We start from the raw sequence: 69,796 nt of genomic DNA, 5'->3' as shown, positions 1-69,796 counted from the left end.
CAATCGGTTCTAAAGTTGTTGAGATAGAGGACGGGGGCAACATTGATGTGGTTAATTCTGAAACAAGCTCTGCCGTTGTCAATGATATCAAAGTTAATGGCAATACCAATTCATTTTCGAGCATGGCAGCTTCGGCGGAACCTCTCCATTTGAAGCATCAGTTTCCCTTTAAGCAGCTGTGATGATGACGATAGGAATGGAGCTAGAGAGCGTAGAAATTAGAGGTAGTCATTGATGATTATGAAAACATTTGTCGCTAATTATTTGTCAATATATTCATAATTATTCGTTATCCCATCTTCAAATGAAAAGTTGAGTTGGGGATTTTTTTATCTGGGGTTTCGTTATTTGCAGAAATCTTGGGTTTTCATTTGTAACAGTTGTAGTACGTCTGTGTAGAGACAAGTCTTTAATATATATTAGGTAAAAATTGAAGCAAACGAGAATTATTTTAGTGGCGATCTCTTCACTAATGCTCGAAATACAGCAGAATTGAAGATACATTAATATCAATAACAAACTTGCAAGCATAGCTTCAATGTTCAAAAACCGAGGCTTGTTTCAGTTTGGTATAATAACAAAAATTTAGTTTTTCGCTTCGGTTTGATTTTAAACATTAAAAATGTGTACTTAATTTTTAATATAAACCAACTTGATAGCAACCGAACCAAAATATCAACTGAACCAACTGGTTCTATTTGGTTTAAAAATTATACTTCCTCAGAATTTTGGTTTGGTTTTGAAAAAGAGGAAGCTTCAATTCGGCTCGAGTGAACATCCTTGACTATAATTCCCTTGACATCTTCAAAATCTTCCAAGCTCCCTGTTTGATTGTTTTCCATGTTCCTCTTTTTAGCTCTTTCGACACCTTTAATTAAAAACAACAAAAGAAAATGCATTTTTTTAGTCCGACTAATCAAAATCGCCTTCGAGCCACAATTTAGATTATTTAGGGATTGAAGTTACCGTAAATTCGCATCACCGGCATATGACCGACCTTGACGAGTTGTAACATGAAGGCGTCGCCTTCTCTTATGCCATTTGCCGCTGCGAATACACTCCATCCATGTCCCATATGAATTCCACCGCTCTTATCTTTCACAAGTGACACTAACCATGAGCTTCCACCTTCATTTATTAGGATCATCTTCGCATGTCTTCTAGTAAGATTATTCCTTCTCGCAAAATCTCTTGGAATTTTCTATATTTTCAACTCCATATATGAGCATATATAATTCACCAATTACCCTCTATGAGAATTAGCATAATGTACTAGGTTAGTACTCACCGGTTGTCCATTCCTGCCGTAAGTTGCCTTCATGGTGGCCGAAGATTTCGGATTTTTAGTTGAAGAGGAGCCATCTTTTTCGGTCTTGAGAAATCGTTTCAACCCTGTTCAGGAACAGGAAAGCAGCAATTTTACAACCAGAAAGAACATGACAAACTATTATATGCATATTGTCCTAGGTACTACAAGAATATTGTCTTTTAACGACCATATTTTGTGGTCGCTAAGCATAATGAGTGTTAAAATCGTCGCTACACGCAAACATTTGGGGTAAGTTAAACTTACGGGTCATTTTGAAGACAGGCTTGTTGGCCTTATGAGTGAGCTCAAGAAAAAAAGTGTCTCCTTCTTTTAGGTAATTAGCAGTACAGAAGGTACGCCATCCATTACCAATGTAATCTTGACCATCTGATTTTTTGTATTTTTGCTCAGCCACCCACGATCTTCCTTCTTCATCCACAAGAAGGATCTCGCCATGTCGATTTCGCAGGCCATTTTCCATTGCGAATTTCATTGGAATGTGCTGTTCAAAAATGAAAAATTGAGAGGTCCATAGAAACAAAAATTCAAAAACTTAAAATACTTTTAATTAAGAACATATTGAGAACACCTTTTTTGAGCTAGTGGCACCATAAGCTGTCAAATTCACCAAAAAGTATGGATTTTCAGGCACATATGAATCCACATTTTCTTCTGGGATAGTGATCTTTACTTGCTTTTGCTTTTTCAAGGCTCCTGAATCATGAAAACATATTCACAAACATAACATTATATGAACATATATATATTTACTGCATAACAGTCTATATTCCACGAAAACTTGTCGAGTTTTACGTTTCAGTGTTTCATTTCTGTTTAGAAAACTTACTAAGATCAGATTCATCATCTTCTTCTTCTGATGATGATGATGATGACGACGATGATGATTCGATTTCTTGTTTGACATGAACGAAATTACTGTATTCCCTCTCGCAGCAACTCGGATCAAACACCATCACATCAAAAACCAAATCACCCGCATGTCGAAACACCAAAAAATCACCAACATGCAACTCATGATATTTTGCAAACTCTTTCCAGCCATCTTCAAATCGCCTTTCGTTGATCTTCACGTGCCAATCACGCTTCGTACCGAAGCTGCTTCTTAGTAGAGCTTTTTCACATTTTTTTTCTCTCAAGCTCATGAAAAATGATATAGGAATTGTCTGCAAATCAAAACATGTATGTGTATTCATATGTTATAGTCTCAAACAGGCACATGCAGAGATAAAAGAGATGCACAGAGAGACTTACAAGTTCATTTTCGAATCCTGGAAGAAGTGGTTGAAAGAAGTGTACTGATTTACTGTGAGACATTTTTCTTTGTTTAGCCAAACTGAAAGAAGTTTACTGGTTTTGTAAATGATGTTCACTGATATTTATTTAATGCGAAATCTTTTGACGTGCCAAGTGGCAACTACAACTACCATTTTCTTGAAATTACTATAGTGATATTAATTACTGAAAAACAATACTCCCTCCATTTTTTTACTTGTCCATTTAGCCAAATGGAGTTATCTATATTTAATTGTCCATTTAGAATTTAAAGATAACATTAGCTATTATCTTCCAAATTTAACCCTTCCTAATAAATGACTCTATAATTTAATTTATAAAACATTCATTACATAAGTAGGGTTATATTAATATTTGCTCCTACTCCCTCCGTCCCGTTTAAGAAGGGACAAATGAGTTTTACACAAATATTAATAAAATAAGACAATATTTTATTTTGTCATGTCTACCCCTATTAATTAATATGGTTTCTCCTAATAATAGAATAAATGTATTGTAAATTGAGTTGCATTTAATGCATATTGAAATAACTAAAGGGATAAAAGTGGAAGTTCAACATAAATTGGCACAGAAAACACGATATGACCTTCTTAGATGGGACAAATAAAAATGGGATACGTCCCTTCTTAAACGGGACGGAGGGAGTATTATTTAAGACAAAAATTCCACTATTTTAATATGTGTAATTTTGGCTAAATGGACAACTAAAAAAAAAACGGAGGAAGTACTTACTTTTGTGTAATTTAGATATACTAGAATTTTTTTTTTTTTAACTGAGGTATGTGTATTTAAAAGCATGTTAATTACAGAGCAATAAGGATAGCTATCAAAGATAACAACAAAGCCGAACAAATAAATAGGAATTAACCTAACGAAACCGGAGTTGAAAGCGCTTGAACTTGTTATGGCCTTGGTGTTCGGAAAAGTCTTTTAACCTGTTGAGCCCATTTATGTGCTTCCTCATTGTTCTTTCGTTGTGTATACAGAACACGTGCCATCGTGAAGGATCGTAGTAGACGCCATATATCTTCACAAATACCCTGGTACGCACCATTGGTGCAGTTTCTGGTGTTGATTATGTTGGATACTTGAAGTGCATCTCCTTCAAAGATAACATTTGTCCAGCCTTTGCTGATTGCCCAGTTTAACGCCTCACGTAAAGCTAGCATTTCTAGAATGCCAGGGTCCCAGATATAACGAAATGTGGCAGAGAACTTCCCCTTCCTTTGAAGCTGCCAATTAACCGCAACGGCTCCAATGAAGCCATTTTTCCCTTTCGTATCAACTGCCGCATCATAATTGATTTTGATAAAACCTTGTGGAATCCCAGAAGTTGTTTGTAAAGTTGTGTTAACCAATACAGTGTGTTGCGATGTTGGGTTATTCTCCTGCTGGCTGAGTTTGAATTCTTCAAATTCCCGCAGACAAATTGAGATAATGTCTTCCGAACTCAAATGATTTTGCTGGAAGATTTTTGCATTGCGGGACTTCCAGATATTCCACAATAAATAGCAGAAAAGATGGATATAAAAATCATCACCATCCAATTCTTGAAGGTCTGTAACTGTTTGCAACCACATTTGATAGAAAAACTGAGATGGAAGTACTGAGGCTTTGTAGTGGAGTGGTGAAATGAACCAAATTTGTTTTGCCCGTGGACATGTAAACAGCATATGGATAAGTGTTTCCTGTTGATCACAGAAACAGCAGGAGGAGGTGTAGTTGAGCCGATGCTGTAGTGCTATTCCTGTAGGCAAGCCTTCATGTAAGCATTTCCATATGAAAACTTTGATTTTATTTGGGATTTTAAGATTCCATAGAAGTTTCCAATCTGGCTTCTGAAGCTGTGGAATGAGAGATTGGTATGGTTTGTATCCTGAATTCAGTGCTATGTAGTATCCTGATTTGACCGTGTATTTCCCCTGACTATGATAATGCCAAACAAGTTTATCATTGTATGGCCAATAAGGTAGAGGGATAGAGAGGATTTTAAGGGCATCCTCCTGGTGAAAATGTGTCTGTATCATATCCTAATTCCATGATCTGTTACCATGATTAATCAGATCAGTGACGAAAAGGGGATTAGTAAGTATGATAGGATTGGGTCTTGGGATAAATGGGTATTCAAATGGAATCCAAGGGTCTTCAAAACAATTAATTGAGGTGCCACTATTGATATGCCATCTCATCCCTTTTTGTAATATTTCTTTCCCCCAACACAAGCTGTGCCATCCCCACGAAGGGCGGCTACCCAGCTTGCCCCTTAAAATGGTTGAGTTTTTGAAGTATTTAGCTTGGTACACCTTATATAATAGGGATTCTGGGTTTTCCATGATACGCCATAATTGTTTTGCTAACAATGCCTGATTAAAAGCTTCTAAATCTTTGAACCCTAGTCCTCCTGCCCATTTACTTGTACACATTTGTGTCCAAGCAATCCAACAAATTTTCCTCTCATCTTGTTGTTGACCCCACCAGAAATAGCGAATTAGCTGCTGGATACGAAGACAAAGGGATTTTGGCAACCTGAAACTCATCATTGCAAATATAGGAATTGCTGATGCTACTGCTTTGATTAATATTTCTTTGCCCGCCGAAGATGAAAAAAGACTTTTCCAGTTGGCGAGCTTCGCTGAAACCGTTGATATAATACCTGAGAAAGTGTGATTTTTTGATCGAAGGATCTGGAAAGGGAGGCCCAGGTATTTTTCCTGTGTAGCATTCTGTGGGATATGAAGCATATTTGAAAAAAGGGTTTTCTGATTGGGATCCACATTAGCACTGAAGATAACCGAAGATTTACCATAATTGATAAATTGACCACTATACGTCCCATATTGGTTAAGCAATTGTTGGATAGTTGCAATATCTTGAAGAGTTGCTTGAGAGAATATAAGAGTATCATCGGCAAATAAGAGATGAGTAATAACCGGACAATATGAATTTAACTTGATCCCTGTTAATACCTTAGATGCCACTGCCGATCTGAGAATGTGAGTCAATCCTTCTGAACAGAGAACATATATTAACGGAGATAAAGGGTCTCCTTGACGAATACCGCGAGACGGCACAAAAAACCCATGGCTTGTTCCATTAACCCTAATAGAGTATGAGACCGTAGTAATACACTCCATAATCCATTTCACAAATTGAACATGAAAACCCCATGCTTCCAACATTGCTTTGATGTAACTCCACTCTAAGGTGTCATATGCTTTACTAACATCAAGTTTAACAGCCATGTAGTATGCGTTACCTTGTGTTTTTGTTTTTAGATAATGAATAATTTCATGGGCAAGCAAAATATTGTCCGCTATTGACCTTCCCTTTGTAAAAGCATTCTGTTGTTGGGATATGATAAGGGGAGTGATATGTTGTAGTCTAGCTGTTAAGATCTTAGAAATTATTTTGTAATAAACCGAGCATAGACTAATCGGACGGTAGTCTGAAACATGAGTAGGAGTTTTAGTTTTTGGAATTAGGGCGATGACCGTATGGTTAAAACTCCGTAATAAATGACCTCCGCTGAAGAAATTTTTGATGGACTGTGAAATATCTGTTTTAATAGTGTTCCAGTAGTGATGGAAAAAAAAGGATGTGAAACCATCACTACTGATGGTTCCGGTGATGCTGGATCCGGTCTTGATGTGACCGGTCTGAGTTTGATCTTCAATCTACACAGAAAAGATAGGTTAGAAGGATTCGAGCCGGTGTTGGCTCGAACACCCTCCGATGCCTAAGTCAGATAGACTGAATTCATAAGAGTTTAGAGTGTATATGAGTAATAAAGGGTCTCCTTTACCTGACCTGGGTCCATTAATATATAATAGATAGTCATTGCATTGTAGTATGAGTCTTGTTACTGATTTGAGTTCATCTTCTTGTTAAGATAAGGTAAAATCCGTCCTTATCCCTGATTTCACGGGATAAGGGCGTTATCTGGTCTTCTGGTAACACTGCGAACTGAGTCAGTGACTTCGGACTTGTCTCTGAGTCAGTGACTTCGGGCTTGTCTCTGAGTCAGTGACCAACGCCACCTGTGTGGGTCTTGTGTACAATTCTGGTGGTGTATCCATCATTAGTCCCTCCTAACAAGAATATTTATATCAAGCATTTATGTTTGTTTCATTGTTTCTGTGGAGTGTGTCTGTGACCTTTTGTCTTGTATTTTGAAACGTTGCTTTCTTCGTGCTGTGTCTTCTTATCGAGCTTTCCTCGGCCCACTTCATTTCTTTGTTTTGTTCTACATGTTACATACTTGGTTTCTCCTTTATTGTAAAGATGGGTGATAATTTTCTTGATGACTTGACTCTCTCTCTCTCTCTTTTGATAATAATGATGATGTTGTGATTGTCGGGTTTAAACCTGTGTTACCCAATGTGTATGTGAGCAGCTGTTTGACTGACTTCTGTTCCACTGCGATAAAGATCATTCGTGAGGACTACCCCGATTATGATATCAACAAGTTTATGTCGATTGATTTTCGAGCTCTGGGTCAGTGAGTTGCGGCAAAGGTTGCAGCTTAAGAAAGATGGGTTGCATGTTTCTCCAGTTCTCCCTTCGTACGCTTCTAGAGATGGCATGAAGGACGCCATGGAATCAGAGGAGAAAAAGAGCTTGCTGATACTACTGTCAAAGATGGCAAGGAGCTTTTGCCTCTTTCGGGACTATTAACTGCGTCCAAGACAATTTCAACCATTATTTGGAGGTTGAAACTTCGGAGGTCCTTAAGCATGATTCTCTTGTCCTTGACTCAATCGAGGAACTTTCTAAAGAGAAAGATTCAGGTGGTCCAAAGGAAGGGAGTGACCCTTCTAGAGGAAAAGATGTAGGCCGTATGTTGGACCTGTAGCTAGCTTTCTTTTACTTTGTTTTGGTGCTACCTTGTGAGGTAGTACTTCTTTTGTTTGTACTTTTCTTTAGGAGGTCTTTGTGGTAGACTCCCCCTTTCAGAGAACAATTGCATGCTTTTTATAAATGTGTGTTGCTATTTCTTTATCTGTAAAGAATCGTATTGTTGACTAGCGTCTGTGTCATAGGTCTGCGACTAGCTTCTACTAGAGGCATCGAACCGAAAAATGACAAACTTTCAAGATTCTCCTGATGAAGAGGAACTCAATGCGTTTGATGTTGTAAGTCCAAAGGAGTGAGCGACCTTTCCAGAGGAGAACATCGTCTAGGCTCGTAGCCTTTTTACTTCGTGTTTGTTTTGTTCTTGTCCCTTGGGACAATCATTTGTTTTGTATTCCAAAATTTCTTGTGGTGAATGTTCTGTGGATGTTTTACAATCCACATTAATCCTACGTGGAGATCTGCATTCGCCATACAGTACACTGGGTCTGGTACACTACACTGAGTCTGATACAGTACACTGAGTCTTGTACACCATACTGAGTCTGATACAATACACTGAGTCTGGTACGTTACGTCTATCCCTGTTTGTGTAGGACTCTGTTCAGTCTTAGATATTTCTGGTATGGTTGAACCATATCCATCATTACTTCCTTCCTTTCAAACAAGAATTCTTCAAGCATTTATGTTTGCTCAGTCTTCTGCCAAGGTGAAGAGTCTAAGGGAAAAATTGACGATCCTTCGAGAAAGGAAGAACTTCGTGAGTAGAATACTGATGGTCCAGAGGAGGGAGCGACCCTACCAAAGGAAAATGTTGTTTTTAGCTAGCTTTCGAATACTTTTTGTGTTGCCTCGTGGGACATCACTTCTTTTGTTCTTTTCTTTTGGGGCTCTTACGTTAATTAGAACCGGCCCCTCTATTTCGGAACAATTTTCATGTTTTATGGATCCATTTCAGTTATGCATGAGTGTTTTATACTTCGATACTCTGTGGATATTTTTCAATCCACATTCGTCATACTTGGAGATCCGCATCTGCCATACTTGGAGATCCGCATCCGCCATATTTCGATACTTTGTGAATATTTTTCAATCCATGTTTGTCATACTTGGAAATCCTCATCCTCCATACTTCGATACTTTGTGGATATTTTCCAACCCACATTTTCTATACTTGGAGATCCGCATCCGCCATACTTCAAATCTGATGCCGATCTTCATTGCTTCTATCGTTATGTCATGATTTAAATTTTAAATTTGGACCGCTTCAAAGTTCTTCAATGTTTCTTGTTCGTCTTGCTTGCATTTCCTCAAGTCACTTAAGTCTTTCTGCATGAGGGTGTTGGTCTTGAATCTTTCTTTAAATGCTGATGCTAGGTCTGGGAATAATGTAATCGATCCCGACTTCAGGTAGGAATACCATTTTTGGGCTGATTCCTTCAACGTCGCAGGGAACATACGACACAACATAGGGTCTCTGACATCATGCAACATCATTATTGTTTTGAATTTCGAGATATGGCTCTTCGGGGATCCTGTATCATCAAAAGAGTCAAATGCTGGTAATTTAAAACGTGATGGAAACCTTACCAATTGTATTTCAGTTTTCAAGAGGGAGTCTTCGTCCTCTCTATCCTCCTCGTCGGCTTTGCCCAGAGCTTCATATATTTTCTATCGCATCTCTAATTTCCTGATCGATGGTGTCCTTCTCTTCACCTTCATTTCTTTTATCGCATATGCAACTCTCTGCTTCTCTCTCTAGAGGTTTGGGTTTGTGAACTGAGTCTTTCCCGTGTAAACCTTTTGAGGTGACTTCATCTATGTGGTTCTGGTTCCTTCTAAGACTGTCATCCTTCTTCTGAGGCTTTTTTTCTTCTCTACCAATGCTTTTTTGAGTTCTTTATCTCATACTTCTTCTTTTCTTCTTATTACTGGCTCCAAGTGCTCTTTTCTGGGTGGGTTTGGCATTCCCTTCTTAGGAGGAACAATCTTTTATGTGCCTTTGTTTGAGTCAGGGACCTCGTGTGTCCTCCGATTACTCCCCCAACACCTTTGTGTCTGGGTTGTGCGTCCTCCGATTGCTTTCTATTTTACCATTGATATTTGTTTGTCATTCGCTTATTTCTACAGTCCCTCTGCGACCATGGTTTCTCTGCTGACTGGTACAATAGTTGTTCCACTGAATGGTACGCCACTTTCTTCTCCGAAACTCTATATCGCGACCTTTCAATCGTTGCAAGATTCCTTAAAAATGATTCAGCCAGTAAATTTAATATTGCTTTAATAAAGTAATGTTTTTGTTCAATTCGATATTTCAATTTTTAATATTCAATAGATCTATATTATTGCTATGACTAATCGTTATTTTACAAGCGTAATATGACGACCACTCTGAATCATGGTGATATAAAATAAGAAACTTATCTGTTTTTCTCAAAGTCGTATTGCTGTTTGGTGGGATGGTACGGCCACAATAATCCTTCCTTCATAGCTGCTTCTGCTATTTTTTGTCGATTTGCCCTTGCGACTTTTCGAATCTCCTGTCCCATTAAAGAGTCAAAGTTTGGAAATTTATACTGTGAAGGAAATTTTACCAATTATATTTCTGTTTTAAGGGGAGAATCTTCGTCCTCTCGGTCTTCGTCCTCTCCTTTTTCTTCCTTTCAAGACTTCTGTGTCTGCGCCCTTCTCTGTGGCCTCTAGAGCATTGTTCTTTCCTGGTATAGAGGCGGTTCTAGTAGCTTTGTATAGTGCGTTATTCTTTTTCCGGATTGTAGGCTCGGACTGGCCTTTTCATGGAGGTTCATCTCCGATTTTCTTTTTCTGCCCGAGAGCCTCTGGTCTGCGTCTCCCTTCTGAGTCTTTGTTCTGAGTATGCCTCTCCTTTCCATCCTATCTAGGGAAGAGAAAGAAATTGGATGCATAGTCCTCTGATAACCTTGATGAGTAGGATGGGTTCATGGATAGTATCCCGGGTACGACCCTAGTTGCTGATACGCCATTGGTATCTGGTACTGGGGTGTGCCATAGCCTCAGGGTGAAGGTTCTTGTCCTTCAACGCTTCTTCGCATCGGTGGTGGTGTAATGTCATACGACATTCCACTTGTTGCTGGTGGCACGATGTTGCTTCTTAGTGCACTCCTTGTGACTCCTCCGGCGAGGGATAATTGGACCGTTGTTCTCTGGTAAGGATCTCGTTATTGCGACCACTCCCAGTGGCGGTGGTTCTTCCTCCTCATTCATTCTTCAGCGTCTGGGCTGTTGATCTTCATGCCTTTATATTCTTCCTCTACGTCTAAGATTACTTGTTCCTCTACGTCTGGGACTGTTGGTCCTCCTGCATTTCTTCATCTACGTCTGGAATCACTTGTTCCTCTTCGTCTGGGACTATTGGTCCATTTGCATTTCTTTCATATGTACCATGCTTGCTATATCTTTGAGTTTCTTATATTTCACCTGCGTCTGCGCCTAGGATCGGCGTCTGCGCTTGGGACCATTCGTCAATCTACATCTGCGCCTGGGGTTACTCGTTAATCTGTGATATTTTTTTTTTCATCTTCCTACATTTCTACTCTATATCTGCGTCTGGGATCCGCGTCTGCGCTTGGGACCATTCGTTAATCTACATCTGCGCCTGGGGTTACTCGCTAATCTGTGGTGTTGTTGTTCATCTTCCTACCTTTCTACTCTATATCTGCGTCTGGGATCCGCGTCTGTGCTTGGGACCATTCGCTAATCTACATCTGCGCCTGGGGTTACTCGCTAATCTGTGATGTTGTTGTTCATCTTCCTACATTTCTACTCTACATCTGTGTCTGCGATCTGCGTCTGGGAGCATCAGTTATTGTTTCCCCAGCACTCTGCGTCTGGGAACATTATCCTCCGATTGTTTCCCCAACACTCTGCGTCTGGGATCGTTCCTCCTTTGGTTCTTTTGCTGGTGCCTTTCTCTTTTTGCTCACTAGTACAGTGATTTATATACTGACTGGTACATTTGTTTCTCTTCCGAGTGTCACAGTAGTTTCTCTTTTGACTGTCATAGTGGTTTCTTTTCCGACTGTCACAGTAGTTTGACTTTCACAGTGGTTTCTCTTCTGAAATTCCATTAAGCAACAGTTCAATCATTCAAGCTTCGGTAAAAATGATTCAACAAGTAAATTTTAATGCTAGTACAATAAAGTAATTTTTTTTTGATTTCATTACTTTAATATTTTAATTTAGTAGATCCATAATATCGATACGATTAAACGTTATTCTACAAGAATCATAAGGTTGCCACTTTGAATACTAGTGATATAAAAAGAAAAACTTATCTGTTTGTTTTTGTATGTTGCACTGGTGTCTGCGTCTGGTACACGGTAACTGTTCCTTCTATGACATAGAGATGAAGAAGTTTAGATGAACTAAACTTTCTTGATTCGACAGCTTCATACATTACTTTTGATAGCCACTTATGCTCTGATTTGTTCATTTTCACTCGTAACTTCCAATCTTTTTTTTATGGTTGTCTATCACCGAGAACCAAAATTAAATTTATTCAAGAACGAATTATCGTTCCCACAGACGGCGCCAAATGATGGTTCCGGTGATGCTGGATCCGGTCTTGATGTGACCGGTCTGAGTTTGATCTTCAATCTACACAGAAAAGATAGGTTAGAAGGATTCGAGCCGGTGTTGGCTCGAACACCCTCCGATGCCTAAGTCAGATAGACTGAATTCATAAGAGTTTAGAGTGTATATGAGTAATAAAGGGTCTCCTTTACCTGACCTGGGTCCATTAATATATAATAGATAGTCATTGCATTGTAGTATGAGTCTTGTTACTGATTTGAGTTCATCTTCTTGTTAAGATAAGGTAAAATCCGTCCTTATCCCTGATTTCACGGGATAAGGGCGTTATCTGGTCTTCTGGTAACACTGCGAACTGAGTCAGTGACTTCGGACTTGTCTCTGAGTCAGTGACTTCGGGCTTGTCTCTGAGTCAGTGACCAACGCCACCTGTGTGGGTCTTGTGTACAATTCTGGTGGTGTATCCATCATTAGTCCCTCCTAACAAGAATATTTATATCAAGCATTTATGTTTGTTTCATTGTTTCTGTGGAGTGTGTCTGTGACCTTTTGTCTTGTATTTTGAAACGTTGCTTTCTTCGTGCTGTGTCTTCTTATCGAGCTTTCCTCGGCCCACTTCATTTCTTTGTTTTGTTCTACATGTTACATACTTGGTTTCTCCTTTATTGTAAAGATGGGTGATAATTTTCTTGATGACTTGACTCTCTCTCTCTCTCTTTTGATAATAATGATGATGTTGTGATTGTCGGGTTTAAACCTGTGTTACCCAATGTGTATGTGAGCAGCTGTTTGACTGACTTCTGTTCCACTGCGATAAAGATCATTCGTGAGGACTACCCCGATTATGATATCAACAAGTTTATGTCGATTGATTTTCGAGCTCTGGGTCAGTGAGTTGCGGCAAAGGTTGCAGCTTAAGAAAGATGGGTTGCATGTTTCTCCAGTTCTCCCTTCGTACGCTTCTAGAGATGGCATGAAGGACGCCATGGAATCAGAGGAGAAAAAGAGCTTGCTGATACTACTGTCAAAGATGGCAAGGAGCTTTTGCCTCTTTCGGGACTATTAACTGCGTCCAAGACAATTTCAACCATTATTTGGAGGTTGAAACTTCGGAGGTCCTTAAGCATGATTCTCTTGTCCTTGACTCAATCGAGGAACTTTCTAAAGAGAAAGATTCAGGTGGTCCAAAGGAAGGGAGTGACCCTTCTAGAGGAAAAGATGTAGGCCGTATGTTGGACCTGTAGCTAGCTTTCTTTTACTTTGTTTTGGTGCTACCTTGTGAGGTAGTACTTCTTTTGTTTGTACTTTTCTTTAGGAGGTCTTTGTGGTAGACTCCCCCTTTCAGAGAACAATTGCATGCTTTTTATAAATGTGTGTTGCTATTTCTTTATCTGTAAAGAATCGTATTGTTGACTAGCGTCTGTGTCATAGGTCTGCGACTAGCTTCTACTAGAGGCATCGAACCGAAAAATGACAAACTTTCAAGATTCTCCTGATGAAGAGGAACTCAATGCGTTTGATGTTGTAAGTCCAAAGGAGTGAGCGACCTTTCCAGAGGAGAACATCGTCTAGGCTCGTAGCCTTTTTACTTCGTGTTTGTTTTGTTCTTGTCCCTTGGGACAATCATTTGTTTTGTATTCCAAAATTTCTTGTGGTGAATGTTCTGTGGATGTTTTACAATCCACATTAATCCTACGTGGAGATCTGCATTCGCCATACAGTACACTGGGTCTGGTACACTACACTGAGTCTGATACAGTACACTGAGTCTTGTACACCATACTGAGTCTGATACAATACACTGAGTCTGGTACGTTACGTCTATCCCTGTTTGTGTAGGACTCTGTTCAGTCTTAGATATTTCTGGTATGGTTGAACCATATCCATCATTACTTCCTTCCTTTCAAACAAGAATTCTTCAAGCATTTATGTTTGCTCAGTCTTCTGCCAAGGTGAAGAGTCTAAGGGAAAAATTGACGATCCTTCGAGAAAGGAAGAACTTCGTGAGTAGAATACTGATGGTCCAGAGGAGGGAGCGACCCTACCAAAGGAAAATGTTGTTTTTAGCTAGCTTTCGAATACTTTTTGTGTTGCCTCGTGGGACATCACTTCTTTTGTTCTTTTCTTTTGGGGCTCTTACGTTAATTAGAACCGGCCCCTCTATTTCGGAACAATTTTCATGTTTTATGGATCCATTTCAGTTATGCATGAGTGTTTTATACTTTGATACTCTGTGGATATTTTTCAATCCACATTCGTCATACTTGGAGATCCGCATCTGCCATACTTGGAGATCCGCATCCGCCATATTTCGATACTTTGTGAATATTTTTCAATCCATGTTTGTCATACTTGGAAATCCTCATCCTCCATACTTCGATACTTTGTGGATATTTTCCAACCCACATTTTCTATACTTGGAGATCCGCATCCTCCATACTTCGATACTTTGTGGATATTTTCCAACCCACATTTTCTATACTTGGAGATCCGCATCCGCCATACTTCAAATCTGATGCCGATCTTCATTGCTTCTATCGTTATGTCATGATTTAAATTTTAAATTTGGACCGCTTCAAAGTTCTTCAATGTTTCTTGTTCGTCTTGCTTGCATTTCCTCAAGTCACTTAAGTCTTTCTGCATGAGGGTGTTGGTCTTGAATCTTTCTTTAAATGCTGATGCTAGGTCTGGGAATAATGTAATCGATCCCGACTTCAGGTAGGAATACCATTTTTGGGCTGATTCCTTCAACGTCGCAGGGAACATACGACACAACATAGGGTCTCTGACATCATGCAACATCATTATTGTTTTGAATTTCGAGATATGGCTCTTCGGGGATCCTGTATCATCAAAAGAGTCAAATGCTGGTAATTTAAAACGTGATGGAAACCTTACCAATTGTATTTCAGTTTTCAAGAGGGAGTCTTCGTCCTCTCTATCCTCCTCGTCGGCTTTGCCCAGAGCTTCATATATTTTCTATCGCATCTCTAATTTCCTGATCGATGGTGTCCTTCTCTTCACCTTCATTTCTTTTATCGCATATGCAACTCTCTGCTTCTCTCTCTAGAGGTTTGGGTTTGTGAACTGAGTCTTTCCCGTGTAAACCTTTTGAGGTGACTTCATCTATGTGGTTCTGGTTCCTTCTAAGACTGTCATCCTTCTTCTGAGGCTTTTTTTCTTCTCTACCAATGCTTTTTTGAGTTCTTTATCTCATACTTCTTCTTTTCTTCTTATTACTGGCTCCAAGTGCTCTTTTCTGGGTGGGTTTGGCATTCCCTTCTTAGGAGGAACAATCTTTTATGTGCCTTTGTTTGAGTCAGGGACCTCGTGTGTCCTCCGATTACTCCCCCAACACCTTTGTGTCTGGGTTGTGCGTCCTCCGATTGCTTTCTATTTTACCATTGATATTTGTTTGTCATTCGCTTATTTCTACAGTCCCTCTGCGACCATGGTTTCTCTGCTGACTGGTACAATAGTTGTTCCACTGAATGGTACGCCACTTTCTTCTCCGAAACTCTATATCGCGACCTTTCAATCGTTGCAAGATTCCTTAAAAATGATTCAGCCAGTAAATTTAATATTGCTTTAATAAAGTAATGTTTTTGTTCAATTCGATATTTCAATTTTTAATATTCAATAGATCTATATTATTGCTATGACTAATCGTTATTTTACAAGCGTAATATGACGACCACTCTGAATCATGGTGATATAAAATAAGAAACTTATCTGTTTTTCTCAAAGTCGTATTGCTGTTTGGTGGGATGGTACGGCCACAATAATCCTTCCTTCATAGCTGCTTCTGCTATTTTTTGTCGATTTGCCCTTGCGACTTTTCGAATCTCCTGTCCCATTAAAGAGTCAAAGTTTGGAAATTTATACTGTGAAGGAAATTTTACCAATTATATTTCTGTTTTAAGGGGAGAATCTTCGTCCTCTCGGTCTTCGTCCTCTCCTTTTTCTTCCTTTCAAGACTTCTGTGTCTGCGCCCTTCTCTGTGGCCTCTAGAGCATTGTTCTTTCCTGGTATAGAGGCGGTTCTAGTAGCTTTGTATAGTGCGTTATTCTTTTTCCGGGTTGTAGGCTCGGACTGGCCTTTTCATGGAGGTTCATCTCCGATTTTCTTTTTCTGCCCGAGAGCCTCTGGTCTGCGTCTCCCTTCTGAGTCTTTGTTCTGAGTATGCCTCTCCTTTCCATCCTATCTAGGGAAGAGAAAGAAATTGGATGTATAGTCCTCTGATAACCTTGATGAGTAGGATGGGTTCATGGATAGTATCCCGGGTACGACCCTAGTTGCTGATACGCCATTGGTATCTGGTACTGGGGTGTGCCATAGCCTCAGGGTGAAGGTTCTTGTCCTTCAACGCTTCTTCGCATCGGTGGTGGTGTAATGTCATACGACATTCCACTTGTTGCTGGTGGCACGATGTTGCTTCTTAGTGCACTCCTTGTGACTCCTCCGGCGAGGGATAATTGGACCGTTGTTCTCTGGTAAGGATCTCGTTATTGCGACCACTCCCAGTGGCGGTGGTTCTTCCTCCTCATTCATTCTTCAGCGTCTGGGCTGTTGATCTTCATGCCTTTATATTCTTCCTCTACGTCTAAGATTACTTGTTCCTCTACGTCTGGGACTGTTGGTCCTCCTGCATTTCTTCATCTACGTCTGGAATCACTTGTTCCTCTTCGTCTGGGACTATTGGTCCATTTGCATTTCTTTCATATGTACCATGCTTGCTATATCTTTGAGTTTCTTATATTTCACCTGCGTCTGCGCCTAGGATCGGCGTCTGCGCTTGGGACCATTCGTCAATCTACATCTGCGCCTGGGGTTACTCGTTAATCTGTGATATTTTTTTTTTATTTTTTTTTTTTTCATCTTCCTACATTTCTACTCTATATCTGCGTCTGGGATCCGCGTCTGCGCTTGGGACCATTCGTTAATCTACATCTGCGCCTGGGGTTACTCGCTAATCTGTGGTGTTGTTGTTCATCTTCCTACCTTTCTACTCTATATCTGCGTCTGGGATCCGCGTCTGTGCTTGGGACCATTCGCTAATCTACATCTGCGCCTGGGGTTACTCGCTAATCTGTGATGTTGTTGTTCATCTTCCTACATTTCTACTCTACATCTGTGTCTGCGATCTGCGTCTGGGAGCATCAGTTATTGTTTCCCCAGCACTCTGCGTCTGGGAACATTATCCTCCGATTGTTTCCCCAACACTCTGCGTCTGGGATCGTTCCTCCTTTGGTTCTTTTGCTGGTGCCTTTCTCTTTTTGCTCACTAGTACAGTGATTTATATACTGACTGGTACATTTGTTTCTCTTCCGAGTGTCACAGTAGTTTCTCTTTTGACTGTCATAGTGGTTTCTTTTCCGACTGTCACAGTAGTTTGACTTTCACAGTGGTTTCTCTTCTGAAATTCCATTAAGCAACAGTTCAATCATTCAAGCTTCGGTAAAAATGATTCAACAAGTAAATTTTAATGCTAGTACAATAAAGTAATTTTTTTTTGATTTCATTACTTTAATATTTTAATTTAGTAGATCCATAATATCGATACGATTAAACGTTATTCTACAAGAATCATAAGGTTGCCACTTTGAATACTAGTGATATAAAAAGAAAAACTTATCTGTTTGTTTTTGTATGTTGCACTGGTGTCTGCGTCTGGTACACGGTAACTGTTCCTTCTATGACATAGAGATGAAGAAGTTTAGATGAACTAAACTTTCTTGATTCGACAGCTTCATACATTACTTTTGATAGCCACTTATGCTCTGATTTGTTCATTTTCACTCGTAACTTCCAATCTGTTTTTTTATGGTTGTCTATCACCGAGAACCAAAATTAAATTTATTCAAGAACGAATTATCGTTCCCACAGACGGCGCCAAATGATGGTTCCGGTGATGCTGGATCCGGTCTTGATGTGACCGGTCTGAGTTTGATCTTCAATCTACATAGAAAAGATAGGTTAGAAGGATTCGAGCCGGTGTTGGCTCGAACACCCTCCGATGCCTAAGTCAGATAGACTGAATTCATAAGAGTTTAGAGTGTATATGAGTAATAAAGGGTCCCCTTTACCTGACCTGGGTCCATTAATATATAATAGATAGTCATTGCATTGTAGTATGAGTCTTGTTACTGATTTGAGTTCATCTTCTTGTTAAGATAAGGTAAAATCCGTCCTTATCCCTGATTTCACGGGATAAGGGCGTTATCTGGTCTTCTGGTAACACTGCGAACTGAGTCAGTGACTTCGGACTTGTCTCTGAGTCAGTGACTTCGGGCTTGTCTCTGAGTCAGTGACCAACGCCACCTGTGTGGGTCTTGTGTACAATTCTGGTGGTGTATCCATCAGACACCATTTTTGCTTGTTGGATTGCTGCAGTTAGCGTGGTTATCTTAATGTTTGAATTAACCCGATGTTGCATGTTCCATTCAACTATCTTGTGTCTGCAAAATTTCAGTTTCTGGAATATTTGAAACATCTGAGAACCCTCTATTGATTGTGACCAAATGGATTCTACTATTGTTGTAATGGCTGGTATTTGGACCCATTGTTTATCAAAATGAAACTGAGCTTTTGGCTTGGATACATGGGAGTCAGTGTTAAGCAGTAACGGGCAATGATCAGACCCAATGTCTTCTAGATGTTGGATTTTCGCATGAATATAATGTTGAGACCAATTGATACTAGCAAAGCATCTATCTAATCTCACCCGAATTAAATCAGGATGAGATCTTCGGTTGCTCCAAGTAAAATTGCTTCCAGAGTAACCCAAATCAACCATATTCATAGCATTTACAAAATCATGAAATATTACATGGTGTATGGGATCATAAGGCAGACCTCCTTGTTTATCACATTGACCTAATATGTCATTGAAGTCGCCTACAAAAATAAACTCTCCTTGAAGGTTTGATCTAAGTAGTTGCAAGGCCTGTAATTGACCATCACGAGTAGACTGTTTTGTACTAAGATAACAACTAACTAGATCAAAACTAAAGCCTGTATGATCTACTAAGGAGGTAACAATATAGAAACTATCATATTGTTGGATTGACAGTTCAAGATCATGATTCCACAAAATAGACATGCCACCAGAAGAGCCTATCGGGTCTATAGCAAAATGAGATTGAAATCGAAGTCGCTTCTTCAGGGAGATGATTTTATTTACCTTTTTTTAGTTTCCACAAGGATTATCATATCTGGAGAATTTTGCTTGCATAAAGCCTGCAATTGCTGAATTGTCAGGGGGTTCCCCAACCCCTGACAATTCCAGAAAAGTATCCTCATGGCGATCCCGGAGACCCTTTAGGGCTAGTCTCCACATCCCTCAGAAAAGTATTTGGATCAAAATCATCATCAGTATCAGACTCCAGCGCATGCATGTTGATTTGCTGTTCCATTGCAGAGTTGGAAAGCTGAAAGAACTTAGGTAAATGAAATGCCTGTTGTCCATAATAATGCTGAGCCTTAAAGTGCTTTGCCTCTTCGCGATCTTGAGCCAAGACCCAGTCCATCTTCCTCTTCCCTTCTGCAGAAAGAGAGGCATTTGAAGTACCCCTGGACAGAGCTGTTGAATTATCTCGAAGAACTCGTTTCCATTTCTTTTCTTTTGCAGAAGCAGTAGCATGTGAGACTGAATTTTGTATGCCAAGGAATTTGGATCCAAGCACAGCATTAAGAGAGTAATCCTCAACACATACTTCCTGAAAAAGACTAGCTATTTCTTCACTGTATTTTGTATCTTTATGAACCGCAGCATTTGGATTTAATGGTTCATTCCTATACAAAAGGTCTAAACAGACTTCCACCTGCTCAGGTTCATTTAGAAGCACAATAGGTCCAGTCTTAAGGAATTTCTGTTGGAGATGTGGGCTTAAAAGGCGGATAAGATGTGGGGGTAGGAAAATGGGTTTTGGGCTTTTAAGTGGGCCTGTTGATGTGTCAGTTTGGTTCAATGTATATGTTGTATGAGAAGTACTAGCAAACACAGGGTTTATAAGTGTTTTTTGTTGAAAATCTATCATAGCTTTTGTCACAAATGTTGTTTGGGTAATGCCATTTGTTTTATGAGATGCACCAAAGGTAAAAAGTGGAGGCGTAGTAGGTAAAGTCAGACCTTTTGAAAGCACACCTGGAGTAATAATGTCAGAAGAAGAGCTGCATGGAGTATCTGACAGAGATTTTGTTGCGTTGTTGGTGTTTTCCACTTCTTTCTCATGATGGGGTTTGGAGGGTTCCTGTAGCATGCAAACCCTATTTTGTGTAGCTTGAGACAGAACAGTAGCTGGAGTTGATGGCCTTACCGGAGCTGGAACCTGTCTGAACTGCGTATGTACTCGGTGGTCTTGCACGAAATGTGCTTCATAGTTGTCTTTGTTAACAACTACTGAACTGTGTAACATAGCAGCAGCCCCCATTTGAGGACCAAAAGGCAAAGCTTCACGTGGATGCATGTAAAAACCTTGTTCTTCATTATCAATCCTGTATCTGCATGCCCTAATAAGATGCCCCATCCTGCCACAGTAGTAGCAAATGTCTGGAAAATTTTCGTATTTGAAATCAGTCCAGAAGGCCTGTGGTGTACCTTTATTACTCATCCAACCTTTAAGAAATGGACGGTTTGTAAGAATTTCCACTTTAATGCGTAAGAACTGCTGCCTCCAGATAGGATTTGATACATCCATATCAATCTCCAGGAATTTATGGAATAAAGATGCAAGCTTGATAGCATTAGCTTCTGTAATGAGATTCCTGGGTAATCCATGCATCTGAACCCAGAAAGTGGTGATTTTGAAATTGATATGTCTGAGAGCTTTATGTGACGGCCATTCTTTAACCACCATATGTTGATGCATAACATTCCACGGCCTCTTGAGTAATACCTTATCATAATCTGTTTTATCCTGGAAGGCAAATGTGAAGATGTTGTAGTGATTTGCTTCAACAATAACAGAACCCTTAGGTTGCCATTCTCGGTGCACCCAGCCTTGTAGTTCTTTGACAGTGAAGCTTTTTTTTGTTAGAATTTTCCCCACTAATATCCACTGATATTTTGCAGGGACAACACTATTATCAGCCTGGAGGTTTATTACAGGATCTGATACAGTCATTTTTTTTGTTTTTTCAGTAAGTTCAGAGATGGATTCTAGAAGATGGTTTCGAGAGAGGGTAGAAGAAGATGAAGCCATTGTAAATTTCAGAAGAAACAAGACCTGATTATATTGGGAAATATGCACAAGTAAATTTGGTTTTTGAAGAACCAAAACGTCGCTGGAGTGTAATAGAAGAAAAGTTCCCATCTGAATCTTTGTGACTGACAGAGAAGCCATTTGGCATGCATGTGTAATCTGTACGCCGGATTGTTCTTCTTGGGCAGGAAGCCCTTCACCTTTTCTTCTCATCTGAGAAGAAAATCAAAAGTCGCGCGTGAAGCGCGTTTAATTTTTCTTTTTACTTTTTCAAACTTAAATATTACGGATTTGTTTTTCTGATAGATATACTAGAATTTAGAATTTTATTTTTTTAGTTATAGTAGTTTTTTAACTTTTAAAACATTTATCAAAAATAAAATATTTTTATATAGTTATTTTTTTGGCTAATCCCCTGAAAAACCCTTTACCTTTCAATTTTCTTTCATTTGCACCCTCACCTTTCAAAATCCCCAATTTACCCTAATTTTCACCTTTCACTTTCAATTACACCCTTAAATATTAAATTGACCTATTTTTACTGTAAAAAGTTCAAATTAATACTTTATATTTCAACAAGTATTATAAACGGTATCTAATTTAATTACTATGGAATTAAAACGGTAAAATTAAATAAAAGTGAATATGAATTTTAGTAATTTTTGAAATATTTTTTTTAGAAAAGATGCTTTTATTGTTGAAATTTTAACATTTAGTACTATTTAGAAAATGAGTAAAAATAAAAAATATTGATTCGAAATTTTTTGAGTGAAAAAAGATCAATTTAATATTTCGAGGGTGCAATTGAAAGTGAAAGGTGTTAATTAGGGAAAAATTGGGGATTTTGAAAGGTGATGGTGCAAACAAAAAGGGTTGAAAGGTGAGGGGATTTTTAGAGGATTAGCCTTATTTTTTTCATCATCGTACTACTATAAAAAATAAAAATACAAACATAATCTTTAATTTATTATTATAGTTTGTCATTTTAATTTTATGTAGATAAATATATCATATGTGTACATATTATCGTCATTTTCCCTCTAATATGACAATAATATATAAATAAATATAAGTTTTTTAGCACATCGATGATAAAAATGATTAAAATCACTTGTTTGATATGTTTCTTGTCTTTACAAGATAAAAAAAGGGTTACTTCTTCTATCCCAAATTGTTTGGCTATTTAACTATTTTTATCTAAATTAGTTATCTTTTATTTTTGGGATAACTATCAAATTATCTTATTTTTGAAAAACAATTAGAGCGTTGTCCATCTTTTATAAATAATTACATCTCATACCTTTTTTATTTTTTAAATTGTTCTTTTAATTTCAAAATATATTTTTGGTGTTTATTAATTTTTCTTTTGGTGTTTTTATGGTGTATTGTATTTTGTATTTACAGTGTATTATGGTATATTTATGGTGAATAAACACCGGTTAAAAATATTTTTTTATAAATATTTTATGAAACTGGACATCAAATATAATTGTCAATTCATGATCCAAATGCTTGTAATTATTTTTTAAAAATAGGATAGTTTGAGGATAATACTTCTATTTTTAATTAAAAGAATCTATTCTAATAAATATTCATAAGTATCTAAATGAATGAATTACTTTATATTTTAATATAGAATAACTATCAATGCACCAACATAGAATAAATAATTAATATGTTATCTATATATCTAACAAAATGTAAAAGGATAAAATTTAAAAAATAAATAATATTTTTTTTGCTTATTTTAGTATTTCTTTTTAATTTATATATTTCTCCAACAATTTATTATTTTAGAACAAAGAGAGTTCTATTTTATTATTTGATAAAGATACAAAAAGTTGCTTCTTCTGTTTTTTTGTCTGTTAAGTAATACTATATTTATCTATAAATACTTGAGCTCTTCAGAATTTAAATGATTTTAACACTTATTTTTTAAATTTATCTTTTTTATTAAATATGAGGTTCAATTTATAATAACCATATACTTTAGGCAAATTGAACTTATTAATCCACAATTGTAGCCTTTTGTCAAATATATTATGGTCTTTGAATTACTTTGTCAATTTGCTATCATTTACTCGATGTATACGTAAAGCTTGGTTATGTTTTGGATATATTTGAAACTGATCACATAGATAATGGATCAAATTGATAAAGTTCAAAAGTTATAATATATTTGACAAAAAGACTATAGTTGTGAGTAGATGAATTCATTTTGACTATATTTTATGTAGTGAACCAGAATATTACCCCCTCCGGACAGAGACGTAGCCAAAAATTAAAATTAAGGGGGGCAAAATTTTTTATGTTCTTAATTAACATGTAAAAATTAAAATCTGTTAAAACTAAGAGGGTCAATATATAACATTTTTTTAAGTAATTTGTACAAACTAAAATTAACTTTCACATAAAAAACTGTAAATTTTTAAAAACAAGAGGGGCAAATGCCCCTCTTGTGGTGCATGTGGCCACACCCCTGCCTCCAGACCGTAATATATGTCGCATTTGAAATTTTTTTTAGTCCATAATATTTGTCACTTTAAAAAATTAAAAGAGCATTAATTGCTATTTTTCCATGTATGTCCCCATTAATTTATTGAAAGAATACAATAAATAAATAAAATAGTAGTCGAAAAATGTAAACAAGTTTCAATATTGGGTAACTTAGTAAAAATGTTTTTAAATTAAAACATTAATTATTATTTTAGTTTGTGTCAAAGCCAAATGCAACAAAAATTATGAACCGGAGGGAGTAATTAACTAATAGCTTAATAAATAGGATTACACTTATTTTTATACTTATAGTTTAAAAAAAAGAAAAAAATATATAATATATTTAATATTCCTATAAACTTATTATCCTATTAGCAATAAAGTAGCTCTACAATGATTCACTTTTAAAAATTGAAAAGGTATTGTTAGAATATTACAATAATTTGACTATAATTAATTAATTTTGTAAAAGTAAATTTTTTTCTACTTTTATTAGAAGGAGAAAGAATATTCATATTACAAAATTATAGTAATTCTAAAAAAAAAAAGTTCAAACATTAAACTAGTACTTGAAAACAAGTTCATACACCCTAATATAATTTTGCTTTTTGCAATCATGATTTAGAACTTAAAATCTGCAAACCATTTCTCTTTTTTATCGAAATTAAATGTTGGTTTCTTAGAACCGAGACTACTTAGTTGTTGCTTTAACTCGCCATAAATGAATGGTAATTACTCAGTTGACGTGTATTTTCTCCTTCACTAGCTTTTAAAGCTTACAAAAATACTAGTACTAGCTTGATAGCAAAATGCTTTATAGAAAACCGCCACAGAAACACTGGAAACGCGTCGCTAAAACCTTTACAGCTCGGGGATATCTTGCATTGCAACTCAATAAACTGTATTACTCTATCATTTCAAAACCTTAAGAATTTTCACTGGATTAAATTATACATCCAGTAACCTGAAAAGGCAACGATCTAATTATTTCGACACGAACAGTTTTAGCGACTAAAGGCATTGTCGTTATAATATGACTTGATTTACTAAGACCAAATTCGTCACCGTTTCATTTTCATTAGGTTTTTAAGGTTTACAAAACACTCTGATTATATTATCTAGCTATATTTTACTAGATTTCAACAGATCATATATATCCTAACAGACAGTCCATAATAAGTAATGACTGACAGATGATACTAAATTCATTTAACATTCAGCTCCAACACTAATGCAAAAAGTGACTTCCAGCAGATAGTAGTAAGTAGTAACTTGACTTGTTCACTATGTAAGCGGCTCGACATCTTCACAATCTTCCGAGTTCCGAGCTTCCCTTTCAGGTGTTCTCTTCGCGGAAGTACTGTCGGTACCTCTCTGTACCTTGTTTTACATCTTTAAAACCAACAAATGAGATCAAAATATAATTTACTACCAATACATAAAGAATGATGTGAGCAAAAAACTATACACTAGGTAACAAAATTAGGTATGCTTGCCAAATTTCTTAAAAGAACATTTAGATAGCTAGCGTGCTCGTTAATATTCCTCATAAATGTTACCCGATAAACATATAATCACACGACATGTCAGCAACAGTCGTTGTGGTTTAGAAAGTATAGTTAGCGAGGCAAAGTTATGCAAGATAAGTGTAATGCAAATATGCAAGAGATAAAAATGAGCTCTTCGTAGGAGGAAAAAAAGACTTACCAAATACTTTAAGTACGGGCCTTTTGCCAGTTCCGATGATTTCGAAAACTAAAGAATCTCCCGGCTTGATCTCATTTCCAGAAGTAAACTCCTTCCAACCATCTTTAATATAAACGTGATTGTATGACTTTTCGTACACTACTTTTGCTGGCCAAGACCGTCCTTTTTGATCGATAAGAATTATCTTGCTGCATATAGCGTCTAGATGGTGAAGCTTTGCAAACTTCATGGGAATGTACTGCTTGGAAGTGTGAATTAGAGTCAGAAAAAAAAAATTGATTTATACATACTTTTCAAAACTTAAAGTCACCACCAACCAATTTGTACAAAGAGATTGTGCAGGATGACAGTTTCTTCGCAAAGAAAGGGGGTCGAAGACCAGAATCAGACGGACAAACTTCTACTTTAACGGAAGTCCGCTTTTCCTTTTCGGGCTTATCTGAATAACCAAAATGAAGAGACATGCAAAGTTTATCATCAGAAGCATACATTAAGCAACGTATCTGCCGAGTATCAGGCGGTCTTCCATGTGGTATGATTCAGAAACTTTAAGTATTATATAGGTTCTCTTTTTCATGTTGTATCACCAAGAAATTTTTGCTTTACTCGGTATTCCAAGCATGGTTTTGACCTTGAAGTAGGAAAATATTACTAGTTGAAGACACAAATCATACCTAATAGTGAACTACATTATCCAAGGCAACTCAAACCCACATAATACAAGAATAAGCGATGAACTTACCGAAACCAGGGTCTTTTGGTTCTTCTTCTTTGGGAATTTTCTGTAATTGAACTCCATACATGAGTAACAATTCATAGCAAGTACTTAAATTGCTATGTATTGGATTAGAACTTACCAGTTTACATTTTCTAGGGTAAGATGCCTTCAAAGTTGCATTAGAGTTGGAATGTCTGGTTGATGAAGAACTACCTCGGGCTTCGTCACAATTCAGGTCCTCTGTAACCTCAGGCTTTGCATTTAGTCCTTTATATAACATAATCAAGGCGATTGTGTTAATGAGAAGTGTCGTCTATAAAAAAAAATATGAAATCATCCTACATTCATCAATCATACTATTCCGATGGCAAATACTAACACCCTGTAATTCTCAAATTATGCTATGTTTCATTAGTGTCACTGATGACTGTGACTTCGCCAACACGGCTACATGCATATGCCAGTGTTAAATTGTTCATATTAAACCAACTTCTTCCCTTAAAAGTATGATATTTGAGAGCTGTAGCGAAATCGTAAAAGAAAAGAGATAAAAGAAGTTAAAACAAAACTTTAAGAGCTCGGGTAAACTTACTGCTCATTTTCAATGAGGGAGTTTTCCCATTCTTAATGAGCTCAAACCTCAATGAGTCCCCTGCCTTAAGCTCATTTGCAGAGCAACAAATAGCCCAGCCACCTCCAATAAAAACACGTTGATCTGATTCTTTGTACCCCAGAGCTGTTGGCCAAGACCTTCCATTTTCATCCTCAATAATCATCTCGCGACGTCTATTGTTTAGACCATGTCGAATTGCAAACTCCATTGGTACATGCTGCTTTCATAATTCTAATTAGAAAGCCTAACAAATTTAAAAAAACAAAACCAAACATATCCATAAGAAGAGGTACTTTTACCAATGGTCTTTTGGCACTATAAGCTGTGAGTTCTGCATCAAAGTAGGGGCCTTTAGGAACAGAAGAACAAACTTTTGCACATTGCTTTTTCTTGTTGGACTTCATCTCTAAATCACGAAACACAATCACAACTCTCTAAAATATGACAGCTACAAAAACAAATTATGTATGAATCTAGCTATCATAACAAGTATCCAAGTTTTGAGTTGGTCTAGCTATCGTTACATATGAATCCATCCCTACATTCATCAATCATACTATCTCGACGGCACATGCTAGAATCAGCGACTCCGATACCACCCTGCCAATTTTCAAATTGTGCTATTTTTCATTAATGTTCACGGCGAGTGTGACTTGACCAACATGGTACTTACATGCATAATGCATAAGCAAGCAGTGTACTATTGTCCACATTAAATTATTTTCTTCCCTTAAAAGTGTGAAATTTGAGAGCTGTAGCGAAATTGGAGCAAAACTTTAAGAAGTCAAGACAGCTTACTCTTTATTTTGAATGATGGAATTTTTCCATTCCTAACGAGCTCAAACCTCAACGAGTGTCCCGCCCTAAGGCCATTTGCAGAGCGACAATTAGTCCAGCCGCGCCCAATAAATGCGTGATTATTGTATTCACTGTAAGACAGATCAGCTGGCCAGAACCTCCCCTTTTCATCCTCAATAGTCATCTCGCAGTGTCTATTGGTTAGACCATGTAGCTTCTTGAAGTTGACCGGTATTCGCTGTTTGGATATACAGATTAGGAAGTCTAACAAACTTAAAAAACAAAATCAAACATATTCAAACGAATAATTACAAGTTACCAACCACTCTACACAACTTGGCACTATAATCTGTCAGTTCTACATCAAAGTAGGAGCACTGAGGAACAGAAGAACCGCCATTAGCACATTGCTCCTTGTTGTTGGGCTTCTTCTCTAAATCACAGAAACACAATAACAAAAGTATCTACATTTTGAGTTGGTTTTCGATTAGTTCATGAAATGGGTACGAAATACAAACCCGGAATACTAATAATAAGAGACCTAGCTTACCAGGGGAAAATGGTTTTGCAGGTGTGTCTTCTTCTTCTTCTTCTTCCATTTGTGGTGGAATTTCAGTTCTTTCTTCTTTTATTGAAAAAACCGGACACTTTCTCTCACAGGTACTATGCCCAAAAACGACGACATGGAAAACCATGTCAGGTTCAAGTCTGAAAACCAAGAACTCGCCAACAATCAACTCATGGTGTCTGCAAAACGCTTTCCAGCCATCTTCAAACCTTCTGCCATTGATCTTAACAGGCCAAAGCTTACCAGCTGAGCTTGTTAGAACAGCTTTCTCCAAGTTTGCTTCCTTTAAGTGCTCCATAAATGCAATGGGAATAAACTGCAAAACCCTAAACACTTTCATTTCATGAACACAACATCAAAACTTTAAGACAAAATGAGAGAAGACTTACAAAATTGTCATCAAAACGAGGAAGAAGTGGCTGGAAGAAGACCGGTTTTTTAGAGAGACTCATACTTGATCTTGATCTTGTGCTTTTGTTTTAGTGTTTGTGTTTGTAAATGTTAATGTGGGGCGAGTCTGTTTAGAACCAACAAATCTTTCCCGAATTGTTTGTCCACTTGGTAAAGCTATGTTCAAATGCATACTATAAACAGACTTCTTTCAGACTGGACTGAACTCAAACTGGCAGGTAATGAAGACGTGTGCTGTTGTCATTTGTCCTTGTAATTAGTAAGGTTCAGTTCGGTTTCAACCGAACCGAACTAAATTGAATTAAATATTTTAATTTAACTGAATTAATAAAGATTTAAAGAAATTAAAAGGAGTCGAAGTGTATTAGTAGATAAGCTGTTCTTTGTGTTTCGATTTTATTTCTTAATCATTTTTGTTAAAATTTAATTGAATTTTTTAAATCAAAATAATTAAAAAAATTATTTTTTAATTAGTATTAAACAAACCAAAGAGATTTATCAATTTAATTCAATCATTCGGTTTAATTTAATATAAATATTTGTAATATATTCGATGAATTTAAGAGAAAACGTATGCAGCGGCTCTTAATGAACTTATAAACATAATTTAGTTATATTTTTAAAATTGATCAAACCAAGTATTTAGAGAATCACGATTTCACAAATTAAACTAAAACCAAACTAGTCGATTCAATTAATCTTTTAATTTGATTAGATATTTTATGTGTAATACTTAACTCAAGTTTATACGTGTAAAATTAAAGCGAACTGAAAAATTAATTTGTTTTTTATAATTGAGTCGTACTCACTAACAGTCTGATCCGGCTTTTGCACGTCAAGAAGTCACCTCATAAACCTAATTGGGCTTACAATGAACTGACCTGATCTAGGCTCCAGCCCAACCCAACTTCTGCTCACCTAAAGTTCAACACGACACCGTCTCAATCTTGACTACAATCGCATTTTTACCAGTAGAAGGAAAGTAATTAAGAGAAGGAAGGTGACAGATTAACTCAAAAATAACCCTAATTAGAGGTCTGATACAGTACGGGTAGCCCCATTTAATTATCTTAAGTTCGAAGCTTCGAACACTTAAAAACTCTAATAAAACCAACAACCCACTACGAAAAGCCTTGATCTTTGCACCCAAAAAATGAGGAATAAAACAAGAAAATGTGGATCAGCCAATCCATTTGCTATCAATGGCTCTCGCAATTTCCATGTTCTTGCCAGCTGGTTGTCCCTATCGCACACTAAACCGCCCCTTTTCTCCCTTCTTTTTTTATTTTCAATTTGCTTTTTTTTATGGATTTTATTATTATTTATTCAATTTTTTAAGCTCCCCATTTCTTGATCCAACAAACACTAACGGGTTTCTTGATTCAGCTAAAAAAGATTGTATCTTTCTATTTGGGTTCCTAATTTTGATGATAAATCTGCTTCGTTTTGGCTTTTTTTAATATTGGTAAAAGAAAAAATTATTGATTTGATGATGTAAAGTGATTAAGAGAGTGGCTGCAAGAGTGAGATTGTTTGGTTTAAAGGGTGTCAGTGTAAAGCTGAGTTCTTTGTGATTGATTTGATATTTTATAATCAGCTATGGAGAATCGAAGTGATCATGAAACTAGTTCTTCTTTAAGGTATTTTTTTTATTTTAGTTCATGTTATTTGTTCTTGTAAGAAGTTGTTTTAATTTAATGATGATGTTGGAAATTATAGTTTGTTTGCGGCTTTATCATATGGGGTTGCTTCTATGGCTATGGTGTTTATCAATAAGGCAATTCTTATGCAGTATTCTCACTCAATGACCCTTCTCACTCTGCAGGTAAAGAAAACTTCTGGCCTCTTTAATTTTGATTTTAGTTTGTTTGGTCTATGTTCTGTTGATGTTAATGTTTGTTGTGTGATTGATTGGTTTAGCAATTGGCAACTGTTTTGCTTATACATTTTGGCCGGCAAATGGGATATGCAAAAGCCAAGGGACTAGATATGCAAACGGCTAAAAAGCTGCTCCCGGTTTCACTATTTTATAATGCTAATGTGGCTTTTGCGTTGGCGAGTTTGAAAGGAGTTAATATTCCTATGTACATTGCTATTAAGAGACTTACTCCACTCGCTGTGCTTGTCGCCGGCTTCTTTTCCGGAAAGGGAAAACCTACAATGCAGGTGTGTGGTTTGTTATCTAACATGGTGCACAATTACTTTTCGCAGTTAGGGGTGTAACTAAGTCGAGTCAAAACACTTTCAAGATCGAGCTCGACCTCGACTCTACAATCTAAAGCTCGAAACTCAACTCGAACTAGATTGAGTTTCATTTTAGGAGCTTGAGTTTGAACTTTGTAGAATAATTGAAACTCAAACTTTACTACTCGACTATCTGTATAGATATTCAAAAAATAGATTTTAATATAAAAATATAGGTATTATTGTAAATATATATAAATATAAAGGTAAAAATATAATTTAATTAAAGCTCCTGAGCTAGCTAGTCCAGTATTTTGATACTCGACTCTGTAATTAACTCGAGATCGAGATCGACCCTATATTAATTGAGTCGATTTCGAGTATTTTTTGAGTCAATTTCTAGTTGTGCATGAGTTGGCTCAATTTGGTTACACCCCTAGTTCTATTGTATGTTTTCAATGAGGTAGATTTGATGTGAATGGTATTTTGTTGGTAATTATTAAACTGTATTCATTAAAATTTCTTTTGGCTTATACAAGTCTTTATAAAAATCACATTAAGTTCCGATATAAAGAACTTGAGTTGAGCAAATAAAATTCTGTCTGATTGCATCCTTGTACAAGCATTTTACATGAGTATTAATTTTGAATATGAAAAACTCATTTACAATTATATCTATCCATTCTATTTCAGGTGACTCTTTCTGTACTATTAACTGCTGCTGGAGTTCTAATCGCAGCACTTGGAGATTTTTCTTTTGACTTATTTGGATACAGCATGGCTCTTACTTCTGTTTTCTTTCAGGTTTGACTGTTACGTCCTTATTCAGTTATTTAAGCATATAGTACGCCATTGTTGTTTTTTGCTCACTTATAGTAGTGCTACTTTAACGATGTAGACGATGTACCTTGTATTGGTTGAGAAGTCTGGTGCAGAGGATGGTCTTTCTTCAGTTGAGATAATGTTCTACAACAGCTTTTTGTCACTTCCATTTTTGGCATTTATAATCATAAGTACGGGAGAATTTCCGAATTCTTTGTCATTGTTATTTGCAAAGGTCAGAATCTCAAACCCTTGTTCTCTAAGATTAAATCTGAAAAATTCTCGATGCTTCAGGAATCAATTTTATGCAAATATTATGAAGGTGTGCACTCATATGGGCTACTCTCAGAGTTATTTGACAAAAAATAAAGTTGAATATTTATTATTGATACACTTATAACTCTTACTATGGCGTCAATTGCTAGTGGTATTCTGGACTATTGATTAGCCACTTACACCGAGGTTCAATTTTTGCCAAGCATCAAGATGAGTCTTTATTTTTAGATGATCACCTTAGATTGGAGTAGATGTGCCTACTTCATGAGTTGCTTTGTTTGTGATAAAATTTTGGGATTTTGGGTTGATGCACTAAGCAATTATTTTCTCCAAGAATGCCTTATAACTTGGAGATTCTCTAAGCGTGGAACAGTATACTGCAAAAATTCATTTTAAATTTGTGTTATGCATACACGACACGAAAAGGTTATTCTAAACCCAAGGGTAGACTATAGAAAAAATATCAATAGCAGAATAAAAGGAATGCACTAAATTCTTAGCTTCGATTCCTTATTTCATGGTGCTGTTCTTGTATTATCTTAAATATCTGAGGCTTTTAATCGCCAGTCTCCTGGTTGAAGTGATGGTTCTCATACATGCTTTTTGTAGTATTTTATTTAATAATCTTATGCTTTGATACTGCTAGCATTAGCATCTGAAAGTTACTTACCTGCAACTTGAAAGGTCTATTGCATGTGTTCAATTGTGTGGCATATGAGACAGAATTCTAACTTGAAAACAGTTAAAAATTGCAGAGTAGTTCTTTATCGCTTATGGTGATTCTTATTCTTTCATTGGTGATGGGAATCGTTCTCAATTACACCATGTTCTTGTGTACTATAGTCAACTCTGCTCTAACAACAACTATCGTGGGAGTTCTCAAAGGTGTTGGATCCACGGTATGTGTTTACTGATCTGCTGTTACACATAATTGAATTTGAGTAATTGGTCCATAACTTATGTTTCTTTAACATTATCAGACCCTCGGTTTTGTCTTACTGGGTGGGGTTCAAGTACATGGTTTAAACGTGCTCGGATTAGTGATCAACACATCCGGAGGGGTATGGTATTCATACGCCAAATACCAGCAAAAGAAGAACAAGCCGCCAAAGGTGGCGATAGACATTGAGGCGCATCGTAAATGATTATATGGTTCGTCCGTGCTTTCGGAAGCGCTGCCTGGCGGTACTGTTGTCGGTTTTCTGTTATAATTAACTGATTCTCCATATATTTACCGAGTATTGATTAACCGGCAATGTGGAAGTGGGTGGGGACAGAATGTTGATGGACGGAGGTGGTTGAAGGACAAATATAGTTAATTTGCAATTATGTTTGAAAATGAAAGCTGGCCAATGGCTGTGCTGTGTTTTGTATTTAGATGTGGACATCTTAGTTGAAGAGTTGGATTGAAACCTGTATTCTTACATCATTTTTGTACTTTGAAATCCTTCTCTATCAGTACTAGTAGTATCTCATTTAGTCAGCTAGGCCGTAATTATACCATAGCTCTTTAAGATCTACCCTATATTTGGATAGTAAAGGCAAAACTACATTATGGTGTTTAATCTTTTGCAAATTTACAACTTTAGTGTCTGAATTTTTAATTTTTATTTTAAATTAATATTTTTATTTTTAAAAATATATTAAACACGTATTCTTAACTTTTTTAGTCATTGATGTGCTATAAAAAAAAAACATGTTTCAAATAATTAATTTTTTATCATATTAACAAAAGAAATAATGGTGGTGTATATACATTTGTTTTTATTTTGCTCAATTATACATTTTTTAATATAGGATTAAAATGACAAATATTAATAATAAATTTAAAATTAATTTTTAGTTTTATTAATAGTATGGTGATCGAAACTAGTTAACGTTTGTAAAAATTTAGATATTAAAATAATAAAGTTTTAAAAATTCAGATAAGAGTATAAACAAACCGAGCCGAGTCCGGATTATGTTAAGTTCAATCTTGAACTTGAGTATACTATACAATTTCGAGTTCAAATTGGCATAGATTTTCATGTTTGAATTTGAACTCAAACGAATTTTTTCAAATGATATTCAATTTCGACTAGAAATTAAATTCAAATAGCTCGAACCCGAACTTGACTCCAAATTTTCAAATTGATTACAAACAACACTCCAACAGTCCAACTCGTTTATACCTATATAGTTCGTATAGTATGAGATTTTTTTTCTTCCAAAAGTAAAGTAGTGAGTAGTGTAATCATGGCATAAATAAGTCCATCGTTTCTTTTCCATTATCTGAAATATTCCACCGACAACTAATCAAAGTGTAAGATTAATTTGTGTGGTGAGAAAAGCAAGTGTATATCGTGTTATGATTCTCTTTTTCTAGCGACCCAAACAAGAATTATTATTACTCATTACCAAATTTACTACCTAATTATTGATAACTCAATCATTTATCTCCTTTTATTTTCTTTTTATATTTGTTTCATTCTTGTGTTTTACAACTATCTATATATGATAACCTTAAGAATAATTAGATTTTATATATGACATATCATATCCCATATTTATTTGCATGCACGTGTGTATGTATATGTTGTTGTTGACATGACACTCTTTTTTTAGTGCTGCCTAGTGCCTTGTTACTTGGGGGAATTTAATTAGTACTAGTAATAAATGAGATGTGTTGCATAATTAATTACTTACAACTATAATTATATTAAATTGGAAGAAATATTACAAAGAAATTTTTTTTAGGTAGACTCAGTTCACCACACTATCTGTGGACTAAAACTATCACATTATGACACGTTATAAAAATAATGAGTTTATCGTAATATTACTTTTCAAAAGTGTCAAAAAGTAATAAACAAAATTATAAAAATGCCCATATTTTAATGACGTATCATAATATAATAAGCTATTACACGGATGACGTGATAAACTGAATTTACTTAAAAATCTCTCATACTACATAATCTTATAATTGGGAGATCAAATACTATGCGGTAACTTACAAAAATGTAACCCACGTAGCAAATTGATGATAAAATTGGAGAATTATATTATTGTACTGGATCGCAAGCTACATCTAATTAAAGGTTCAATGATTAATAATATAAGTTAATTAATGTCAAAATCCATATCTTTCTCAATAAGTAAACTCAGAAATCCATTTTCATGCCCAAAAACAACCTATCAACTTTTGGACTATCTAACTAATCAATTCTCCAACTTGCATAATTTCATTAGGTTTAGGCTTTTAGCCTCTCTTTTTCTTTAAGATTAAAAGAAAATCATTTCTATAATAATTAACAAGATGTGCACTACTATTCATGAAAGTCGTTAATCATTTGCAGAAACTTATAGAATTTGATGGAATGCCTTTGTACTATTAATATATAGCAAGTGTTATTATTATTTTTAAATATCATCTACCCTTATTAATTAGCACTTAGCTGGATTATTAAATTGATACCACAATAAGCATAAGCGTCCACTACTTTATTTGGCATTAATTGTCTACTTTCTATTTTAACAATTCCCTGCTTGTTAGTACTTTTTTCCTCCATCCCAATTAAATTGTTCATTTTATCTTTATCACACAATTTATAAAAAACAATTATTATTATAAATTTTATAAAAAAATTCTTATTTTTTTGTCATTATTGTTATTTGATATAGTCTCCACTTACAATTTACTCATTAGTAAAATTTTAAATAAAAATAATATAAAAAAATTAAATATAAAAATTGTTATTTTTTAAAAGTGTGACACAAATATTTTTTAAAGTGGACAACTCTATTAGAACGGAGGAAGTAATATATAACTAAAAGAAGAGAAGGCAAATAGGGTATTGAAGAACTAATTCGATACCCTTCCGTATGAAAAAGACAGAATTGTTTTTATTTCACACATTTCAAATTATAGGTTTGTTTCTATTTTTAGAAAGCAGTTAAATTAATAAATATCTAAAATATTTTTAATTGAATTCGTTTTAGTCAATTAAATTAAATTGATAATGGCTTTGATAACGACAATAATTAATGCTTTTTTAATAGTTTCAATATTAAAAATATTTTTATACGTATTTTATGAGTGATTTTGAATTATTATTTAATAAAAATATATTAAAAAGATGAATGTACTAATTATTTTACAAGGATATGGGAAGTTAATATTATTCTAATTAAATATACTAAATTTTTTAGAATGAGTGTAAATCAAATAAGCCTATTATTTCCGAAGGAGAGAGTACTAAATTTGGCCAATCTAGAAGTCCTTATAATATTAGCTTATATCTTACTTGATCCTTATTAAAAAATTTAATTTTGAAGAATTCTTTTATTCTAAATTTTGTGTACATGTGATCTTTATTGGATGGAACTATGTAAGATTGGCATTTTAAAAACCGAACAGACAGCCAAAACTTATGGTCGGTTTAACCAGATGAGTAAAATAGTAGAAAACAATTAAGCCTAAATTGTATGGTCTATGTTCCTTTTAGCAATTTTCATGGCTCAATATCAACAAATCCAAGGAAAAATTATCAAATATAAAAAAAAACGGTCGGTTCATTCAATTTTTTTAAAAAAATGTCAATTCGTAGGTGCATTCTGATTATACCATTTCAATCTGGTTAGACTGCACTTTTTTTAATTTTTACGAATGAATTGGACTGGATTGTTGACTGATTTTCATTTTAACTGATTGAATTAGTCCGCTACATGCTTTAATCACTTCATAAGAGGTTGCGTTTCATGCAAATCAAAAGGCCCATATTTTATATAAAAAAACATTACAAGCACACAAAAGTAACAGTTAAATAACTCTATAAAACCAAAATTTCTTTTTATAAAGATCGGGTAAAATAGAAGTTAAAGCTTCTCTTTCTAAAAACTTTCCTCTCCCGTTTCTATAGAAAGCTTCTTCTCTACTTGGCTAATAATCACTCATGAACCTTAACCTTTAATAAACCTATCAATAAACCCTTAAACTTTTAAAAACGGTTAGTAAACCTCTCAACTTTTGTGCCGGCGCTCTTGTCACGATACTTATGACAAAAATATCTTTCAAAAAAAATTGGCGGTTAGCGGCGCTACATCACCAAAATTTCAAAAAAAAAATACCTAAAACACCCTTAAAATAATTCAATCAAACCAAAATTCAGCCATATTCAATCCAACCAAACCAAAACCTAGCCACAAAATTTAACCATGCCATCCATTCAGCCTCTAACCGCCGCCAGTCAGGCCACCACCGTTTCTTGTCATCTTCTCAGATGAATGTCTTTTCAAATCATCACCTGAGAAGGTGCATCTTCTCAGATGATGCATCTGAGAAAATGTTCGTCTTCTCAGATCCATCTGAAAAGACATGTTCGTCTTCTCAGATCCATCTGAAAAGACATGTTCGTCTGTTCTTTAGATCTGTTCTTGGAAGAACAGAGGGCCATCGGAGAAGACGACCGGTGGCGGCGGATGGTGGTTAACCAATGGTTCGGTTGGATTTAGTATGATTGGGTGGGTTGTTTGATTGATTTGAGTGTGGTTGGGTCTTGGTTTGGTTAAATTATTTTAGCGGTGTTTTAAAGGTTTTTGAATTTTTGATGACGTGGCGCCGCCTTTTTTTTAGTCTTTTTGGCGCCGCCAACTGCCTTTTTTTGTAGGATTATTTTCGTCCATAAGGACCGTGAATGAGCGACGCCACAAAGATTGAGGGGTTTACTGACCGTTTTTAAAGAGAGAGAGGGGGGGGGGGGGGGGGGGGGGTTAAAGGTAAAAAGGTCCATGGGTGATTATTAGCCTCTCTACTTCATCTTTTAAAGAATGGGAGAAGGTGATTTTCTAATCTTAATCGGAAATCACCTCCTCTCCATTCAAAAATATTTAATATTTTATAGCCTTAATCTTTATTTCAATAAAATTTGTTTGTTTGATAGTTTATGTGATATGGATCCTGGTGTTTTTTTTTGAATGAAAATTTATGATTTTATATTTTTTTTGTGATTTGTTTTTTTAAATCTCTCAAGAATCTCTTGTTCAATTTTTATAATCAATTTCTTATAAATTAAAGAATTTGGAAGGTTATAGTTCTAAATTCTTAGAGTCTCATTAAAGATGAGGATCGGAAATACTAGAGTTCAACGGATGGAACGAATTGTTGATCAAATTGGAAGGATAAATCGAAATACTTGCTCCAATGAAACTTCGTTCTTAAATTCTCTTTCAATTCTCTTATACGGAATCGATGTTTAGATTTGTTTTATTCCGATTTATATTTTACTACCCCCTCGCTTTGTTCGATAAAGAAAACGATTCGCTTATATCTTCAGTTGTTTGTTAATATGTTAGATCAAATATTGAAAGATTATATATTACTCTTGTTATATTACTTTATATTTGCAAGTTATTCTTCATGTACTTGTGGGAAAAAAAATAGTAAAACAGAAGTTAATAATAAATCAACTTATGAATGAGTTAAACCTAATAATATAATTTATTTGATTTTCTTTTGGTATTTGTTTTTATTAAGAAAGAAAGAAGATTTGGACAGCTAGATATGTATGTCCATACCCAATTTCTTGGAAAGACATTCCTACCTCTCATATCATTGCCCTTTCTCCAACAAAGAGCAAGGGCTATTTTGACATTTCAGGCCATTTCAAGCTTAGATATGTATATTTATTTTCATATATGATAACATATCCAAATTAATTTTAAGTATATAGACAAAAAAGAAGCACCTGAGAATATTCTTCTCTCATTTTTCACATCATAACCGACACGTTCCAGTCAAAAAATTTAAGGTTAAAACTTAATGTTCAGTTAATATGGTTGGTTAAGGTTAAGACAAAGTTTGGATTATTGTAAGAAAATGGAATAAAACCTTGACAAAGAAAGCACATTTAGTGATTAATAAAACAATATTCATGTTCCCTGATTATGATTTTCAGCTAACCCAATCTCTTAAATTCTTTAATTATCATCCAAGATAATTTAGTCAAACCTCATAGACTCTTTTCATCAACATTTTCAAAGATAAGAGTCTTACTGTTTACTTATTAGTCAACTTATAATCTAGTTGCTATTAGTATGCATGTTTAAGCTTTTTCTTTTTAAAAATGTATAAAATAGGCACACAATATTACTAAATTTTGCTAAAATATGAAATGAAAGCAAGTGGTAAAATTGAGCAAAGTTAAAGTGGAAATGGTAGGGCTTTAGTGTTGGTATTATCAGACAAGTACACATGGTGTTAGGGTCTCTTACAGCTACAAACTGATACCTTTCTTCATAGTATTTTTGCCATGTTGGATCTGCTACTGGTGAAAGATTATGTCTTTAGGAAGACAAAGAACAATTTCTCATTCTTTCTTACTACTACATTGTAGCTTCTTAATTTGAGGGTTTTGTAATTTTTCCTTAAATGGGTATGTCTCAGTGTTATCTCTTGGCTTTGGGATCTGGGTGTTGAATTTTGATCAGATTTGTGTAATAAAGTTTGGCTCTTTTTTGTTTTTTGGTGAGAAATTAAGAAAAATGGCACCAAGATTGGATTTTTCAGAGTGGTGGGCTAAAGACAGCAGCAAAAGGGGAACACCAGTAGTGGTAAAAATGGAGAATCCAAACTACTCAGTAGTGGAAATCAACGGCCCAGATGCTGCATTTCAGCCTGTTGAGAAAAACAGAGGCAAAAATGCTAAGCAAGTGACATGGGTGTTGCTTCTCAAGGCTCATAAAGCTGTTGGCTGTGTTGCTTACATGGCAACTTTCTTTTGGGCATTTCTTGGAGCTGTTAAGAAAAGATTGATCTTCAGACAAGGAGTTACAGTTGCTTCTGAGAAGTTAGGGAAAGGAAAACTGGTTCTTACAGTCATTAGACTGTTTCTAGTAACTTCTTTGGCTATTTTGGCTTTTGAAGTTGTTGCTTATTTCAAAGGTTGGCATTATTTTGAGAATGCTAATCTTCATATTCCAAGAACTTTGGATGTGCAGGGATTATTACACATGTGTTATGTTGGATGGATTACGTTTCGAGCCGATTATCTTGCTCCTCCTATTCAACTTCTGTCTAAATTCTGTGTTGTTTTGTTCCTTATTCAATCTTTAGATCGGATGATACTGTCTTTAGGCTGCTTTTGGATTAAGTTTAGGAAGATTAAACCAAGGGTTGAGAAGGATCCATTCAAGTTAGTTGATGCTGAGGCACCAGATTCTCCGTTTCCTATGGTTCTTGTTCAAATTCCAATGTGTAATGAGAGGGAGGTAATATTTCTGTTTCTCTTGAATATTTTCTGTGTTTTTATCCTTGGTAAATTTGTAAACTGATGTTTTCTGTTTGTGGAAATTTCTGAATTTGTGAGTTCTTGTGGATTTGAGAGTGACTGGAAATTAAGAAGTAAGAAATTGGGAAAAGAAATTTTGTATTTTGTAGAATTCATTTTTTTACTAACTTTTCCACGAATAGGGTCGGATTATTTAGTAATCCTACAAAAATATTTGCCAAATTTAGGTACCACTAGGTCGATGCCCGCGCTTTGCGCGGGTGCGATTGAATAGTTTTATAATTTTTGAAATATTTATTTTTTATTTATAAATTTTTCTGAATTTTTAATTTGTATTAAATTAATTAATTTAACATTTTAAATTAATTAAATTCTTATAATTCTTAATATATAATTTAGTTAATTTTAGTGACTAACCATTAAAAAAACGTATTTATTAAATTATAAATATTATTTATAATATAATTCTTCAAATTTCTAGCCATAGATTGTTTTAAATTATATAAATTAAATTTTAATTGGTTTAAATTTAAATTAAATTTAAAAAATACATTTTGTTTTGTAACATGTAAATATCAATTATATATTAAAACTCTTTAAATTTTATAACTTATTATTATAAGTTTAAATAAAACTTTTCAAATTTATAAAATAAATTAATAATTAATTAATATTTTTCATATTTTTATCATATAATAATATAAAATTATTTCATATCTCATAATTAAATTTCTAATCTTTATAGTACTATGTTTTATAGTTTTTTTTGTAATAAAGTTATTTTTATGTATTCTTAATTTATTTATTAATTTATAATAATTATACAATAAAATTTATTGATTGGATTTAAAAAAATCATTTATATAACTTAATACAAATTAAATTATTAAACTTATTAATAGTAATTAAATATTTAATTTATTAATATGATATAATATTACTATTAATTATTGATTAAATTCTACAAAAATTATACATATAAAATAACTAATAATTATTATTATTACATTAAAACTATAAACTTTGTCGTTACGTTTTTTAAAACTTATTACTAAAATTTTTAAAAGCTCTTTATAAATTAATAATGGTATGTGTAACACATTATAATTTTTATATTTAATTTTTATGCTTAATCTTTAATATTTTTTTAAAAAATTGTATTTTGATAAAATCAAATATTCAGACTTTATCTCTTTAATTTGGATGTGTTTGTATTTTCTTATAATATTAGTTGGTTTTGACATTTTAACTATTACATCGAACACTCCTAGTATTCTATACTATAAGCTATCATTGTAGTACAACTACAAACAGATATATAGTGTATACTCTTAATATATTTATATTTAAGATAAATTATTGTCATATAAAATGCTAATAATATTTAATAAATTAATATAAAATTTATTTTTATACTATTTTAGAGATAATGGTAGCATATTAATTTTTTATTTATAAAGACATCAAAAATTACATTCATATAAAATTTAATTATTCATATACCTTTTATAGTTTATGATGAACATATATATTATTTAATCATGCTTAATAAAAAAATTAAGGATCAATTTATATTCATACATTTATAAATGGACATACTTTTATCTTTTTTTTAAAGATCTAACACACAAATATTGGCCTCAATTCACATGATCTCTCTATATATTCAATTTCTTTAAAAATGACAAATACAAAAAATATAATAAGAAAAGGTATTAAAAATATGAGAATTAATAACATAACTTTTTACCACTATAATATATCAAATTCTATAAAAAAAAGTTACATCCATTTTGTATAGATATTAACGATCTTAATATAATAAAAGAACATATGAAAAATTTGAACAATAGAGGATTACCGGAAACACATACCATGATAGTAGTCAACAAATCGCATCTTTCCGAAAGAAAAATTCATCTATGGCGTGGTCTATTACGTGAGCAAAGAGTAAGAGACACACATATATATAGTGGTTACTTATCATCTATTCAATGTGAAAACTCTTAAGATTTTATAACTTATAAACATAAATAAAAACTTTTTAAATTTCATAATCATTAAATTATAATTAATTAAATTAAATTTTATAAAAAAATTCGTATTCTTAACATATAATAACATATTAACAAAATAAATTTCAAAATTTAAGTTTTAGTTTAAATAACATTATATTAATAAATGTAATGTTCAATAAAATGTATTCTAAAATTGTTTATTAATTTAATATATTGATTGATTTAAAAGAAACTATTTCTATAACATGCAATAATTTAAATTATTAAACTTTTTAATATTATTAAAATATACAGTGTTGATTTTTTATATTTCATAACATATAATATTAATATTTTATGGATTAGAATTTGTAAGAACAACATCTAAACAATATAAATATATTAAAACTTTTAAAAATTTAAATCATAAATTTTTAAATATTGTTGGTTAATGTTTTTACAAAATTCTTTATATAATATTAATTATAAAAATTAATTAGACATTTAAACTTTTCAATTCACAACTATTAGACTTTTAGAATTCTATAAGTTTTAACTTTTAATATTTTATAACTTCTAATTAATGAAATAATAAATAAATTTTAAATAAAAAATTATCACTTGCCAATTTATAGCCAATCCACAATACTTAATTTTAAATTGAAGCTCAAGATTATAGTTTTTGATGATAAAATTTTACAAAATTCTTTATATTATATTAATTATTAAATTTATTATATATTAAAACTTTTCAATTCATAACCATTAAACTTTTAAAATTCTATAAGGTTTAACTTTTCATATTTTGTGACTTCTATATATTAATAAAACTTTTCAATTCATAACCATTAAACTTTTAAAATTCTATAAGTTTTAACTTTTCATATTTTATAACTTCTATATATTAATATTAATTAATGGAATAATTAAAATATTTAAATAAAAAATTGCCACTTGGCAAATTCTAGCTAATCCACTTGTCAAAATATGCTTATTGCTAATTAGAAGTTCAAGATTATAATATAATATAGATTAAATTAATTATATATTAAAACTTTTCAATTCATAACCATTAAACTTTTAAAATTCTATAAGTTTTAACTTTTTGTAACTTCTATATATTAATTGAACTTTTAACTTTTCATATTTTATAACTTCTATATATTAATATTAATTAATGGAATAATTAAAATATTTAAATAAAAAATTGCCACTTGGCAAATTGTAGCTAATCCACTTGTCAAAATATGGTTAATGCTAATTTGAAGTTCAAGATTATAATATAGTATAGATAGATTATAACCATTAAACTTTTAAAATTCTATAAGTTTTAACTTTTCATATTTTATAACTTCTATATATTAATATTCATTAATGGAATAATTAAAATATTTAAATAAAAAATTGCCACTTGGCAAATTGTAGCTAATCCACTTGTCAAAATATGCTTAATGCTAATTTGAAGTTCAAGATTATAATATAGTATAGATTACCACTGAGTAGAAGTCTCCACTATAATGTATAGAAGTGGCAGCATTTTTTTATGTTTGGAATTTTGATTTTCATAGGCGTTTTTTCTGGCTTCATGCAGGTGTATGAGCAATCTATCTCTGCGGTATGCCAAATTGATTGGCCAAAAGATCGATTACTTGTTCAAGTTCTTGATGATTCTGATGATGAGAGCATCCAGTGCTTGATCAAGGCAGAGGTTGCTATGTGGAGCCAAAAGGGCGTCAACATAATTTACCGGCATCGTGTGGTTAGAACTGGTTACAAAGCTGGAAATCTCAAGTCTGCAATGAATTGTGATTATGTAAAGGATTATGAGTTTGTTGCTATATTCGACGCAGATTTCCAACCTAATCCAGATTTTCTTAAGTTAACTGTGCCTCATTTCAAGGTGGATAGAAACAAAGAATCTCTTATTCAGTGAACAGCAATTTCTGTTGATGTTCTTTTATTTTTGTTGCAATAGACTCGTATTGATTCTCTTTTATCTTGTATTACAGGATAATCCTGAAATAGGACTCGTTCAAGCGAGATGGTCCTTTGTGAATAAGGATGAAAATTTGTTGACTCGTCTCCAAAACATTAATTTATGTTTCCATTTTGAGGTTGAACAGCAAGTTAATGGCATATTTCTAAATTTCTTTGGTTTTAATGGAACTGCTGGTGTTTGGAGGATTAAGGCCCTCGAGGAGTCAGGAGGTTGGCTCGAACGGACAACTGTAGAGGACATGGACATAGCTGTTCGTGCTCATCTCAGTGGTTGGAAATTCATTTTCCTCAATGATGTAAAGGTAATCTTCTGTTTCCATCGGCAACTCGGCATAAGATGAAGTTCCCATTATGTTGCAATGACTGCTCCATGATATTGCAAAAATTCTCTGAAACTAATGCACAAATGATAGAAACCTATGTTTTGTCACAAACTCTAATTCTTCTTCTAAATGATCATAATCTCTATGTGCATGCAAAAATGTTTGTGGATACTCTTGATCGGAGAAAATAAGTGCATCATATTTGTTTTTCTTTAAAAATTTGCTATTTGGTGCACATCCTGAAAGTGTAAATTACGTGCTTAACCTTCTAGGTTTTCTGCGAAGTCCCCGAGTCCTATGAAGCTTACAGGAAGCAGCAACATCGCTGGCATTCCGGTCCTATGCATCTATTCCGCTTGTGTCTTCCAGCTATTATAACTGCTAAGGTATGTTGCATGCTAAATTTATATCTTCCAATAAATAATGTACTCAGTAATCACTATGTTACTAAAGGGCCTTGAATGCTTCAATTTTGCAGATAGCAGTATGGAAAAAAGCAAACATGATTCTACTGTTTTTCCTCTTGAGAAAACTCATTCTTCCATTCTATTCCTTCACATTATTCTGCATAATTCTTCCTCTAACCATGTTCGTCCCAGAGGCTGAACTACCTATGTGGGTTATTTGCTATGTGCCTGTGTTTATGTCATTTCTCAACATTCTTCCGGATCCGAAATCCTTCCCTTTCATTGTTCCGTACCTTCTCTTCGAGAACACAATGTCGGTTACCAAATTCAACGCGATGGTATCTGGATTATTCAAGTTGGGTAGCTCTTATGAGTGGGTAGTCACCAAGAAAGCTGGTAGGTCCTCAGAGTCCGACTTACTTGCTGCTGCTGAGAGGGATTCAAAGGCATCGAACCTACAACAGATACATCGAGGAGTTTCCGAGAGTGATCTTGGAGAATTGAACCGATTAAAGGAACAGAAAGAAGCAGCTTCCAAACCTGTTAAGAAAGTAAACAAAATTTACAGAAAAGAGCTAGCTTTGGCATTCCTCCTGCTCACAGCTGCAGTCAGGAGCCTGTTATCTGCCCAAGGAGTCCATTTCTACTTCCTACTGTTCCAAGGTGTGACCTTTCTCGTCGTGGGTCTTGATCTAATCGGTGAGCAAATGAGCTAGTTGATACAAATAGGAGCAAGCAGTACGAAAAGTTGAACCCACGACAAGCTCATACTTGGCTTATATGAAGATTTAACCATTTCACATCACGGTGACTTACAACTTGGGGAATTTTAATCCTTTTCTTTCCCGTAGAAAACAGCGGTGAAGAGGTATTGTTCGAGTTCAATAAAACGAGTTTCCATTTACTAGTTTTGATTTGGGGAATCTAATAGTTTTCATCAATCACCCCCAACAATATAGTTACACATTATTGTTATTTATAGGAAGGATTTCAGATTTCATTGTTTTTTCACAGTTGGTACATTGTAAAGTCAAAAAAGACAAAAAAAAAGGTTTGAGTGAGGTGCAAAGATGAACTTTGCTTCAAGATTTTCAGATTCTAAGTGTGTTAATTTAAGACACTCTTATGTACATTCATCTATTCTTTTTATCCAATGTAACAACAATTATCTCCCTCTGCAGATATTTATTCTTTTTGTTTCTTCTGTTACATACTTCTGTTGAATTTGATTTTATATATCTGTATGCATGTGCACATGTTTGTTTCAATAATTTTCTTTTCCGAGAAAGTGTCGGCAGAAAACGTGAGTAAACAAGCTGAAGGTGATATTAGTTCATCTGGTAGCTATCAGAAATGGCTGTTTGTTGTGGTTACAAGGGGTCTACATGAGTAATAATGATCAAGGGGCCAACAGATCTCTAGTGACCATAGCTGATTCTGGTTTGAGTGTAAGGTGCATTTTGGTTCTTTAATTTGGTCCTACACCATTAAATTATTTGTCATGGAATGCTTTTATATGATAGAAAATCTTGTGATTTGATAGGCTACCTGTTTCTTGGCATTTCTAACTTCCAATTTCCACTTGCATTTGAATATCATGTAGAGCTGGCAATGCCATTTGCCAAGTAATACTCAGGTAGGTCAAACTTTGCTCTCCATGCTTACTTGCCCACATGTTTTTTAGCAAATGTTCATTTCGCCCCTCCAATTTAACACAAAAGATCAAAAAAGTCTAAATTTTTGATTTTGCACATAAAAATCCCACCGCCTGTCAATTTCAGGTCAGTTTATAGTTACACTTGCTGGTAAAAGGTGTAAACTGATTTACAATTTACAAACTATGGATGTTTTTGTTCAAAAGTATGAATTTAGACTCTTTTGATCTCTTATATCAAATTGAAGGGTGAAATGAATCTTTATTGTATTAGTCTTCCTTCTTTGTCTTGCATTAGTCTGAAAAAAATGATCTTAATGAAACAAAAGCAAAATCTTTTAAAGTTTGGATAAGATATCCCTTAATTGAGAATCATTATATCAATAACTTTTGTATGTTTTTAAGTAATTAGATACTGTAAAAGGAACCCACTACTAAGCATTGGCTGGAAGAAACAATGAAAAAAATAATTCTCAGCTTTTATGTAATTGGACACTTTCAAATTAGGGAACATTATGTAAACTATAAATGTGTATTTAACTGTAATAAATAAATTAATTAACCTATGTGTAACAAACGTACATGTACATGGTATAGAGTATATATCATTAGAATTCTCTTGCAGACTTTTAATGGGTGTCGTATAATAAATGAGGATCAAATTAGTCATCATCTGCCTCTACTGAAAAGTCTGGTTCTTCAGGCTTTTGCAACTTAGGCAATTCAACATCCTTCATCTTTTGAGCTCCTCTTCTTGTGTTTGCAGCAAATCTTGAAGCCAATATAGTGACACCAAAGTTTTGTTTTGCTTGAGAAGTAGGCGAAGATGTCTTGCTATGCTGAGCTGTTTCGTCAGCCGCTTGTTCATCAACAGAATATGCAAATGACATGCTCATATTCAGTCTCCGCGCCATCAGTCTCTTCTTGTATCGACGCCATGCAGCCTGGATAAAGCAGGCTCCCCATGTCCTCCAGTGGTACGAGTAGAAACGGAATGTGTGTTGTAGCTTTTTGCTATGGAGACGTCTGAACTGATTGGCCACGAATTTAAGATCTTCTGCACGTAAGGCGAATGCTTCTACTTCCTCTAGGGCTCTTACTGTCCTTGTGGAAGAAGGCAAGTTGAGTGTTGATTTTGGAAGTAACGCCCAAGCAAGAAGCTCTTCGCCGCAAAAATCGCCAGGCCTTAGAGTTATTGAATTGAAGAAACCTGTCCGACCTCCATTTGTGGTTGAGCTCTCTAGCCTCCCCCTGATAACGAAAAGCATCTCTGTGACGGGATCACCTTCGCGAACTATGAAAGTGCCTTGAGTACTCAAGGAGGATACCAGACGCTCACATATGGCATCAAGCAGCTGATCATCCATCTGTGCAAAAAAAGGAACCTGAAAACAGGGGAAAACAAAAGAAATTTCATAAAGACCTCGTCATACTGTAGCCGAAGATGATTTGCATCGTAAAATATTGTAGAGCACCTCATAATAGCTGAATTTTGAGATGCTCAACTGTAAAAATGAGGGAAGAACTTACTCTCCGAACAAGATCCAAGGAAAGGTGGCGCTGGATGTCTCGACGAAGATCTGTAGGTAATCCACGCAAAATTGCCTCTTCATCAACCCCTCGAGTTGCAAGCCACTTGTATTGCACGAATTTTCTTACTCGTTCTTGCAGAGCATGGGGGAGTTGACGATGCTTCATCCACTCTTCCGTGTCTCGCCGCTTGAGCCGCCACTCTTCAAGTCTGACTGTGACGGATTGCATGTAGGTCTACAGCAAAAAGAACATGTTAAGAGATGGTATTTTGAAAATTTTATGAAACATTGAGCAGATAAATCATAAAACGAGTACGCTCTATTTTCAGTTATACCAAGGCAGTTTCACCAACTTCCAGTAATATCAGTATATGTTATTCTGTAACCTTAAAATGATTATACAACCACAAACTTGATTTTCTCTAAGTACTGAGTGGGTGACTGTCGTTTGTTATGATGGCATGATCTTAAGGTTTCAGAAAATTTAGAAATTTGCTTGACTGTTTACAATATCCGCATACTTGACCAGAATAGCAAAATGTCAACTGCATTGTGGGAACCATAAAATCTTATTGCCTCAAAGAGAGTTAAAAAATAGTACAAAGGCTGCAATACTTCACATTACCTGCATATTTCCAATCAAATGGGCAAACAAAACCAGACCTAAGATGGCAATAAGTATAGCAAATGCTGTTTCCCCAATAAATGTGCTTGTTTCCAAACTCTGGCCGTATGAACTGGAAAAATATAACAAGAAAAAAAAGACACAAGGTTCAGAATCAATGCATCTTAACAGCGCCTTTTCCCACTAGTCACTCAGTATAAGGAAATGATATCATGATACATGAGCGTGTGTGTAGATAATTAGATGAACACAGACAGAGTTCTTCATTTAAGATGAAAATTACTTGGTTAGTGCTTATTAAGAGTCTGTGGCAAGAGTAGCAGCTATGATTTCTTTAATACTGAGATGTGCATGAAAATGTTCATCTCAGCTTATTACTCAGGGACCTAATACATGGATTAACTTCAAGTATTGAGTCATACTTCAAATACAGATGATAATTTCATTATTATTGCTTTGAACAAAAATTGGCATTTGTTGGTCGATAAAAAATGTTTACCTCAGGTTCTGCAACCCCCACCATAGACAGTAGAAATACTTCTCAAGAAAATCTAACGCGACAACATTCTGTGCAACAGCATTTGCAAATATCCCATATTCGAAAACATTACTGTTTGGATCACAATCACTGAACACTGTAGTACTGTTTCCCCATAGTTTGCGTTCATCTCTGTCCAGAGTACCGCAATCCAAGTATGATGGACTGCACTTTACTGGACTTAATTCATGTTTACAAATACGTTTCCAGCATGTTGCATGACGTTCAATCGACAACAAATACCACCAGGCCCCTAAGACCTAAATGATCAGAAGGCTAATCATTGAAAAACTAGCGTAAAAGACTGATAATAGACGTAATATATTCAGACAGAAACTGAAACACACATTAGTATAAATATAGACAAAATTGAAATGCTGAATCATAGGGAACGACGTACATGACTAGCCAACATGTATAGTAGGAGATTATAGGCAGCCCCAGCCCAAGCAGTCTTTGTGACTACCCCGGTGGATTTGATGATCTGAGAACTTAAAGGAAACATCAGATATAATCTTGGAATGTACTGAACCAGAACAATTAGTACAACGGCGTTGTTGGTATGATCAGAGTGGTCACTTTTAATTGCCGGAAGGATAAACCAAATTACAACCTGAAAAAATAAGATACTGAGGTCATTTTCACTTTAGATAGACCAAAGTAAAATCCTTACACAAGTTAAGATGAAGAAGGAACAGGCATAATCAAATTTTCCCAAATGTATACTGCATCAAAGACTTGAGAGGTGAAGTAAATTTTTAGGAATGAAGCCAAACCGCAGTCAAAAAAGCCAGTTTATGAAGATAAAAAGTTCTTTATTTGCTTTTTCTTCTAACTTTTCCCCATAAGCAAGCAGAGTTTTACATATATCATATATAGTTCAACATTGGACGAACAAATTCAGATTCGAAAACGTGCAAGCAATTAAGTAAACATGAATTCACTGGTTAAATTGCATCAGATTTTACCTGAGGAAGCGGTAAAGCTGCAATAAAATCTATCAAGAAATCGGACTTCAGATACCGCATTGCGATTTTCTTAGCATCCATAACAAGTTCACCCCTTCCAAAAACTCTTGAACTAGGTGCAACATAAGCTGTCCTAAACTTAACCACAACATGTAATATATAAAATATATCAGCAAAAGTTCTAAAACAAGTCACTGTGATCCCCAAATTCAAATCTGTAGACATACAAGAAGTAACGCCACTGTTTGTAACTGAAGGTATATAGAAAAACAATGGATCAACAAAAAGTGCCAGCAAGCAAGAGAACAGAAAAACTCTGTTCCATTGCAGATAAAGATCACTTGCTGGATCAATAATTCGCTCTCTCCATGGCTCATGATTGTCTGGGAATACCTTAAACCCTCCAAATTTAGGAACTTTATGACTTGTTTTTGGATCACTCGCACCATCTTCAGATACTTTGTTATATACAGGCAATGGTTTTTCTAAATGATGGGTATCATTAAACCTGTAAAAATATTAAACCCCATTAATCAAAATCATCAAAAAAATATATTTTGTTAGAAAAAAGTTGAACACATTACCTTACTAGCTTCTCTTTTTTGAACTCCATAGCTGTTTATTATCAGTCAGCTTACATACATTGCAAAAAGGGTACTTGAAAAGAGTCCAACTTTTCCAAATTTGAAGAACAAAAATTGAGGTTGCCAAAGAAAATGGAATGGATTTGAGAGAGAGAAAAAATGGTGAAAGGAAAATGTGGGAAAAGGTGTTGACTTCCATTAAAGATGAAGCAAAGAAATTAGATAAAATAAAATGAAAGACAGCTAGGATATTCAGTCATCATAATTTATTTATTTTGATGTTCATCTTCATTTTTTATAATCACTTAGGCAGACCTTTGTGCAGGACGTGAAGGGCATGAAGGTTGTAAAACTGGTATTGGAGAGTATCTTACTACTTAACACTAATAAACCAACAAAATGGTAGATTTTGCCTTTTGTTTTTTCTGGTCTGTTAGAATATGATTTTATTTTTTAAGTAGAGAGTAAACTGAAGGTTATTGCTAAATTTTTTATTTTTAAGAAAAATTATTAAAATATAATTTTACTAGTAGTATTTGTTTTTTTTAAAGATAAACTTCATTTAAGGAAGTGTCAAAAATAATAAAATGTACAAAGATATGTACATCTCACAAATTTAAATCTTGAATATGGCCTAAATCGGCCTCCCTTAAAAAACTATTCATTCATATATATTTTTTCGATGTTGTTTATAGAATCACATTCTTTTAGAGTCGTAACGATGGTTGATTATCAATTCCGTTCATTCTGTAGAATTGGATCTTCTCAATCAGCTTCTCCTCGCTACCTCTATTTATTCAATAATTATCTTATTCATCATATCTATGCATTTTTTACTAAATAGTTATTCAAAATGATTCATTAAATGTAAACAAAATTATTTTTATTATTATTATTAAAGCTTTTTAATTAATTTAATTGGAGATAATTTAGATATTTGTCTAGTTAATTAATCTTGAGTGAAACTAAATTTATAATTTGAAACACCCAAAATGAAAATAGACCTATTAATTGTAGATGGGGTGAGGATGGAGTATAATTCTTTTATTCGTTGTCTTTGGACAACATTTAAAAGACACAAGCTTATCATTATAAGACGGAAAGGGAATAGTATTGAGCATTTAACTTTTGGAAAAAATAAAATTGATTTTCCAAAATAAAAAATGCAAACGCGTTACATTAAAATTGAATAAAGGATCAATTCACCCCCTCAACTTGGCACGAAATATCAAAAAAATCATTTTAAACGGTTTTAGATCAAACAGACCCGCAATTTGGCAAAATCGAACAAATCGCACTCTCTCTCAGAGAGTGTAACACATTCTCTGGTTTTGAAGGACAAAAAGTTCAAAATAGTACTCAATATTATTTTTAATATCTGGTTTAATGCTTAATAATTTTTAAATTTTAATTTTACCTCTTATATTTTAAAATTTTAAAAATCAATTTATTTTTTAAGCTAAAATTGAGGGACTTTTTTTTCCTTTATATGTTCTTCTCCAGTCAATTCCCTCCGCTCCTACACCGCCGGCGATCCTTCAAAACCAGGAATTGATCCTTTGTTCAATTATGAATTGAAATTTTTATATGATAGAAGAAACATCACACCTGATTAAACCTAATTACAATCGAATTCAAAACTAATCTAAGAAATTACAGTAAACCTAAGTTACAAAATAAAAACGTCTGCCGTGCTCCTAAACTAAAGTCGGCCCTGCTTTTCAAATTGTTGCTGTCGTTGCTTCTCAAATAGCTCTCGTCGTTGCTTCTCAACAACAAGAAACGTCGTTCCTATCGATGGAAATATTACGGCAAACAATAACGGTAAAGAGGACCAACAAATTACAACCAGTATCAGATCTAAAATTATTCAAAAGGCAAACAAGTAGCTATCCAATGACAAAATCTTGGCCAACAATCAAATCTGTATGTGCAAACAAATCCAGATCCATAAAAAAAATTAAAGATTTACATATACCTTCAAAGGACTATAGCCATGAGAACGTAAATCACCAAAAGAGATAGAATTATTGTTATTAGTATTAGTATTAGAAGAAGAGTCTAACAAGGGAGGATTAAAGCTCAACACCGTGAGATGGAGGTAGTGTTGAAAAACAAAAGAAGGATTAGAAAAGATGAGATGGCGATGGTAGGGTGAGACAGAGGTAGTGGTGAAAGAAGAACATTGGATTAGAAAAATTAGGTTAATTAAGGAAAAAAGGTAAAAAAAGATCCCTAATATTTTATTAATTAGAAATTTAGTTAATTAGAATTGTTTAGGATTTTAATTAATGTTAATTAGAGTTAATTAGAGTTAATTAGGATTAATTTATTTGATTAGGTAATCTCACTCTCTTTTTTTTGTCAGAAGGGGGAAACTGACATGGTTTTGCCAAGTTCTGTGTCGAATTGATCTGGTTTTGTCAAATTGTGGGTTGAATTGATCCGGTTTCATGAACTTGGACTTATTTGATATTTCATGCCAAGTTGAGGGGGTGAATTGATCCTTTGTTCCATTAAAATTTATCAGAGTTTTATATTTTAATATTTCTTACTTTTGTTTATGTGCAACATAGAGGAGCAACAACCCATACCCCATGTATTGATGTAGTCAAAATTTGGTAAATAAGGTAGAATTTGACAATTTGTGTGATCACTAGAAATGGAGTTATAGCAGCAACTTGTTGAAGTAGTCTCAAATGAACCCCACATTGTTGTCTGCTACAGTAAGATCAAATTATGTAATATTGCCGGCTCTCGAATCTGCAAGCTAAGATTATTATAATTATAACAAAATAAATGTACTAGAAGCCAGTTGTCAAATGGGAAGAAGATATTAAACAAAATATGCCATCTCCTCCTCATATTTTGTGGGAAGTAAATATTACTCATTTTCAGTCTAACGATGAAAATCAATCGAAGTAATAACGTATTTTGTAGAGGATTTTGTCGATTCCTCGAACTATACCTGCACGGATACCATTTGAGCTATAATTCATAGTTTTAGACGTATTTATCGTCTCAAATAGAAATGAATAGATGGAGTGATTCATTACAGCCAATGTCGAGTTATGGATATGACGACTGGGGACTGGCGAGGCACATGAAATACACGTGTGGCCAATGAAAGAATACTGAGAGCAGTACTTTAATTTAAAGATAGGTCCCAATCCCAACCTTCAACAGGTTTTCCGGTGACTGGAACGTGCATCACATGATGGGCCCATTTGAATACAGATAAAAAAACCACAGTGGACGAGGAGGATCAGAGGATGCAAGTCAAACTCTAACTGTATCAACAATGGAATTGAATGATGCCTATTTATAGCTCATACATTCAATGATTTCATATAAATAGAAATATCAATTTACCTGAACTTCAAAACAATGAGCAATGAGCAATTAACATTAATATTAATTTTTTCATCAACTAATCCTTTAATTTTTCATTTTTATCAAAAAAACTAGATGTATCGATTTTAAAATAATCATTGACCAATATTTAAAATTAATTAATTCATTAATCACAAAATATGCCAATTGGTAATGTTTTACAGCTCAGACCGGAGGAAAAACTGGTGTAGCTACCGGTTCAAAGTTCAACCGATTAAATTGGTTCAACCGCTAGTTCAACCTGTTTTACAATATATAATTTGCGTATTATGCTTTTAGTACCGTATTAAAATTTAAGAAGAATTAATTTCATCATATTAAAAAAAAGTTACCATTCAAAAAAAAAAGTTTCTTTAATGTGCCTCATAGTGTTTTAAAGGGCCTTGAGCTTTTTTACTTTAATTATATTTTGGCCATTTAGGTCTTTGATAGCTGTGTATCAATTAGGTTTTCCTAATATCATCATTCAACTCTTATTTTCTTCTATGGAGCCGCAATAATATATGATACCAACAGTAAACAAAATCCAATTTTCTTTCATTGGCATCTACAACTCCTACCGATTACATCTACTACCCATTGACCAATATGAAATTTCTTATCTCATAAATTTCTCAAATACCAACTGCTGATATGAGTATTGCATCTGTTGTGAAATTTATGCAGTAGAAATCAAACCGGACAGTTTGTACGGCTTGACTGGTTCATCGGTGCGTATAGTTATTTCCGGTTAAAGAGATTGAACCAGAAATCCAGGTCTTTAGATGAAATCGGACCGGACTGGCTTTCAGTTTGAGGTCCAACCGGTTGAACGGGCCAGTCCAGTCCGGATTTTAAAACACTGCCAATTGGTATAAGAAAAGAGATTGATAAAAAAAAAGAATTAATTTCATATCTCTAAATCAAAAAAAAAAAAAAACTAAAGGGGTAGATGGAAACTTGTTATTCATCATTGCATATTGCCACATTACACAACTTGGCAATTTTACTTCTAGTCCAAGTCTGTTGCACATATATATCAAAAATGGAACATATATATCTCAAACTATTTTACTAAAAAAATGTGCTCAAAATGCACCTTGTACTCACTCAAAGTGAATTATAGCAAACCTAAAGTGAAATTTTTGGAGCCGCATGAAACACAAAAAAAAGATAATTAAAACACTCACATATATTTGCTCCAATTCGACATTTATACGATGTACTATCCAACAGTATATATTCAAATTGGCACATACAGAACTTAAATGATACCAGACTCGATGAGTTGTTTACTAATGACACAGAAGCTCATTCCCATCCGAAGATGCATATGCTTGCAGATGCATTGTGGAGCGAAGCGTAACTAAAGGTATGACAAAATCTTCTTTGGTAGACCAGTGTATGAGAAAAAACAATCTTAAAAAGAAAATGGCAGCACAATTCTGATGGTCGAATCCACTAGCCAAATCATCAAACAAAACCAAAGCTATATCCAGAAAGCCAAGTTACCAGAGGGCAAATCGCTGTCGGCTTGCCAAAGTTTAAAAGCCAATGAAGCAAAGTCTGCAGCTAAAGACTTGTATACAGTGCAGCACCTCCAATATTCACTAGTTTGAAGTACACTAGACCAGCATAACAATAACCCACAAAACCCAAAAGATGACAAAAGTGTTTATAAGTGGAAAAACAATAAAATTTTAAAAAATTATATTATTTTTTATAATATATAACACTTTTTACCGTTTTATTTTTTGTAGATCCCTTATGGTTTAAAAATCACATACCCACAACTTCTGCAGAACAGATATAAGTACCTGCCAGAAGCGTTTGAAGCAGCTCTTAATCCTTTAAATTAAATAAACTAGAGTGAGGTGTATCACAGCCGGAGAGTTCAATCAAACAGAAGCAGATATGTAGTTAGCTGGGACCCCAATTGGGCATTCAAAATTGAAGATCCCAACGCAGAGCAGCCAATAATGAAACCTCAAGTGTCGAAGCACAAAACCAACGAAGCAGACCCAGAAGACACCTCAACACAAAAGAAAGCATAAACTTTTAGCACCATTCTTAGGGACTATATGTCTGAATAAAGTGATTAAAAAAATACCTACATAAACTTTTTCCAGGAGAAGTCCTAAACTATCCTGCATGCATTATAGAAAAATAGCCAACACAGTAGTAATAAGTATAAGAAACTTATCCAAGTTCATGAGGCTGAGGGCGTTGCCCACTTAAAACAGTCGTACTGAAGGCCAGACATAATAAACACACTTAATCTTAGTATCATCCAAGAAAGCCAATCAAATGAGCGCTGCAATTCCTAGCTTCTGCTACGGTGTCGATCCCTTACACCATTTCTGCATCAAAAGCAACAACAATTATAGAGTAATACGTAAATCTGGAGATTGCTTGAAGTCTTTCACTCATTCAAATGGCCATCATAACATATCAGGGCATAGACCTTACCCATTGGCATATGGAACCTCTTCACGACCACGGTATGCTGGTGCTGGTGACCTGCTGCGGCTACGGCCACGAGGTGAAACACTGCGACGCTTGGGGGATCGACCACGAGGACTGTAGCTCCTGAGGCATAGTAGTAAAAACACATTTAATAAAAGAATTTGATTGCAAAAAGAAAATGCAATTAAAAAGTCATAGAAAAGGACAGACATAAAAGACAAGACAGGAATTGAGATTTCACCTTCGACCATAACTAGGACTTCGGCGGTATCTAGGGCTGCGACTACGTCGCCTTCCAGAACTACCACGTGAACGGCATTCACGGGCAAAATGTCCAGGTTCCCCACACTCATAGCACTTCAAATCAGAACCACCAGAGCGACCACGACCACCACCGCCGCCACGGTCTCCGCCACGCCCCCCACCACCTCTAGAATTGTGAGAGAGCTCAACTCTCCAGCCATTCTTGCCTGGAGCAAATTTAATTCATCATTAACAGATTTTCCAGTAATATAGAACATATAAGCTTTATCACAAAAATTTATGCAACATATGGCAGCATGCTGATAAATACGTACTATCTAATTCATGAATAGCATCTTCTGCATCCCTTTTATCATCAAAGTCAACAAATGCATAGCCCGGCGGCCTTCGTGCAACCCATACACTGCACACAAATTGATTAACGCATTAATAAACATAACACAAACAACAACACATAAAATAGCTATCCAACTGAATCTTAAAGGCATGTTGAGTTTCGCCAGCCATGCATAATTTAATCACAAGATAGTACGCAGTTTACGCAAAAATAGAAGAAAAAACTACTGTTCCTCACATAAACACATGCATAGCTAATTTAGAAGAAATAGGCAAAAAAAATTCAAACCTTCTAATGACACCAAATCTGCGGAATTCATCTTCAAGATCACGCTCAGTGACTCGGGGATCCAAGTTACCGACATACACACGAGACATTGTGTACAAAAAAACCTGTCAAATAAAAACCAAATTAAACGTATTAGCTATAAAAACTACCTCATCCTTCTCGTCGAAAAGGACAAACGGAAACTAAATATATCATAACACAACATATATTGCTAGTTATCTTCTTATTACATGGCTAAATTTATGGTTTCTGCTGGGTTTTTTTAGATTGTTAATTTATACTAATTCAGAACAATCTATGAACAGGACAATTGAAAAAAACTATAGATTCGATATGATAACACGAACAAAAATTACAGGGAGATGAGAAAAAGTGAGGGAGCGATCTGTACCTGAAGAGATTTGAGGAATTGAAGAGAAACCCTAGCTTTTTATTTGTAACTGAACACAGCAGCTAAGTGACACCCGCTGTTTATTTCTTGCGTTAGCCGAGTCTTTTTAATTAGGGCTTCTTCAAAATCTATGGAATCCCAATTTTGTTGCTTTAATCGTATTTCTACATTTGCCCCTAACTCACTCGCTAAAAGTATTAACGGGTTAGGCCCGATTAGTGTGTTTGTAAGTTAGCCCAGTTCATGTAAGTGGCCCGTTTCAATTATTATTTTTATCAAAAAATATTTATTCTATTTCAATATATAGGAGATTTATTTTTTAAGCATCTCATCAAATATTATAGGAATAAAAAATAAAAAATTATATAACACAACTATCGCGCCATATCATTTGTACAATAAACCAAAAGTGCATTATTTATGTGAAATATTTAACGATAAAAAAATTATCATGTTTATTGTTTTGTTGTAAATCATTTGTATATAAAAATGCTAGCATTATAACGCAATAATAGAATATAATTAAAATCATATATATATTTATGCTCTATTTTTATGATTTAACTTTCACAATAATCAATTATACATTTAAATTGTCACATTCATATATTTTTATTCTAATCAGCATATCAATGTGCCACCAGCGCATCTTCAAAAAACAATTCCGAAAACAAGTTTCAATAGACTCATATATTTTATATCATAAAAATGATTAATTTTTTTTTTTCATACATTAGTCTATAGTTTAAATTTAAGACTAACTACAAATATCTTCAGACAAAAAAATGATTACAAAATTCAACATTATTAAGAACTTTATTTATTTTAATTTTATTACAATAAATAATGATTATTACCAAAATAAAATGAATTTTAAAAACAAAAAAAGTATCCAATATTCATTAAAAATATAGAAATCGATAAAAAGATATTTGTGAAAAATAAATAAAAAATAAAATATCAAATTTTTAAATTAATTTACCAAAAAAACATGAGGACATGTTTATTGAATATGGGTTTCTAATGCCAAAATTTCTAATCTCAATCAAGGCCTAATCACTCAAAAAGCCCTCACCTTTAATTTTTTTTTCAATTCCACCCCGACGTTGAAAATTTGTCAATTTTACCCACTTTTGAATTTTCCGTTTTCAATTGTACCCCAATATTTTAATTTTTGTTAATTTTTTTACTTAAATAATGAAATCATTCAATTAATTAAGTCTAAATATGAAATTAAATTCTTTTTTATTCAAAAAAATACAAATAAGTCCTTTATTTTTAAAAACTAACTAAAAACCATAATCAAATTAACAGTAATTTAAATTCTTAATTAATTTAACTAAATTTAAATAAATTTTAAAAATATACAATTAATATATGCGAGACATGGAGAATGTTTTAAACAAATTTCCAAACGCAAAAGACGTTAATTTAATTTTTCAGGGTACAATTGAAACACAAAAATGCAAAATAGGGTAAACTTGACAAATTTTCAACGTCAGGGTATGATTGAAAAGGGGCTAAAAGGTCGGAGTTTTTTAAGACATTAGGTCCTCAATCAATATAAGTGACATTTCCAACTTATTTAGAGAGTTTCACACTAAGGATAAGGTTATTAACCAATTTTAATATAAAATTTATAATATAATTTTGTTTTATTGAAAGTTTAGGAGGTTAAGTCAATGACAAAAAAAAATCAGATGTGTAACTTGTTATCATAAAGTATATTTTAAAACATTAGAATATAAACATATTAACATATATTTGGCCGGTCTAATATCAACAATATAATTCAACTAATTTAAATTTGCATACATTCATGTATTATATAATGCTTTTGGCCGCTCTCAACAAGAAAACATAGATGAGATGAGCTATATAGAGTCTATATAAAAATGTATCTAACTTACAATATAATATGCTGACCCACCCAAACATATAATCCAATGGCCTAGTACGGTAAAAAAACATGAAAACAAACTGGCAAGATTCAAGAATAAGAAAGCACATGGACCATGCACGCACGCCAAGTTGCCAACTATAAGCCCCTTGGACAAGATCTAAGATAGCTAAATTCACTGAAACGTTGTCTAACATGCACGAAGTTTGTCAATCATCTTGCGTAAACTATCATCAGACGAGCCACCCTTTTGCACCGCCCGTCTCGCCACCCGTCCTAAGGCTTCTGCTCTTTCTCTCGCATTCCTTCCCTTTTCTCCGCCCATCAACTCCCTAACTCCGTCGCATATATCTCGCCTCGTAACCGCAACTCCACTCTCAGAATTTCGCACCCTTTTGATACTCATCCCAGCTCCGAGTCCGTCCACTATCAGCTTCGCGTTCAACGGCTGCTCAGCGATCATAGGCCAAGCAAGAATCGGCACACCAGCTGAGACGCTTTCGAGAACTGAGTTCCATCCACAATGACTCAGGAATCCTCCTGTTGAACGATGAGATAATATTTTACGTTGGTCAACCCATTCATTAGTTATAAACCCTTTTCCTTTAATCTTCTCTTCCAATTCATCAGGTAAGCGCCATGTTTTTGATCGGACCACCCAAAGAAATGAAAACTCTGAGTCGTGTAACCCAAAAGCCACCTCGTCGAGCTGAGCATCGGATACAACAGCTTGTGTACCGAACGAAACGTAGATCGCAGATTTTGGAGTGATCTGCTCAGAAAGAAATTGCATCAACGCAGATGAATTCTTCCCGTCGTCATTATAATAATTATCTTCCACTTTGTCATACAAAACTAGAGGACCTAAGCACCAAGCCTTAGCTCTACCGCCGTAAAAAGCTTCAAAAGATGGGATATGGCTTCTTTCAAGCTCTTCGAAGCTGTTAACCACAATACCCCAGCTATTAGCATCAGCTGCTCCGACTTCATCAATGATTTGAGACATCGGGTCGTCGTGATCTGGCAGGTTAATTGAATCAGGCAGGTCAGCTGCTGTCAAAGAGAACGGAAGTTTCATACCAGGCATCTCTAACGGCTCAAAATCCGACGTCGCTTTCAAGTGAGGTTGATGAACCCAAACAGTTTTGCTAATAGCCATAGATAAAACACCCATACCGTGAAAAACCAACCGTGGAACACCCAAAGATTGGCATACAGCAAGCGTCCACCCCAAAAAGAAATCAGAAATAACACAAACCGGAGGAGATTCAGATTCCACCATGGTTTTCAGAATTTCTTCGAATGGTTTTTTGAGATTCTTTGTAGCTTGAACAAAATGGAGATGAAACTCCATTGATGGAAGCTGAGACGTGTTTTCACAGCCGACGGGAAGGCCATCAACAGCAGGAAACGGGATTTCGATGAGAGAAATTAGTGGAGAATTGTAAGATGAACTTATATTTTTAGAGATTGATTTAGCATTTCCTGGAGTTGTGATGATGCTGACCTTAATTTGTTGACGAGAGAGAGCTTTTGAAAGGTCGAGTAATGGAAGAGTATGGCCCTGAGCCATGAAGGGGAAGATTACAACATGGGTTTCTTCGGGTAAAGCCATAATTAATTCAAAAGTCAACAAGCTTTCTTGTATTGTGTTGTTTATGAGTTTGTGATGTATTTAATTTCATAGAGGAAATGTTGCTTATATAAGCAGAAGCTAATACATCTAGCCTACGATGCAAGAAACATCGATGGACATGCGTTTTTCCCACATGGCAAACGTTTCTGTTTACCAAAGGACTAATTATGTTAAAAAAATCCTAACATATTTAATATTTTGTTAAAAACTATCCGAGCTCAACCCTAAAACGCAGGTGAATTGGTAAAACGCTCTCCTGATTTAAATGAGATTACGGGGTCCAACCGTATTCATGTATGAAACCGTTTAAAACTTGGGGTTAGAGTCTGCCCCCTATAAGAGATCTACACTACTCGGATGGGTATTAGTCTGATGTGAAAGATTTAAATGTGCTTTTTTATAGTTGGGACCCGTTCAGAAAACCTCATGTTTACCAAAAATAAACTATCCAAACTCAACTTTAAGACACATGCGAGTTGATAAAACGCTCTTTTAATTTAAGTGAGGTCGCAGGTTTAAATCGTACTCATATATATAATCGTTTAAAATTTGGAAGCAGACCTTTTCCTCTCGCAAGGGATGTCTAGTACGAGTGGTAATTAGTCTAAATGTGAAAGACATTTATAATTAGAATCCGTTCAGAACACCCCATATTCATATATCAAAAAATCAATCTATCCAAACTTTTGAAAAGTCAAAAATCTATTTAGATTTGATAAATTGATTGATGTTTTTTATTTTAAATTGATTCAATATGTTTTAAAATTGATTTATTTAAACTATATGACATCTCAACCTTCAACTCTTTTTAAAAAAACTGAAAAAATTACACATTTAATTATCACGGCATATTTAAATTAGTTTTAAAAATTAAATAAATTTCTAGCGAATTCGTCAAATTTGAGATAAATTTATAATTTCTAAGATATTTGAATATATTTTTAAAAGTCAAAGAAATTGATTTAGCACCATTAAATCTCTTCCCTACTCTAAAAAAACTCATAAGGAATGTCTTAATACTATTTCTATAAAAAGTAAAATTAGATATATTTCCTAATAAGAAAATATTTTCCTTAAATAAAAATATTAGGAGTTATCAATAAAAATATTTAATTTTTTTAATTTTTTTATCGGATGTAGAAACTAATAATGTTAGCAGTTAGTAGTTAGATTTTTTAAATTAACCTTAAACAATTGGCCTTACTGAAACTCAAAATCGAGATCTTAGAAATCCACCGGAGAGTCTAATAAAAGGATCTAATTAATCACACACAATTTCATAATTCATGATATATATGATTTACAAAAAAAAAATTATATTCTTCTTCTTAAAAACACGACTTTTATATTTTACATAGGCGTAATGGTGTAAAAAAAAAAAAGTCGTGGCTGCGTTTATTAAAAAATGCATTAACTGAACTGGTTGAAGTCGTATTCGAAATGTGCACTGTATGAACAAACTACATGGTTGACTAATTTGTACTATAAAATTGGATGCTTGTTCAAATAAACTACTGCAGGTCTAATGCTAATATGTTGCATACGAAATAGTTAATATATTAGATTTACTGAATAATCTAATATATAAATTATCTCCAATTAAATCTATATCTATCTATCTATACTATATATAAAAGCACGGATGGGAGAGGGGGACAGACAAATTTACTGAATAATCCTTTTCAGTTTGTTACTAAATAAAGGTTCTATACATTAACTAATTAATTATTTAATTAATCACTATTATAATTAAAGTCCTAATTAGAATAGGTAGCTAAATTATCTCCAATTTTGTTTTTAATATGTAAAAAATAACTAAATTGTCTCCAAATTAATAGGAATACTTATCTTTTAGTTTGATTGAACTACAAAATTAAAACACTGTATTTGGTCAATATATTATTATTTAAATTTCAATCTTATTATTTTTAAAGATATTATTAATAAAATTAAGTTAATTAATTAATTATGGTTATTATAAAATCAAAAGAAGAATAAATTCAGTATGGAAAAAAAATTTAATAACCGAATATATTATATTTACTTTTATAATTTTTTTTAACTAATTTAATATTAATTATAAATAAAAAATTGATATAATTATAATAAAGTTACTAATATGTTCATTGACGAGTTACGTTACGAGCCACTTGCATAGTACGTAATGCGAAACTAGTATGAGAAAAGGTGTACAAAGAGATCTGAAGTGTTGAGTATTGTAGATTTTTAGAGCACGTATAAATATAATTTAAAAAAATTAATAAAAATATAGTAAATTTTTTATTATAATATTTTAGTTCTCTTAACACATGTTTAATATAAAGTCAATAAAGAATAAAACAATTATTCTATAAAACATGGAGAAAATTGTCTCGTGTTACAATTTAGTACGACTATATTATTCTTTTTTAACTTAAAAGATTAAATTATACTCATCTTAAAAATATTCATAAAAATACTACTACTATTTATAAGAAAAACTTGTATTAAATTGTCTAAATTTATATAGCTTAAAATTTTCAGTCTACTTAAATTAAGAATATTTTTAGCATAAACTTAAAATTTAAAGAGAGCGAATTTGATTCAATTTTCAATATAAAATATATTTTTATTTCATATGAAAATCTCATATTTAATTAATTCTTCTTCGGAGTTAAACCTGGTAATATTTTAATTTTAGATTCTGATGATACTTAAATATTTTAAGTTTGATAATGTAAAGATCAAATCTAAGACGGAGAAAGGAAGCATACCGGGAGACCAATAGCAGTCTAAAAACAAGGGATTAAGAGTTGCGGGTTGCTGTAAACATAGAGGACAACCTTTTTTTTCTGTAAGGGCATTCTTTCCTTGGTTCGGATAGGTAAAATCTTATTATTGCACTAGCTAACCTACCTCTCATATACGTTTCTCTACAAGGTCATGGTGAGTGAGAGAGTTTCTCATTCGTTAGAGTGGTCGACTTTGAACGTAGGGCTATTGACTTTGATCAACAAGCCGGGTTTCCTTCGCCCTTCGTGGTTAGTCTTCTTCGTGGATTCCATTGTCTTTAAAGATCTAATAGTTCTTGTGGGTCAGAATGACTAAGACTTTTTGCCTAGTCCGAAGCTGTGTGTCAGTGGCTCGAATCCACTTCTAAGCAGGCGTCGGTTGACAATGATCTCTTCGGGGAGCAGAAAGAATGAAGCAAGACTTTTCTAAAGTGCTTTTTCCTCACCCGGTGGAAACCGATACATTCTATTTACAGGGAGATTTTTGATCTATAATATCATGGACTTTAACGTGTTTTGTAAATTTAATACGAAATTTTAATTTTTACAAATTAAACCCGAAGTATCAATTTTTTGTAATTTTAGACCCTCAAAAAAAATTTGTCAAAAAATACAGATGTATACACCGGAATAACCATTGTTCCTGTGTCTACATTAGCATTTTTCTGATAAAAAAATGTTCGGTGCTAACATTGAAAAGGATTAAAAGTTGACGTATTAATTTACTAAAATTAGAAGTTCGTGTTAAATTTGCAAAACATACTAAACTTTGTGATTTTTTACGCTACTAAGTCAATATTTCAAAAGTTACGATAACTTCTGAAATGGTCATAATGATACTTAATGATGAAAATTCAATTCCACGTAATAACATGATGAGTTGAGTTCTATAGGATTTATCTATCGAAGCAAACCTCAAAATTTGCCAAGAATAATAAATCAAGACGAGATCAACCTAACTCGTACTAGTGAGGCTGAGTCCTATGAGATTCGCCCACTTATAACAAAATCCAAATATTCTATTATCTATAATTTAAATTTTAAAGACCTATTATATTTAATAAATTATTTTTTATAAACAGAAGATTATATCAGAATTGTTGCATAACGTTTATATCATTTAAGTTATATTGATTTTTACTTCTCTCTCTCTCTCTGTATATATATATATATATATATATATATATATATATATATATATATATATATGGCCTAATTAATTAAAAAAAATTCACCTTATAACATTTATTCGTTTATACCCTGATTTAATAAAAATTCATTTGTACCTTTTTTTTATTTTTCATTTTCGTCTCTACCCTAAAGAGCTAATTTGACCTCTTTTTATTTAGAAAAATATTCAAAATGATCCTTTATATTTAACTTATATTCTAATTAAATATTAATATTATTAATTATTTATAATGTTTGCATCCTTTAATTAATTTAATTGTCAAAAATTTAAATTTTAGGGTAGAGATGAAAACGAAAAATCAAAAAAAGGGTACAAATGAACTTTTTACTACGTGAGGGTATAAACGAAAAAATGTTATAAGGTGGAGTTTTTTAAGTAATTAGGCCTATATATATATAATTGATTAGATTTAATATTTTATAGGGAAAAAAACTAGCTATCACAATTTTTAATAATTGTTTTGCTTTATTAAACTCGAGTCGAACTCGAGAAATCCAAATATTATTCGATCTCGATACAAGTTTGTATAACACACAAGAATTTGAAAGCTCGAGTTTAAACTTGGCGTAATTAGAGTTCGACTCGACTTCTATATATATAATTCTAATTAGTAAACACTTATTAGTTTGATTATTAATTTCTTTTAGGCATAATTACTTAAAAAAAATATCCACCTTGAACTTTTTTTCGTTTATACACTGACATTGTAAAAAAGTCATTTGTAATTTTGAATTTTTAGGTTTCATCTCTACCCAATACAAAAATATAATTAACAATTTAATGGATTAAAGGATGAATTATTTAAAAAACAATTAAATAAAAGGTTATATCATACGTGTAATTAGTATATAAATATAAATTAAAGGATATTTTAAACTTTTTTCCAAGTGAAAAGATGCAATTTCAGTACTTTTGAGTAGAGATGAAACCTAAAAACCCAAAATTAGGTATAAATGACTTTTTTACAAGGTCGGGGTATAAACGAAAAAAAAGTTTAAGGTGAGGTTTTTTTAAGTAATTAAGCCTTTCTTTTATCCTAACATGCATATAAATTTTGTATTCTATTTATTTAAGTAATTACACACTATTATTATTATTGTTTTTGAAATTTTATTTTATTAAATATACTATAATTTAGTATATGGCCCCTTTAAAATAATATATTCAATTTTGATAAGATTATATTGTTAATTTTAAATGTTTTATTGATAATTGTTACATTTTCAAAATTATCTATAATAATAAACTAACAAAATAAGGTTACATTTTGTATAAAATAAAAATTAAACATTTTTTAAGTATTGTTTTTTTAGATTTTTGTACTATTAACGAAATATATATATATATATATATATATATATATATATATATATATATATATATATATATATATATAAAAATATAAATCTATATATTAATTTTGTTAGTTGATTTTTATGATGTAGAATAATTTTAATCAATAGTGAAGGGACTATTCACTACCATAATTAAATAGGTAAATTTTGGTTGAGTCCGAATATTATTTATGATGCAGGTGTTAGTTGAAGTGTGTTTTTTAAATTAAAAAATAGTAATACTAAAATAAAGAATTATGATATGATATATACTTTTAAAATTAATATATATTATAAAACTAATATATATTTAAAATATGCTACAATTTATAATTTGAAAACTTTAATATTAATATTAATATTTATAAAATTATTATATGTATTTACTATATAAAGTTAATAGAAACATAGATTAATCATAAGAGAAAATTAAAAAAAAAATTGAATAAGAGGCTAATTGTCTAACAGTTACTGATGGATACCGAATCCTACTATAAGTATAATGGAGCCGAGTTGCAGGAGATCTACTCTCAGGTGACACCGGACTCCCCCTGAAGACCGAAAAGATACGAAGGAGATGCCGAATCTCTAAGATTCGGTAACACGTTAATAAAGACCGAATCCCACATGATCCGCCAAGAGCGCATCAGGCCCGGGATTCGGGTAAACGACTAAATACGGAAATCTTGTCCTATTTGGACACAAACACTACATATGGAAGGATAAGCTCTACTTTAGGAAGATAAGACTATTTAGGAAGACGTTCCTAAATAGGACTCTTATCAGATTAAGGTAGATCCCGACAAATCAGGAGAATCTCTACGATACGGCCGAATCCCTACAAAGTAGGATTCACCTGCCTAATACAACTCTACTAGGTATATTCGACTACTATAAAAGGAGCACGAGGTATGCCTAGAATCACAATTACATTGATATACTGAAAACGCTGCTCAAAGCTCTAAACTGACTTTAGCATCGGAGAGTTAATCGGACAACCACCGTCCGGTTAGCTTCTACCCTGTTTTGCAGGTTCACTCACCGGTTCAGAAGGCAGACTCCATCAATTGGCGCCGTCTGTGGGAAAAGCTTAACTAAACTTCAAAAGAAGGAGCTTTTCTGAACTCAAAAACAAATCTCATTGAAGAAGATGACTTCTGAAAGAGTAAACCTGAAAGACAAACAACCAATGGACCCAAAAAGCACTCCGGAGATAATCAACGTGACGGAAGACGGGCTTCATAACTCCGGGGGAAAAAGCAACACCGGAGGACCCTCCTTCTCAACACCCCAGTACCAAACTAATCCGATAAGGGGAAGCAACCCAATTGCTTTCAACCTAAGCACTGAAGAACAAGCACCAAATGCAGCGGCACAAGATCCACACAGCGAAATGCTGAAAAAGATACTAGAATCTGTACAGGCAAATCTTGACAGATTGGCTAATGAAGCCAAAAGAACAAACGACAGGCACGAAGAAACTATGAAAATGCTAAGGGAAAACTTCAGCCCTACAGCTCCCAGAAGAAGAGAAAGAACAGAAAATGCAAACCCAGGCCGACGAGAGACAAGGGCAGAAAACAACAAAAGCAAGGAACCTCGGACCAGAGGAAACGAAGAAAGGAACGAAGCAAGAAACCAGCGAGAAAATAAAACTAGCGACGAGGAAAGTCCTGACAGAGAAAAATCTAACGAGGAATCACCGGAGGCACCCAGAAATGAGCACAACCAGGAGGACGCCCGAAGCGGTCTGAATACGAAAAGAGACGAACGAAGGGAGAAGGAAAAAGAAGACGCCCCACCAAGGAGTAAGCGACAAGAAAGAGATGCAGGGAAAGAACAAAATAAGAAAAAACACCAAGAAGGAGAGGGCGAATCGTCAGAGACACCCCAAAAAAGCAAAACCACATATGTGGTGGAAGAAGATTTAGAAGAGAAGATCGCCAAAGCGCTCAAAAAACTAAAATCTGAAGAATTGGACATAGATGACCTCAGGTTGAAAGGATCACCCCTCTCGCCCGAGATCATGGAGGAAACCATCCCGCACAGCATGAAGCTGCCGACCTTGCCAATTTTCAATGGGGAAGGAGACCCCCGAGACCATACCTCTAGGTTCACAGCGACCATGGGGCTACTCAGCGTATCAGACGCCATCCTCTGCAGGGTTTTCCCTACCACGCTCACGGGCACAGCCCAGAGATGGTATAACAAATTAAAACCAGGCTCGATCAAAAGCTTCGCTTCGCTTTCAACAGAATTCCTCAACAGATATCTCACAAACATCCCAGCTAAAACCACTACCAGTATCCTAAGAGCCTGTATCCAAGAAGAAGGAGAAACCCTGCGAAGCTACATCGAATGATTCAACAAGCAAGCTATGAAGATAGACAACCTGAACGTCGACATGGCGACAGAAGCATTGCGAGACGGGACGCGATTCGGAAAGCTGGTGGACAAGCTGCTAGTCAATAAACCCACAACTTTCTCGAACTTAATGGGCATAGCTCAGAAATACTTCGAGTTAGACGAAGGGCGAAGGGCGATTCGCGGAAAGGAAGCAAAAGGAAAAGAATCAAAAGAGAGATCCAGAGAAAAAACCAAGTCCAAACCTGATGACAGGAGAGGAAGACCCGAAGAGAGCAGACGATTCGCCCCCCAGACAAGATATGAATCGAGATACGATCCCAGAGATGATGAGAATAACTTCACTCCGCTAAACACCAGCCGAACTAATGTCCTCATGTGGATCAAAGAAAACATCAAAAACGTGGTATGGCCACCAAAAATGAAAGCAGAAGCAAGAGACACCAGAAAGTACTGCAAATTTCACGACGATTACGGACACGAAACGGATAGCTGCAGAGACTTAAAGGTCGAGATCGAAAGAATGATCGACACAGGCGAGCTGAGGAAATTTGTGGCCCGAAAAGAGAAAAGCAATGACAAGGGAGAAAAATGAAACAGAGAAGACAAGCCGAAAGAAAAGGAAGACGAGCGCCCATCCAAAATTCTGGGAACCATACACATGATTAATGGTGGAGGGCATAGTAGCTCCACGATCAGGAGGAAGCAGAGGAAGGAAGTAATGAACATACGAGAAACTCACATGCCGC

General features: G+C 34.2%; 9 protein-coding genes across 13 annotated transcripts in view; 3 read left to right on the top strand and 6 right to left on the bottom strand.

Moving 5' to 3' along the window:
- LOC126667843 (ubiquitin carboxyl-terminal hydrolase 18) overlaps positions 1–440 on the top strand; it is a 5,406-nt gene extending 4,966 nt beyond the window's left edge. For both annotated transcript variants that reach the window (XM_050360939.2, XM_050360938.2), the window contains exon 11: positions 1–440. This exon is cut by the window's left edge and continues 449 nt beyond it. In XM_050360939.2, coding sequence (XP_050216896.1) covers positions 1–182 — 182 coding nt within the window. In that variant the 3' untranslated portion in view covers positions 183–440.
- Positions 441–538: 98 nt separating this feature from the next.
- LOC126667846 (putative B3 domain-containing protein REM15) lies at positions 539–2,487 on the bottom strand. The gene is made up of 6 exons (XM_050360941.2): positions 2,157–2,487; positions 1,899–2,023; positions 1,574–1,811; positions 1,289–1,392; positions 967–1,201; positions 539–868 (listed from the first exon to the last, which is right to left on the bottom strand). The coding sequence occupies exons 1-6, from the start codon at positions 2,470–2,472 to the stop codon at positions 711–713; spliced, it is 1,176 nt and encodes a 391-aa protein (XP_050216898.2). The 5' UTR covers positions 2,473–2,487; the 3' UTR covers positions 539–710.
- A 1,038-nt stretch (positions 2,488–3,525) lies between these two features.
- Positions 3,526–4,650, bottom strand: LOC126668671 (uncharacterized). The gene has a single exon (XM_050361857.1). It carries the CDS (start codon positions 4,648–4,650, stop codon positions 3,526–3,528), a length of 1,125 nt encoding a protein of 374 aa, XP_050217814.1.
- Positions 4,651–24,762: 20,112 nt separating this feature from the next.
- LOC126667844 (B3 domain-containing protein REM17-like) lies at positions 24,763–28,787 on the bottom strand. Its single transcript, XM_050360940.2, has 11 exons — positions 28,536–28,787; positions 28,129–28,462; positions 27,902–28,011; positions 27,579–27,816; positions 27,080–27,186; positions 26,760–26,997; positions 26,307–26,434; positions 26,192–26,231; positions 25,767–25,888; positions 25,450–25,687; positions 24,763–25,134 (listed from the first exon to the last, which is right to left on the bottom strand). The coding sequence occupies exons 1-11, from the start codon at positions 28,596–28,598 to the stop codon at positions 25,079–25,081; spliced, it is 1,674 nt and encodes a 557-aa protein (XP_050216897.1). The 5' UTR covers positions 28,599–28,787; the 3' UTR covers positions 24,763–25,078.
- A 910-nt stretch (positions 28,788–29,697) lies between these two features.
- LOC126670165 (UDP-galactose/UDP-glucose transporter 7) lies at positions 29,698–33,297 on the top strand. Its single transcript, XM_050363834.2, has 7 exons — positions 29,698–30,197; positions 30,277–30,382; positions 30,478–30,723; positions 31,435–31,545; positions 31,640–31,798; positions 32,595–32,738; positions 32,820–33,297. Exons 1-7 carry the CDS (start codon positions 30,157–30,159, stop codon positions 32,982–32,984), a joined length of 972 nt encoding a protein of 323 aa, XP_050219791.1. The 5' UTR covers positions 29,698–30,156; the 3' UTR covers positions 32,985–33,297.
- Positions 33,298–38,903: 5,606 nt separating this feature from the next.
- Positions 38,904–46,040, top strand: LOC126666765 (probable xyloglucan glycosyltransferase 5). The gene is made up of 5 exons (XM_050359624.2): positions 38,904–40,086; positions 43,695–44,003; positions 44,113–44,403; positions 44,697–44,810; positions 44,903–46,040. Exons 1-5 carry the CDS (start codon positions 39,361–39,363, stop codon positions 45,545–45,547), a joined length of 2,085 nt encoding a protein of 694 aa, XP_050215581.1. The 5' UTR covers positions 38,904–39,360; the 3' UTR covers positions 45,548–46,040.
- Positions 46,041–46,988: 948 nt separating this feature from the next.
- Positions 46,989–51,101, bottom strand: LOC126666762 (probable cyclic nucleotide-gated ion channel 14). 2 transcript variants are annotated; one of them, XM_050359623.2, is made up of 8 exons: positions 50,733–51,100; positions 50,376–50,656; positions 50,149–50,286; positions 49,581–49,793; positions 49,142–49,440; positions 48,643–48,754; positions 48,016–48,252; positions 46,989–47,870 (listed from the first exon to the last, which is right to left on the bottom strand). In XM_050359623.2, exons 2-8 carry the CDS (start codon positions 50,595–50,597, stop codon positions 47,148–47,150), a joined length of 1,944 nt encoding a protein of 647 aa, XP_050215580.1. In that variant the 5' UTR covers positions 50,598–50,656; positions 50,733–51,100; the 3' UTR covers positions 46,989–47,147. The 2 variants fall into 2 exon arrangements, with proteins under 2 accessions (XP_050215580.1, XP_050215579.1); XM_050359622.1 differs by having other exon boundaries at positions 50,149–50,656; positions 50,733–51,101.
- Positions 51,102–55,278: 4,177 nt separating this feature from the next.
- LOC126669210 (serine/arginine-rich splicing factor RSZ22) lies at positions 55,279–58,000 on the bottom strand. Of its 3 annotated transcripts, none has more exons than XR_007638438.2 (7): positions 57,851–58,000; positions 57,460–57,563; positions 57,149–57,237; positions 56,812–57,040; positions 56,574–56,693; positions 55,848–56,464; positions 55,279–55,729 (listed from the first exon to the last, which is right to left on the bottom strand). XR_007638438.2 is itself a non-coding variant. In XM_050362617.2 (6 exons), exons 2-6 carry the CDS (start codon positions 57,546–57,548, stop codon positions 56,428–56,430), a joined length of 564 nt encoding a protein of 187 aa, XP_050218574.1. In that variant the 5' UTR covers positions 57,549–57,563; positions 57,851–58,000; the 3' UTR covers positions 55,279–56,427. The 3 variants fall into 3 exon arrangements, 1 of the variants encoding a protein (XP_050218574.1); XR_007638439.2 differs by having other exon boundaries at positions 55,922–56,464; XM_050362617.2 differs by having other exon boundaries at positions 55,279–56,464.
- A 1,748-nt stretch (positions 58,001–59,748) lies between these two features.
- On the bottom strand, positions 59,749–61,410 carry LOC126667076 (probable UDP-glucosyl transferase 73B6). Its single transcript, XM_050360042.2, has one exon. The coding sequence runs from the start codon at positions 61,363–61,365 to the stop codon at positions 59,941–59,943; it is 1,425 nt and encodes a 474-aa protein (XP_050215999.1). The 5' UTR covers positions 61,366–61,410; the 3' UTR covers positions 59,749–59,940.
- Between the last annotated feature and the right edge of the window lie 8,386 nt (positions 61,411–69,796).

Source organism: Mercurialis annua, linkage group LG2 (assembly GCF_937616625.2).
Source record: "Mercurialis annua linkage group LG2, ddMerAnnu1.2, whole genome shotgun sequence".
Lineage (NCBI taxonomy): Eukaryota > Viridiplantae > Streptophyta > Magnoliopsida > Malpighiales > Euphorbiaceae > Mercurialis > Mercurialis annua.
The sequence above is the reverse complement of the archived record's forward strand: the minus strand, read 5'-3'. Positions and strand labels throughout refer to the sequence as shown.

What these genes read in the sequence shown, in the direction of transcription:
- LOC126667846 (XM_050360941.2), bottom strand. Translation starts at nt 2,472, where the DNA reads ATGAGCTTGAGAGAAAAAAAATGTGAAAAAGCTCTACTAAGAAGCAGC. An exon ending in AGATGATGAATCTGATCTTA is followed by an intron (nt 2,024 to 2,156) that starts GTAAGTTTTCTA and finishes TTCATGATTCAG; the next exon opens with GAGCCTTGAAAAAGCAAAAG. An exon ending in GCCGGTGATGCGAATTTACG is followed by an intron (nt 869 to 966) that starts GTAACTTCAATC and finishes TTTTAATTAAAG; the next exon opens with GTGTCGAAAGAGCTAAAAAG.
- LOC126667076 (XM_050360042.2), bottom strand. Translation starts at nt 61,365, where the DNA reads ATGGCTTTACCCGAAGAAACCCATGTTGTAATCTTCCCCTTCATGGCT.
- LOC126670165 (XM_050363834.2), top strand. Translation starts at nt 30,157, where the DNA reads ATGGAGAATCGAAGTGATCATGAAACTAGTTCTTCTTTAAG. An exon ending in TGTCATTGTTATTTGCAAAG is followed by an intron (nt 31,799 to 32,594) that starts GTCAGAATCTCA and finishes TAAAAATTGCAG; the next exon opens with AGTAGTTCTTTATCGCTTAT. An exon ending in TCAAAGGTGTTGGATCCACG is followed by an intron (nt 32,739 to 32,819) that starts GTATGTGTTTAC and finishes TAACATTATCAG; the next exon opens with ACCCTCGGTTTTGTCTTACT.
- LOC126667844 (XM_050360940.2), bottom strand. Translation starts at nt 28,598, where the DNA reads ATGAGTCTCTCTAAAAAACCGGTCTTCTTCCAGCCACTTCTTCCTCGT. An exon ending in TGCAAAACCATTTTCCCCTG is followed by an intron (nt 28,012 to 28,128) that starts GTAAGCTAGGTC and finishes TCTGTGATTTAG; the next exon opens with AGAAGAAGCCCAACAACAAG. An exon ending in ATAGTGCCAAAAGACCATTG is followed by an intron (nt 26,998 to 27,079) that starts GTAAAAGTACCT and finishes TTATGAAAGCAG; the next exon opens with CATGTACCAATGGAGTTTGC.
- LOC126668671 (XM_050361857.1), bottom strand. Translation starts at nt 4,650, where the DNA reads ATGATACAGACACATTTTCACCAGGAGGATGCCCTTAAAATCCTCTCT.
- LOC126666765 (XM_050359624.2), top strand. Translation starts at nt 39,361, where the DNA reads ATGGCACCAAGATTGGATTTTTCAGAGTGGTGGGCTAAAGACAGCAGC. An exon ending in CAATGTGTAATGAGAGGGAG is followed by an intron (nt 40,087 to 43,694) that starts GTAATATTTCTG and finishes GGCTTCATGCAG; the next exon opens with GTGTATGAGCAATCTATCTC. An exon ending in CAGCTATTATAACTGCTAAG is followed by an intron (nt 44,811 to 44,902) that starts GTATGTTGCATG and finishes TCAATTTTGCAG; the next exon opens with ATAGCAGTATGGAAAAAAGC.
- LOC126666762 (XM_050359622.1), bottom strand. Translation starts at nt 50,761, where the DNA reads ATGGAGTTCAAAAAAGAGAAGCTAGTAAG. An exon ending in TATACATGTTGGCTAGTCAT is followed by an intron (nt 49,441 to 49,580) that starts GTACGTCGTTCC and finishes CTGATCATTTAG; the next exon opens with GTCTTAGGGGCCTGGTGGTA. An exon ending in ATTTGATTGGAAATATGCAG is followed by an intron (nt 48,253 to 48,642) that starts GTAATGTGAAGT and finishes TTTTTGCTGTAG; the next exon opens with ACCTACATGCAATCCGTCAC.
- LOC126669210 (XM_050362617.2), bottom strand. Translation starts at nt 57,548, where the DNA reads ATGTCTCGTGTGTATGTCGGTAACTTGGATCCCCGAGTCACTGAGCGT. An exon ending in AGATTTGGTGTCATTAGAAG is followed by an intron (nt 57,238 to 57,459) that starts GTTTGAATTTTT and finishes ATTTGTGTGCAG; the next exon opens with TGTATGGGTTGCACGAAGGC. An exon ending in AGTCCTAGTTATGGTCGAAG is followed by an intron (nt 56,694 to 56,811) that starts GTGAAATCTCAA and finishes ACTATGCCTCAG; the next exon opens with GAGCTACAGTCCTCGTGGTC.